This window comes from Ipomoea triloba, chromosome 14 (assembly GCF_003576645.1).
Source record: "Ipomoea triloba cultivar NCNSP0323 chromosome 14, ASM357664v1".
Lineage (NCBI taxonomy): Eukaryota > Viridiplantae > Streptophyta > Magnoliopsida > Solanales > Convolvulaceae > Ipomoea > Ipomoea triloba.
This window is the reverse complement of record NC_044929.1, coordinates 17,660,258-17,723,599: the sequence shown is the minus strand read 5'-3', so window position 1 is coordinate 17,723,599 and position 63,342 is coordinate 17,660,258. Positions and strand designations below refer to the sequence as shown.

Sequence of the window (63,342 nt, the reverse complement as noted above, 5' to 3'; positions counted from 1 at the left end):
CCCCCCCCCCTCTAGACTTGTACCCCATCCCCATGGGACCAACAGCATGCAATGCCGTACGAAAAAAATAAAGAGAGAGAGAGAGAAGGATTTGTATAGTGGTTCGGCTGTTAACTAAACCTACTCCACTCTTCTTCACAACTCGTGAAGATTTGCACTATATTCCCCTTAATAGTACAAATTCCTTTACAACGTGCTCCTTTGATCACTAAGCCCGGCAGCCACGTTCAATCAGGTTTTTCAACTCCTTCAAAGTTTACTCCGCCTCTTTCTACTTCGCAAGTAGAGATGGTTGAAAATGGTTGAGATGTATTTGCAACTTTGAGATTCTTGTGTTTGAACTTCTTGATTTCAACACTTGAGCTTCACAAGATCTCTTTTTCAATCTGGATATAACTTTGAGCTTTTGAATATTTTTGACACACAGGAAGTAATATGACTTGCTAATGACTTTTCGCTTTACACACAGGAAGTAATATGACTTGCTAATGACTTTTCGCTTTTTCAACCTTGTTCAAGTGAGATGGGACAAGGGTATTTATAGGTGGGAATTTTCAGATCCGTTGGAGGGAACCTGAAATTATAGGTGGGAATTTTCAGATCCGTTGGAGGGAACCTGAAATTTTCAAACCTATTGTCCAGTGTGTAATATCCAATGGGTAAAGGTTGACCTTTTCAGAATGTCAGTACTTTTCTAGCCGTTTGTTCACTTTTATGCAAGGACAATTTGTCTTTTATCTCACAAAAAGGTGACAATCATTAAATGCTTCTTGAGATCATTGCCTAGGATCCATTTGACATTCAGGTTATACCCAACCTCAAGGCTATAGATAAGACAATCATCAGAGAATGTCTAATGCCTTGGGTACTCGTGAGAATGATTGACCATATCATTCCTATCATCTCCTCGAATCAATCACCTTTGGATTGTTCGGATTCAAGAGTTCGACCCTTCCATTTTTCGGCCTTAAGCATTCTCAGTCTTCAGTCTTCGGTTCTTCAAGTCTTCGTGTCTTCAATCTTCAACTCTTCGTAGCTTCAAGTCTTCGGCTTGAGAACTCTTATTTGAAGACTTGTTCCAGAATGACAACAAGTCATTCTTTAAAGGCCAAAACTCGTCTACTAACTAAGACTTAAGACAAGAATTCGTCCTTCTAAGCTTATAAAAGACAAAGTAAGAAATGGGGGGTCTCCTCGGGTCTTTGGTATCATCAAAATCAATGGTTCGGGGTTCCTAACACTTATGCTAACTATCACCAATGGAAATATGAAAATCATATGGTAATGTCTTGGTTAATCAACTCCATGCCCTCTGAGATCGGAGAAAATTTTATCCTCTATCGTATTGTGATACTCAATTATTTTCACTAATATTATTTTGACACTAATACCTTCATTCAAAATTATTTTATTAATGTATGATCCATGAATATACTAGTTTACTATTAAATTCTTTTGTTATATTATGTGACGCAAAAAGTTTTTGAAAGTATTGTACTAATATTATTTTAGGGATATTATAGTTTCCTAATCATATATATGTATGTCATAAGATATATAAATATTGTGTATACAACTATAACAATTTACAAATATACATTACCTCCTATGATATATCTCCTTTCCCCTTTTCATCATTAAAGTTTCTCCTTCATCATTGATTCAAGAACTAGTGGTCAGGGATCATCGATTCTAGGTGATTGGTGTGTGTAGTGGACTTTGGGCTCCTTGGGTAAGTTTTATGTTCACCACTTTTTCTAAAACTCCAAAATAATTTTCATAATATTTGTGAATATTGCTATGTGACTTGTAAGTTTTATGTTCACTATCTTCAAAATTTCCCAAAATGATTTTGTGGAACTTTTGGGTATTTGCTATGTGACTCATGATTTTGTGGAGTTATGGTGTTAAATTGAAAATCTTTATTGGTGCATTGTTTAAATGTGTGTGTGTGTGTGTGTGTGTGTGTGTGTGTGTGTGTGAATTATATATTTTGTCTTGGAGGATGGGGTATTTGGTTTGAGTAGTCGGGAAAATCTCTGCTTGTTTTTGGTTACCTTAACGGTGGGAGTTGGAAAATTAATCTCACTGTTTGGTTTGGCCACCAGCTCGTCTAGTTGATTTGGTGGTTTGAGAACTTTAAAACTCTTACTTGGCATACCTGTTTATCGACACTATGTATAATAAGTATTGATGACTGTATTAAAAGTTTTTAATAAATTATTATTTTGGAAGACTTTCTTTAATGGTTATTTTTAGAGCTTGAAAACTCTCCTTTGGTGGTTATTTGAGAGCTTTAAAACTCTCCTTTTGGTATCCATTCCTCCTAAACACAATTATGAGNATTTATAGGTGGGAATTTTCAGATCCGTTGGAGGGAACCTGAAATTTTCAAACCTATTGTCCAGTGTGTAATATCCAATGGGTAAAGGTTGACCTTTTCAGAATGTCAGTACTTTTCTAGCCGTTTGTTCACTTTTATGCAAGGACAATTTGTCTTTTATCTCACAAAAAGGTGACAATCATTAAATGCTTCTTGAGATCATTGCCTAGGATCCATTTGACATTCAGGTTATACCCAACCTCAAGGCTATAGATAAGACAATCATCAGAGAATGTCTAATGCCTTGGGTACTCGTGAGAATGATTGACCATATCATTCCTATCATCTCCTCGAATCAATCACCTTTGGATTGTTCGGATTCAAGAGTTCGACCCTTCCATTTTTCGGCCTTAAGCATTCTCAGTCTTCAGTCTTCGGTTCTTCAAGTCTTCGTGTCTTCAATCTTCAACTCTTCGTAGCTTCAAGTCTTCGGCTTGAGAACTCTTATTTGAAGACTTGTTCCAGAATGACAACAAGTCATTCTTTAAAGGCCAAAACTCGTCTACTAACTAAGACTTAAGACAAGAATTCGTCCTTCTAAGCTTATAAAAGACAAAGTAAGAAATGGGGGGTCTCCTCGGGTCTTTGGTATCATCAAAATCAATGGTTCGGGGTTCCTAACACTTATGCTAACTATCACCAATGGAAATATGAAAATCATATGGTAATGTCTTGGTTAATCAACTCCATGCCCTCTGAGATCGGAGAAAATTTTATCCTCTATCGTATTGTGATACTCAATTATTTTCACTAATATTATTTTGACACTAATACCTTCATTCAAAATTATTTTATTAATGTATGATCCATGAATATACTAGTTTACTATTAAATTCTTTTGTTATATTATGTGACGCAAAAAGTTTTTGAAAGTATTGTACTAATATTATTTTAGGGATATTATAGTTTCCTAATCATATATATGTATGTCATAAGATATATAAATATTGTGTATACAACTATAACAATTTACAAATATACATTACCTCCTATGATATATCTCCTTTCCCCTTTTCATCATTAAAGTTTCTCCTTCATCATTGATTCAAGAACTAGTGGTCAGGGATCATCGATTCTAGGTGATTGGTGTGTGTAGTGGACTTTGGGCTCCTTGGGTAAGTTTTATGTTCACCACTTTTTCTAAAACTCCAAAATAATTTTCATAATATTTGTGAATATTGCTATGTGACTTGTAAGTTTTATGTTCACTATCTTCAAAATTTCCCAAAATGATTTTGTGGAACTTTTGGGTATTTGCTATGTGACTCATGATTTTGTGGAGTTATGGTGTTAAATTGAAAATCTTTATTGGTGCATTGTTTAAATGTGTGTGTGTGTGTGTGTGTGTGTGTGTGTGTGTGTGTGAATTATATATTTTGTCTTGGAGGATGGGGTATTTGGTTTGAGTAGTCGGGAAAATCTCTGCTTGTTTTTGGTTACCTTAACGGTGGGAGTTGGAAAATTAATCTCACTGTTTGGTTTGGCCACCAGCTCGTCTAGTTGATTTGGTGGTTTGAGAACTTTAAAACTCTTACTTGGCATACCTGTTTATCGACACTATGTATAATAAGTATTGATGACTGTATTAAAAGTTTTTAATAAATTATTATTTTGGAAGACTTTCTTTAATGGTTATTTTTAGAGCTTGAAAACTCTCCTTTGGTGGTTATTTGAGAGCTTTAAAACTCTCCTTTTGGTATCCATTCCTCCTAAACACAATTATGAGTATTTTGAAAATATGAGAAGTTTGGTGAATTGATTAAAAAACGCTTTTCTTAGGTGGTGTGTTGGTAAAATATAAATTGTTGACGTCTCAAATCTTTTTTTCATGCACGTGTATACCTGTGTGTGTGTGTGTGTGTGTGGTTTCATTTTAGCTATAAGCTATACATCTAAATCTTGATGATTATTTATATGGTAAGAAATTCGAGTTATCTCTTTAAAATCCCAATGACTTTTTTTTTAATATCTGTCTCTATGTAGAACGTTTTACGGGGTGAAGTAAATCTTACTTAACATTTTGTTTATTTTATGTATTCCTTGTTTTTCTCTTTCTTAATTCGTTTACAGGTGAACTTGCATAGCATTCGGGTATGAGAGCAATTCATACTTTCTAGAGGACTTTAGTGTTAGAGTTTAGATTATTTTCAATTTAAGACCTATTTGGGATAGTGGCTTGTTTTAATTATTGTATTAGTATTTTTGGGGGATAATTTTGAAAAGTTGTTTTAAACCTTAGTTTTATAGCCTTACGTTGGCTATAAGTAGATATTTGAATGCGGTGCGATAACACTCATTTTCCTTTGGTTTTATTTTCGCTTTCACAACTTTATTGGATTTTTAAATGAATAAATGTATTTTTTTTAAGTATCTCTAGTTTTGGAAATGAGGGTGTTACACATATAGCCAAAGAAATTTGGGATGGAGCCTGTGACACCTATTCCAGTTCTAAAAACACGTACTTTAGAACTATTTGAAACTGAAACCAAGCTCTTCGAATTAAAGCAAAGGGGACTCTAACGTCACACAATATTGCAATACCATAACAAGGTATTTGCAATACCTTGATATGCTTGAAGTACACTCTTGAAAGTGTTTTGTTGATTCTGCACTTTACAAGAATACTTTTGAGCAAAAGAGAACCTTTAGATTTTTATTAGGTTTGAACAAGGATTTAGATTAGGTTAGGGGGAGAATCATGAGTGTAAAACCTTACACTCACATTCGTGAAGTTTGGCCAGCACAACTTCACACTCAGAAAGATCTACAATGCTCATTCATACTTCCTCTTAGGATAGTTTATTTATTTTATAAAAATAGAATCAGGTGTTATTTTATTTAGTTTTTGGTAAGATTTTTTTACAACTGTACAAATAAATAAGGAACATGAATACAAGTACACAAACAGTTGGGTTACGTTGGCGAGTAAATATCGAGTTTTCGCAATGCATGTAATATTACTCTATTGCCTTATTAGCTTGTACCATGGTGTGAGCACTGCAAAAAGGCTAGACATTTTTGTGAGACTTGGTGGAAAATTCACTGCAAACCTACTAACTGGAAACCCATACCCCATACTGATCAAGCCTGTGCTAATGTGGCTGCGGCCTTTGAAGCATCACCCAATGAAGTGAGTATTTTTTCAAAAATTCAACTTGAGGCAATCAATTCCACCTTCAGTTAAAGCACATGTTAGTGTGATGAGTCATCAAGGTACCACCTCTCACACATTTGCTACAAATTCCAATAACACAGCAATGTTGCAAAAATCCTGTCTAGGCGTTGACTAGACCTCCTAGTCAGCCGATCAGCTATTGTTCTCTCTTTTTTTTAATGGGTTATTCGACTCAAAACAACATCATTTTGAGCGAAATAACCTTAAATTGTTTAAACTCTAGATGTTTTTTAGGTTAATATTTAGTATTCTAGTATTAACTATTAAAGTATTAGATAGTTTATAATTATCAAGTCTTAAATGATATTAAAAAATTTAAACAAATTTTATAAAAAATAAAAAATAAAATAAAAAAAATACACGAGCGCCTAGGCGTTGATTAATGACCACCTAGACGCCCTAGGTGCTAGGTGCCCCCCAGGCGCTCGAAGAGCGCCTAGCGATTTTTTCAACCATGTAACACAAGTCATTGGATTGTGGATTTTAGGGCATCCGATCATATGTCAGGTGATTTAAAGACTTTCCATACATTCAAATCGTGTATTAATGCCACCACGGTCAGAATTGTTGATGGATCACTCTCTAATGTGATAGGAACATGATCTGTCAAACTAAGTGATGAACTTCTCCTTTCATATGTTCTCTTTGTTCCTAAATTAAATTGTAGCCTACTCTCCATCAGTAAACTCACTAGAGACATGAATTATGTGACTAAATTCTATCCTAATCACTGTGAATTTTAGGTTGTGGCCTCGGGGAAGGTGATTGGAAGTGCTGAAGTTTGTGGTGGTCTCTATATTCTCAAAAACACTCCTGAAATTAAACAAGTTCCTAAGTCAAGTTATGTTTTCAATTCTAGTTTCGATTCCATTTATGTTTCCAATGAAAGTCTAGTTATGTTGTGACATTTTCTCTTTGGACATCCAAATTTTATTTATCTTGAAAAGCTATTTCTTGGTTTATTTATTAGTAAAAAGCCCAAGTTTTTTCATTATGAAGTGTGTCAACTTGCAAAACATACTTGAAGCATTTACTCAAGCAATCCTTACAAACCTTTTTAGCCTTTTCATTGGTGCATAGTGACACTGGGGACCTTTAATGGTGAAAAATGTTAATGTTTCTAGATGTTTGTATCCTTCATTGATGACCAAACTAGGACCACATGGACTTTCCTCATGAAAGAAAAATTAGAAACTGCATCAATTTTTAAAGCTTTTCATTTATTGATCCAAAATCAGTTCAAACAAAATGTTCAAGTAATAATGGGACCAATTCTTGGCCCATACTTGTTAGATTAGGGAATTGGTCGTATTTTTTTTTTGAGTACTAGACTCTGGTACAATGTAGTATCTGTTCATAGAGCTACTTTCTCAACCTACTGAAGCACAAAGAGTCAACAGTTGCCTCCACTGAGACTCGAACCCATCATCCATGTGGGAGTGTAAACCGGGACACCGGGTGCCACTAGACCACAAGGTCTTTGGATTAACACCCCTCAGCAAAATTGAGTATCTGACAGAAAAAAGATAGGCACCTCCTTTGAATCTCTCTATCTATCATGTTTTCAAATCATGTGCTTAAACAGTTTTGGTGGGAAGTTGTACTTACTACCACTTACTTCATAACAGTATGCCTAATCATGTCTTAAAGTTCAAAACACCATGAACTCTGTTGCTACAAACATTCCCTCATCTCTTAATTTTTTCCTCAAAAATGCCAGTCAAAATCTTCGGTTGTACTGCTTTTGTCCATATCTATGATCACAAAAGAACAAAACTTAACCCAAATCACATAGATGCATCTTCATTGAGTATTCTGGTACTCAAAATGGATACAAATGTTACTCCCCAGCCACAAAAAAGAATTTATCATACTTTGGATGTGTTGGGTTGGGCTTTCATCCTATGTGGTAAATAGTTCGATTTGGACCAAGCCTTTTTATATCCACTCTATTTTTGTTGAACCTCCCCACATCTTGAGCCCTAATTATTATTATTATTATTATTATTATTATTATTATTATTATTATAGGAATTATGTTATTAACAAAGGAAAGGATTGCAACATCATCACATTAGTGTAAAAGGAAACAAATTTCCTTTTATTGTGAAAAGAAAACCATTTTTCCTTTTGAGTTTCTTTCCACCAATAAATATACACACACACACACACACACACACACACACACACATATGTTAAGGCAAAAAAGGCAGAAAGGTGACTTGACCAGTGGGGAGATGGGAGGCGGTTTGTTTCGGGTTTGTGATTTTCAATTGTCACGAGAAGTGGGAAATTTCCCAACTGGATGTCACATTTTTTGAACACCAATAATTCTTTCCCAAATCTGGTATAAAGGGGGAGCATTCGAGGGAATATCAACTTTGGGAAACAGTTTAGGACATCCAGGTTGACTTTCTTTCACCTAATGTCATACCATACCTATAATACCCGAGATTTTCTTCTTCCGATATTAACCCATTTGAACTCCCAAGGTCATTCCTATTCTTTCTTCTATGTTCACTTGAACTTTAAGCTATATTCATTTGTCCTGTGAGCTATGTTCATTTGGAGCTACTATTATTCTTTTGAACCTTAAGCCTAAGTATTTCTAAAGTATAAATTAATTATACTATTTTTGAGCATAGTCTAATAATGATTTTGTGTACAATATTTTGATACACATGAATATGTACCAATATTACAAAAGTATATTTTATGATTAGTAGCAAAATTTTATACCCTATATTTACATATATAAGTATGTACGTGTATATGGATAGGTATATACGTATATATGTTGATGTGTGTACATAGAATAGTATTAAGCATTTATATTATATATTTATATTCATATTTATTATGTAAGTAGATATGTATGTATCTAAATATATTATGTAATTAAGAAAATTATATTATTCAAAAAAAAAAGAAAATTATATATATATATATATATATATATATATATATATATATATATATACACAAACACAATTATAAGGTATTAATTAAGTAGTATGTTACATATTATATAATATATTATTTATAAACAATTTATTATTATTATTGTTATTATGAGCTCATTACACCACCAATGTGAAACCAACCATTCATTACCCCCTTAATGGCTACTAATTGGCATAACCCCCAATCATCATTCACTCCCAAGATTAAAAGAGAAGTCATCTTCCTCCCTTCTCCTTCACCTCATTTTGCCGAAACACACAAGAGAAAAGAAAAAAAAAAATTCTTTCTTTGATTTGGAATCATTCAACTAGGGAGCAAGATCTTGGTGGTAGTTGTAAGTGTTCCTTATATTATTATTTCTCCTAGAATTATATATGATAAGAATAGATATCTATATCTCATAGGATTGTTATTGTGTTTTGTGGGTAAACGATTGATGGTAGAGGTGATAGATCAAGCTACCCAAAGTGAAGGAAATTAAGGGATTCCTAGGAGAAAAATTTACCAAGTAAGTGGATCGTTTTCTCCTTGCTTGCCCTTAAGTTGTGTGCATTATTTAGATGTTAAAATATGTTTTTGATGGTTGAATCCTTGATGTTCATGTTAGAATTCACTCTTGATTTGAATACATGAGTAGTATGATTTCACTACAATTTATTCCAAGAAATTGTTGATGGAAATGTATGAATCTAATTATTTGGAATTGTGTTTTATGAACTTTTATATTTATGTATACAATTATATTTTGTGCGTATATGGTGTATGTATTGTAGATATATATATATATATATATATATATATATATATATATATATATATATATTATACAGTATGATTGTTAGTACGTATGTATCTATATAATTTTTATATATATATAATACGTGTAGTACGTATATATATACTTGTAATTACCCTACTTAATTATAAAGTATATGTATATAAATATTTATATGGTTTACCATATTTATCTAAAAACATATGATTATTTGTATTTTAATTAAAATTTGAATAGATATAAGGGATGTGTAAACAAATGTTAGTTTACAGATTTGAGATAGGTGAATGTATGTATGTGTAATTGGAACTTACGTACGGTTATTATAAAAAATATATATTTTGTTTAATTGTGATATGGCGTACGTGTATTTACGTATTAATATATATTCATGTAGTACATTTCTCTATTTAAGTTGTGTATGTATAAAGATACCTCTTGTGAACAAAGTATGTAAATGTCAAATTTGCATCATTTGACCGTAATGTGGATTCTTGTACTATTTGGTTGAGGTATGAGTTTCCTATGAAAGAAATTTAATGGCAAGAAACTACCATGTTATTTTAAAGATAACCTTTTGCGATGTATTTTCCTACTCGTGTTGTGGGATTCTCTTTATGCAAATTTTGTTAGTGTCAAATTGTACAATTTGACTATAATGTGAATTTGTTCTATTTAGTTGAGAAATGAATTTTCTAAGGAAAATTTCAAAACAAGAAATTGCATATTGGTATACCTCTTTTGTGGGATTGCTTTTAAAGTCCAAGTATGATTTTATTTTACAAAATTATTATGACGACTGTGAGCAAAATATTTTTCAACTATGGAAGTTATGTTGACTTGTGAAAATTTTGTATATGATAAATTGATTCACTTGATATTGTGGTGTATTCAGTTGTATGCTGGATACTAGGGCTATGCCCTGTTGAGGAGTGGTTAGGATAATCCCACCACTAGGGTTCATACCCTGTTTGAGGAGTATTCGGTAGGAACAATCCCTGGATACTAGGGCATTTATTTTCCTGTTGATTTGAGGAGTGGTTAGGTTATGCCTACCACTAGGGTCTTTGTACCCTGTTTTGAGTAGTATTCGGTAGGAAAAATCTCCGAATACTAGGACTAGTAACTTCCCGGTGAGGCTTGGAATCCTCACTCGGGGGTGTGCACGCTTAAGGTTAGAGTCCTGTTTCCATTGGCATGGGAATTTTGCGGAGTGTTCAGCGTGGAGCTGTTCACTATGGCCTAAGTATAAAGGACCATGTCCCATTTATGTGTGATTGATGTTCTTCCATATGTATTTTGTGGTGTGCAAGTATGGCACCAAATAAAGTTTTAAGAAAATCTTGAAAGTGATGATATTAGGAAAAGTTTATATGAATATCTAAAAATCGCTTTTCTGAATTAAAGTGCAGTGCATCCGAGTTTTTGAAAGAAGGGGGTAAAGTAAAGTAAATTATTATTTTCTAAAATTGTTTTCTTTAGGGGCAAGCAGTCCCTTACTTAGCAAGTGTTGCTAACCACTTACTTTCTTCTTTTTTTTTTTTGAAAATGAACCAAACCAAATATATTAAATAACCGCAAGGTCCGAGCGAACATTACAAGAAATAAAACGAGGAATACAATCAAAATAAGCAACATCTACTATAGACGAATTAGCTAACGCTTTCTTCGCTATAACATGGGCTAACATATTTCCTTCCCTCTTAACAAAAAGAAGATGAACCAAAGGCAATTGGCCAAAAAGCCAACCAATATCTTGAACTATTAAACCGAAAGGACAAATCTTCATATCATCAGACACAGCCTTCGTGACCACTTGAGCATCAGTCTCCACAACAATATGCTCCCACCCCTTTTGCTTTACCCAACTCAAAACCTCCCGAACCCCCACCGCCTCCGCCTCCCTAACCGAGAACACACCCTCAACCAGTTTCCACCCCACCACCATCACCTCGCCCTCCTCCCCTCGCACAACCCAACCAAACCCCATACGACTATCCCCATAATCCATAGCTACATCCACATTAATCTTCCAAAACCCAGGCATAGGCGCATGCCAACGACGCCCTACGGCACTAACAACCGAAACATTTTGTGAGCTCTTTGTAGCGCTACGAACATGCATCCAGTCACCATAGTAGGCCAAAACCAAAGCAACTAAAGTCTTAGGATCCAAACACTGCTTGTTAAACTCCATATTATTCCTATTACCCCAAACCGCCCAACATACAAGAATAACATTGACAATCACCTTCTTAGGCAAACACACCCACACCTCCTCAATCCACACACTAAGATTCTCCACATACTCCATTCGCCACCCCTCATTCAATTCACGCCAGCAAGCATGAACAAAACGACAACTCGCAAACAAATGAAGAGTGGATTCCGGTTCCAAACCACATAAAGGGCATACACGATCGCACGGCACATGTTTAATCGTCAAAAGATTTTTTGTTGGTAACATATTAGTGCACAAAGCCCAAAAGAAACATTTAATTTTAGGAGGTAAATCCCAATCCCACATCTCTCCCCAACCCACCTCTTCCTCCTCCCTCAACCTCTCAGTTAACATACCATACGCCGATTTCACCGTATAAATCCCCGACACATCCAACCCCCAAAACCAAGAATCACTTACCCGGCGATTTGAAGTAGGCAAATTCATAATATAATGAGCATCCCTCTCATTGAAAATATCCCTAACCACCTCTACATCCCACCTCCCACTATCCGGAACAAAAAGAGAGCTAACCCTCGGATTACCCAAATACTCTAAGACCGGAGTAGAAATAAGGATTAACCGGGTCCGGAAGCCAAGGGAAACCCCAAACCCCCACCGTCTCTCCATCCCCCACACACACCCTTGCCCCCTTCCGAATTAAAAACTGAGTTTCCCGAATACTCGACCACACAAACGAAGGGTTAGAACCCCCACTCGCATCCAGAAAAGAACAATTTGGAAAATACCGGGCTTTAAACACCCTAGTAACCAAAGCAGTCGAATCATTAAACAACTTCCACCCTTGTTTACCCAACATAGACAGATTCATCTCCCTAACTGAACGAAACCCCATGCCACCAAATCTCTTAGGCTTACACAAAGCCCCCCAAGTGCTCCACCGAATCCCCTTACCTTCCCGTTGCTCACACCCCCACCAAAAAGAATTCATTAACCGCTCAATTTCCACTGAAAGAGTTTTAGGAATTAGAAAAACGTTCATAGCATAATTAGGAATACTTTGAAGAATCGTTTTCAAGAGAACCTCTGTACCCCCCCAAGACAGGAACCGGTTACCCCAATGATTAACCCTATCACGCACTTTTCCCTTAATAAAACCCAGAACTTCTCTTTTTCCACACCCCACTAGACCTGGCAAACCCAAATATTTCCCACGCCCCTGCTGCTCACTCACCCCCAACACCTCACAAACTGCCTTCTTATCCTCCCTACTCACATGCTTCCCGAATACAATAGAAGTCAAAATTCACCACCTGCCCACTAGCCTCACCATACTCCCTCAAAATCTCCCGAATAAGACCCGCCTCCAAATTATTTGCCTTAAAGAAAAATAAACAATCATCCGCAAAAAAAAATGAGAAATAGGAGGAGCATTTCTAGCTACCCGAACCCCATGCAAAATCCCTTGTACCTCCTGAACCCCCAACATAGCACTTAAACTTTCAGCAACCAAAATAAACAAACAGGGAGAAAGAGGGTCCCCTTGACGCAACCCCCTAGCTGGAATAATAGGACCCCATTCCCTCCCATTGATCAGCACATTATAGCGCAACCGTAGAAACACACTCCCTTATCAACCCCACCCATCGCTCACTAAACACCAACTTCAATAACACCTCTCCCAGAAACCCCCACTCAACCCGGTCGTATGCTTTGCTCATATCGACCTTTAAAGCTACCGACCCACCCCCACTACCATGTCCCTTATGCAACGCATGACTAGACTCATACGCAAGCATAATATTATCAATAATGGACCGACCCGGAACAAACGCACTTTGAGCACTAGACACAATAAAATCAAGCAAAACTCGTAACCGCAAAGACAAAACTTTGGCCAAAATACGATATAAAACATTGCACAAAGAAATAGGCCGAAAGTCAGACATCAACTCAGGACTCTTTTTTTTCGGGATTAACACTATATGCGTATCATTTATTGTATCAGGTAAACGACCGGAATGTAAAAAAGATTGACAGAATGAGACTACCTCATTGCCCAAGGAATGCCAATGAAGATGGAAAAAAGCTGGAGACAAACCGTCAGGCCCCGGCGACTTATCTGGATGCACCGCAAACAAGGCCGCCCGAACCTCCTCATTTGTAAAATCTTTCAACAATTCCCCATTCTGCACACTCGATACTCTCTTCCTCAGCCCCTCCAGTGCTGGTCGGTTGTCACCCGCCCCCACAGTAAACAAAGCCCGAAAATACTGCATAGCCACTCCCCCCATACCGCCTTCATCCACCACCAAATTCCCCGCCTCATCCCGTAAACCCCGAACCATATTTCGCCTCCTGCGCACCTTTACCGAATTATGAAAAAAACGGCTATTTTCGTCCCTCCCTCTATACCACAATTCTTTCGCCCGTTGCCTCCACCCATCACTCTGCACTTCTAACATAGCAAAATAACGCGCTGCAAAACACTAAACTCATACCTGTTTCCAACCCTCACTTCCCGAAGCCACTCCATCTCACGCTTACAACTTTCAATTTCTCCTGTTAAACCCCTAAACGTGCATCTTCCCCACCTACACGCTGCCTCACTACACTTCGCCAACCTACTCACAATATCACACCTACTCATCTCATCCCATTTTTCCACCACTAACTTCCTACACTCACCATAACACCCCCACACATTCTCATACCGCACCCTACGCCGCCACTCCCTCGGTCTATTATGAGCCAATTTTAGTAGAATTGGCATATGATCACTAGAACTACCCTCCAAAGACCACGCTCGAGCCTCACCAAACTCATCTCGCCAATCCCCGATCACCAAAATACGGTCCAACTTCTCTTGAACCCACCTATCCGTACCCCTCCCTCGTTCCCACGTAAACTGACACCCTTCAAACCCCAAATCAAATAAACCACTCTCACGCACAGCATCCCGAAAGCCCCGCAATAACCACTACGGATAACGAACCCCCCCTACCTTTTCCTATTGCCACATCAAATCGTTAAAATCCCCCATTAAAACCCAAGGAATAGTATTTAAAGAGGATAAATACCTTAACCGATCCCATGACTGAGACCTCCTATGCCTCTCCGGATTGCCATAGTAGCCTGTAAACCGCCACCTTGGGGTAGAACCCCCCGAAGACACCAAAACATCAATGTAGTGGTTAGAATACCCCACTACCTCCACGTCCAAACCACCATTCCATAACAAAGCCAATCCCCCACTCCGACCAGACACTTCCACCGTAAAACAATTCTCGTACTACAATTGTACCCTCACCCTCTCCATACGTGCAGACCCACTCAAAGTTTCAAAAAGAAATAAAATATCAGGTTTATGATGATGCACAAAACCTAACAAGACATGAACTGCCAAGGGATTACCCAACCCCCGACAGTTCCAACTTAAGCAACTCATTGGGCCGGTGGGCCTGGAGACCAAGACCCACCTCATCAGTCACAGCTGTGAACTGACCATCAATAATCATAGAAGTAGACTCACCATTAACCCCCTCCCTTAATTTCTCACGTAACCCCCCCCCCCCCTCCCCGTACCCGTCCTCCTTCTCTTCTGCTCCACTAAAACCAACCCCTCACCCTCATCCTCAGCATTAACACTCTCAGTATTATTCCCATAATGATTACCCATTGTAACAACCCCAGCATTTTGAGTCTCATAATTAGACCCCAACGTAACCGTCTGACCTTTAGTTCGCTCTTGAACTTCAGACTCCAACGGTAACTGTTTATATAACGGCTCATTAATAGAGTCCGTAACAGAAACCCCCACCTTCCCCACCGGCGCCGGTTCCACCTGCTCCGGATCCAAAACCAGCCATCGGTTGAACGGCACCGTCGGCGGCCTCTTACCCCCTGCTCTCATCCACGGCCCAAACGGCTTCGTCGTACCCACCACCTCCGTCTCAAAAGCCACCGGACAAAAACGATCACCATTCCCTATCACTCCACAATGAAAACAAAACGACGGTAGTCTCTCATAGCGAAAATCGACCCAAAACCATTCCCCTCCTGGTTTCTTCATTTTCATACGAGCACGCAATGGTTTCAGAAGGTTAATCTGAACACGTACCCGCATAAATTTCTACTTCGTACCGTCGAAATTCCGAGGATCGGCCACACCCCGACCGAATCCCCAATAACCTTTCCCACTCGTTCAGACATAAAGCCCGTAGGTAAGTTGTGTACCTGAATCTAGAATGATGTTGTATCCAACGCCATCGTCATCGGATCACCTCCTTGCTCAATCCGACTCAACACCACCAAATTCTGATCGAACGTCCACGGTCCGTTCTCAAGAACACGAGCAATATCCCCTTCATGGAAAAAACGAAACATGAACCTCCCCGATCCCAACTCGCTAATATGAACACCTTTCACCGGCTTCCAAGCCTTCGCCATCACATCCCGGAAAACCACGAACTTGACACTCTTGTCAGTCACCACCTTCCCCACCGCCGAAAAACGGTAGTCCACCACCGGTTGCTCCACCTCCTCAACTTCCACTACCACGCCCTCATCATCCGGCCCTAACGTTAAAGCCCCATAGGCCTTATCTAACCCACTCGACCCTCCCTCCTCCATACTCACCGACGAAAACTGTGTAAAAAAGAAACCAGAAAGACAGCCGGAAAACCCATAGGGAAAACCCTGAAACGCGGAGGAAAACTCTTCACGACAGAAAACGGAAGAGAGGAAAAGTTTTCTCTAGCGAACTTGTTTTAGACCTTTCTCTTTGCAAGTTATGTTAATATATGTACCCCTTACTTTCTTATTGTGTTTTGAAATCCCTATTTGAGTAGCAGGTGATGTTTGACATGGTTTGCTGTGAGAGTGCGGTAGACCGAGATTCTGAGGACTATCAAGGCTTAAGAAGAAATTGATGTAATAGTGGATTATTATTTTTACTTTTAGAAAGACTTGTGAACTAAGGATTTTATTTTGGTATTGTTTAAGGTTAGCCTTGCATCTAATCAAGTAAGGATTAGGTGTGGCGGTAGCATCCCTATTCAATTAAGTATGTAAAGCTTCCGCAATATTGTTAGTGAATTATTAAGAAAGAAAAAAAATTAAGGGAAATCGGTCTAATTTTTGGTTTGAAAAATGGGGGTGTTACAAATTGGTATCAGAGCAGTTCGAACCTTTGGGAGCTTAGGTTGTGATAGAACCTAGGTTTGAATTCAAGAAATTAAGGATATTGTGCGAAAAGAAGTCTAGGAATATGACTAGTACCTAATATTGGATTTCGTGGCGAGGTTGTGAGTTTAATTTATTTAATTGATTATTTGATATTTTATGTGCAAGTTGTTATGTTGTGATCAGCTGTGGTTGTTGTACCCCGAGGGTGTGCATTCTTCAGGTATCTACTTAATTGCTTAAGATTTTGTTGATTTAAAGCATGGTATGAAAATTTTTCGTTTATGTGTACCTTGTTGCCTCTATCTGTTTCCTTCACGTATCAGGGTGTACCTTGATTTAAGGAGGGTAAGTTTTAACACCTCGTTTTAGGCGTCGTAGCCTAGAGTTGTAGAAAATCAATAATGAATTTTAGTGTTAAGATAGGACTGCTTCGAGGACGAAGCTTTCTTTTAAGGAGGGTAGATTGTAATACCCGAGATTTTCTTCTTCCGATATTAACCCATTTGAACTCCCAAGGTCATTCCTATTCTTTCTTCTATGTTCACTTGAACTTTAAGCTATATTCATTTGTCCTGTGAGCTATGTTCATTTGGAGCTACTATTATTCTTTTGAACCTTAAGCCTAAGTATTTCTAAAGTATAAATTAATTATACTATTTTTGAGCATAGTCTAATAATGATTTTGTGTACAATATTTTGATACACATGAATATGTACCAATATTACAAAAGTATATTTTATGATTGGTAGCAAAATTTTATACCCTATATTTACATATATAAGTATGTACGTGTATATGTTTGAGGTATATATATATATATATATAATTTTCTTAATTACATAATATATTTAGATACATACATATCTACGTACATAATAAATATGAATATAAATATAAATATATAATATAAATGCTTAATACTATTCTATGTACACACATCAACATATATACGTATATACCTATCCATATACATACATACATACATACATATATATATATATATATATATATATATATATATATATATATATATATATATATATATATATACAATTATAAGGTATTAATTAAGTAGTATGTTACATATTATATAATATATTATTTATAAATAATTTATTATTATTATTGTTATTATGAGCTCATTACACCACCAATGTGAAACCAACCATTCATTACCCCCTTAATGGCTGCTAATTGGCATAACCCCCAATCACCATTCACTCCCAAGATTAAAAGAGAAGTCATCTTCCTCCCTTCTCCTTCACCTCATTTTGCCGAAACACACAAGAGAAAAGAAAAAAAAAATTCTTTCTTTGATTTGGAATCATTCAACTAGGGAGCAAGATCTTGGTGGTAGTTGTAAGTGTTCCTTATATTATTATTTCTCCTAGAATTATATATGAGAAGAATAGATATGTATATCTCATAGGATTGTTATTGTGTTTTGTGGGTAAATGATTGATGGTAGAGGTGATAGATCAAGCTACCCAAAGTGAAGGAAATTAAGGGATTCCTAGGAGAAAAATTTACCAAGTAAGTGGATCGTTTTCTCCTTGCTTGCCTTTAAGTTGTGTGCATTATTTAGATGTTAAAATATGTTTTTGATGGTTGAATCCTTGATGTTCATGTTAGAAATTTCACTCTTGATTTGAATACATGAGTAGTATGATTTCACTACAATTTATTCCAAGAAATTGTTATGGAAATGTATGAATCTAATTATTTGGAATTGTGTTTTATGAACTTTTATATTCATGTATACAATTACATTTTGTGCGTATATGGTGTATGTATTGTAGATATATATATATTATATAGTATGATTGTTAGTACGTATGTATCTATATAATTTTTTTTATATATATAATATGTGTTAGTACGTATATATATACTTGTAATTACCCTACTTAATTATAAAGTATATGTATATAAATATTTATATGGTTTACCATATTTATCTAAAAACATATGATTATTTGTATTTTAATTAAAATTTGAATAGATATAAGGGATGTGTAAACAATTTTAATTAAAATTTGAATAGATATAAGGGATGTGTAAACAAATGTTAGTTTACAGATTTGAGATAGGTGAATGTATGTATGTGTAATTGGAACTTAGTACGTGTATTTACGTATTAATATATATTCATGTAGTACATTTCTCTATTTAAGTTGTGTATGTATAAAGATACCTCTTGTGAACAAAGTATGTAAATGTCAAATTTGCATAATTTGACCGTAATGTGGATTCTTGTACTATTTGGTTGAGGTATGAGTTTCCTAAGAAAGAAATTTAATGGCAAGAAACTACCATGTTGTTATTTTAAAGATAACCTTTTGCGATGTATTTTCCTACTCGTGTTGTGGGATTCTCTTTATGCAAATTTTGTTAGTGTCAAATTGTACAATTTGACTATAATGTGAATTTGTTCTATTTAGTTGAGAAATGAATTTTCTAAGGAAAATTTCAAAACAAGAAATTGCATATTGGTATACCTCTTTTGTGGGATTGCTTTTAAAGTCCAAGTATGATTTTATTTTACAAAATTATTATGACGACTGTGAGCAAAATATTTTTCAACTATGGAAGTTATGTTGACTTGTGAAAATTTTGTATATGATAAATTGATTCACTTGATATTGTAGAGTATTCAGTTGTATGTTGGATACTAGGGCTATGCCCTGTTGAGGAGTGGTTAGGATAATCCCACCACTAGGGTTCATACCTTGTTTGAGGAGTATTCGGTAGGAACAATCCCCGGATACTAGGGCATTTATTGTCCTGTTGATTTGAGGAGTGGTTAGGTTATGCCTACCACTAGGGTCTTTGTACCCTGTTTTGAGTAGTATTCGGTAGGAAAAATCTCCGAATACTAGGACTAGTAACTTCCCGGTGAGGCTTGGAATCCTCACTCGGTGGTGTGCACACTTAAGGTTAGAGTCCTGTTTCCATTGGCATGGGAATTTTGCGGAGTGTTCAGCGTGGAGCTGTTTACTAGGGCCTAAGTATAAAGGACCATGTCCCATTTATGTGTGATTGATGTTCTTCCATATGTATTTTGTGGTGTGCAAGTATGGCACCAAATAAAGTTTTAAGAAAATCTTGAAAGTGATGATATTAGGAAAAGTTTATATGAATATCTATAAATCGCTTTTCTGAATTAAAGTGCAGTGCATCCGAGTTTTTGAAAGAAGGGGGTAAAGTAAAGTAAATTATTATTTTCTAAAATTGTTTTCTTTAGGGGCAAGCAGTCCCTTACTTAGCAAGTGTTGCTAACCCCTTACTTTCTTGTTGTGTTTTGAAATCCCTATTTGAGTAGCAGGTGATGTTTGACATGGTTTGCTGTGAGAGTGCGGTAGACCGAGATTCTGAGAACTATCAAGGCTTAAGAAGAAATTGATGTAATAGTGGATTATACTATCAAGGCTTAAGAAGAAATTGATGTAATAGTGGATTATTATTTTTACTTTTAGAAAGACTTGTGAACTAAGGATTTTTATTATTTTTACTTTTAGAAAGACTTGTGAACTAAGGATTTTATTTATTTTTACTTTTAGAAAGACTTGTGAACTAAGGATTTTATTTTGGTATTGTTTAAGGTTAGCCTTGCATCTAAGGATTTTATTTTGGTATTGTTTAAGGTTAGCCTTGCATCTAATCAAGTAAGGATTAGGTGTGGCGGTAGCATCCCTATTCAATTAAGTATGTATAGCTTCCCCAATATTGTTAGTGAATTATTAAGAAAGAAAAAAAATTAAGGAAAATCGGTCTAATTTTTGGTTTGAAAAATGGGGGTGTTACAATACCAGCATCAAACTACTCCAACTCAACCTAATTTATCACCTGCATCATCCAATTCTCTATTACCTTTTCAATAAGATGTAAGTCCAGAAAACATGGTCAACAACCCATCATATTCTTTTACTACAATCAACCCATCTTCACCTCTAATAATCAACCCCTCATCCAAAAAAAACACTCTACCAAATCCACTTCCTCAAGCACCACTTGAAGAAAGAAACAAAGAACTCCGTGTTTATAGGAAAACACTTGAAATTAAAATATAAAGGCCAGCATGCAAAACATGGACTGTTCAAACACACATATGAGCTCACTTGACCTTCAAAATCATTAAGGTAAGGACTCTATGACCCATGAGTTGCTACCTACTACTATTGATGATCTTGATTTACCTATTGCTCATCGAAGGGGTGTTAGAACATACACTAGTCACCCTATAAAAAGGTATGTTGCTTATGAGAAGTTAAGTCCTATGTATCAAGCCTTTGTTGCTTCTCTTAATCTTGTCCAGATTCCCACAAACATCTACAAGGCACTAAGAGATCCAAAATGGAATGTTGTTGTCAACGATGAAATCAATGCTCTTGAGAAGAATTGTACATGGGTTCTTGTTGAGTTGCCTCAAGGAAAACATGTAGTTGGATGTAAGTGGATTTTCACTGTCAAGTATAATTTAGATTGGAGTATCAATAGATTCAAAGCTTGGTTAGTTGCCAAGGAGTTCACTCAATCATATGGTGTTGACTATTAGGAGACCTTTGTTATAATCGTCGAACTCAATACAGTAAGAGTTTTGCTATCACTTGCTATGAATTGTGATTGGCCTTTATATCAGTTGGATGTAAGAAAATGCATTCTTAAATAGAGAATTAGAAGAAGAAATCTATATGGAAATTCCACTAGATTTGATGAAGAACTCCAGTGGATGAATGATATACAAACTACAAAAAGCTCTATATGGCTTGAAGCAATCCGCTCTGGCATGGTTTGATAGGTTTGCAAAGTCAATTGTAAAAATTGGATACACTTAGTGTCAGGCTAATCATACCCTTTTGTGAAAATCTCTTCAACAAGAAAGCTGGAAAATTCTCATTGTCTCTTTGGATAACATAATCCTAACTGGAGATGATTCAGGTGAGATTTCATACCTCAAGAGATTTCTTGCATTAGAATTTGAGATTAAAGATCTAGGATCCCTCAAATACTTTCTTGGGATGGAAGTAGCTCGATCTAAGGAAGGATTATTATATCTCAACGAAAGTACATCCTAAATCTTCTAAGCAAAACTGGAATGCTTGGGAGTAAGCCAGCAGATATTCCAATGGACCCTAATTTAAAAAAAAAATTGAAGTAGGGAACCAATTCCAGTAGAGAAGGGAGTTATCAAATATTAGTCAAAAAACTAAGTTATCTCTCCCACACCAGACCTGATATTGCTTTCTTTGTTAGTGTTGTAAGTCAGCATATGCATAACCCTAATGAGAAGCATTTGGAAGCTGTTTATCGTATTCTAAGATACCTTAAAGTGACACCAATTCTTGGGTTACACTTTAGAAAACATGACAACTGAGACCTAGAAGTCTATCGTATTCTAAGGTACCTCACAACTTCACTTTCTTCATAGATTCCTAATGAGCTTTGTACTAGTTGGTGACAATCTGAGGTGCCTTATACTAGACTTGACGATGCTCCAATCATATCTATCTACTGTGCCACTGTGGGCGAGTTCACTCCAAATACGGAGTCACCAAAGTAATCTATTGGATCGTGCCCATCACGTCGTTCCAAGGTAAGTCATTACTGTATTACCAAGGTTACTAGTCCTTGAACTAACATCTTGGTATCTGGATTTGGGAGAAGTATCTTGTGATAAACATTAAAAAAAAAATAGAGTCCTTACATTTTAGGATTATGTCTGCTATTGAAATTATGAACTGCAATATACATCTGTTGTTCACTTTTCTTCATGACTTACTAGTATAGGATCCATTATTGTATTACCATTTCTGTTGTTGTGTGCAATTTAGTCATTTAGATACATCATGCATGTTCTGTGATTTTGTAGCAAAGAATGGGCAAAATTCTCAAATCTAAGGCTAAACAAGTAAAAAAAAAATCTTTTTAGATTATATTTTTGCTTTAAGGATCTGGATGTGTTTCGGATTTTAGTTTATGTTGTGCATCTGTATTTTGAGTTTTATTTTACATAGATTTGTTGTTTATGTGATACGTGTTCCTTTTGGTTTTGTGAAGCAGTGTTGATAATTCTGATGTATTGTGGTAATCTTATAAAAATATCTCTCTACATTCCATTCAATCTCTAAAGCATCTTTCATGAATTAACACTTTTCTGCATTTTGTTAGTAAGCTAACTATTATTTCCAATTGGTTTCACAGTAAATGAACTTTTTTTTTGAAAGTACAGTAAATGAACTTAGATATGAGCCAACAACAGCAAATGCTACAACTGCATGAGGGCATCACAAATGCACTCTAGGCAAATTGTAATCATATTGATGGTGTACTCAATTTTATTTGCAATATTTTGTAATCACATTTATTCACAAATAACTCATTTTAAATTATTACAATTAATCAATGTTTTGTAATCACATTTTGTCATGAAATAACTTATAAGTATTTGTATATAGTACATATTTAATTTAGTAAGTGGAGAATGAATTTTGAAAATAAGTACTGGTAAAAAAGTTTTCAATTTGAGTTTTCGAAAACAAAGAATAGAAAATAGAGAACGAAAGTAAACAAAACCTTACATTCTCCCACTTAGTGTAAGTATTAACTCAAATAAGCAAAAAACATGAACCATAGAGATAATTCCACTAATGTGAGTAGTATCCACTTATGATCACAATTTAACTTGTTCTCTAAATACTTTATGTGGTAATAAAACTTTAATGAATAAACCTTATGTTCATTCTTGATTGTCATTAGTTATCAAAAACTAATTACTGGCACAATGGCTACATTTTGCCTAATAAACTTACTTGATTTGTACAACATTAATGGAAAATGTTATAATTTTCCATTTGATGCAAGTATTGGCACAACCTTCGTAGAAGATCAAAAAATATGAATCATAGTGATATGTCCTCTAAATTAAAGTGTGAATAATATCTTCTATGCATCACATGCATTTTAATTCCCAACTCAGGTCCTTTATGAATAAATCTTACGTTTATTCTTGGTCCAACTTTAAGGATGTTTCTCAACCATAGGAAAAATCATCTAAATTTCATGGAAGTGACAGCATGAATGTACGTAAAACATAGTCACATAATAAGTTCCATATACATTGTATGATTCCTAAAATTCTTATAAGCATGCCTTTACGTAGGGATCCACTACTATTAGCATAAAGCTACTATATTACATGACTAACTCTTTATCTTCAATACTATCTCTAACAAGTAAGTTTTCGAAGTTGACACGTATGCAACTTCCTTTCTCATTAATCTTAGCCAAAGACAACAATTGAATAGTCCATATTCCAATGTGTTAGCCTTATATATCAAACGGTTTTTCCAACAGGACCTTGATGTTTAGAGTGCTACATGGGAATGGAAGAATGCTAATCTGTTAATTGGCGAAGAAGTAGCTTGGGGCAGAATTGGGGTTGGCCGCAAGTCTGTGAGAATTGGCTTTTTTGGACAAAAATCCTATCTAACTGATACCAGATAAGAAGTGAGAACTGTATAAATTGTATTAAATGTTATTGTTCAAAGATACAGATTACAATGATATATATAATGAGAGAATCTCAGTGAGACTAGAATAGGGGAATCACAGAGCCTAGAATAAGTAGTCATAATTTAACTCAAATACATAGAGTCTTAATAGACTCAACCTCCCAACAGTGTCAACTCCAAAATCAGTCTTCGGTTGGACTTAAAAGTTTAAATCGAGTCTAATATGTCCATGAGTAACAAACAATATATAATTCTCAACCTACTGAAACACAAAGAGTCACCCCCTCCCAAGAGTGTCAACTCCAAAATCAATCTTCGGTTGGACTTAAAAGTTTAAATGGAGTGGAGTTTAATATATCCATGAGTAGCAAACAATATATAATTCTTAACTTACTGAAACACAAAGAGTCAAAGTCACCTCCATTGAGGCTCGAACCCATCTCCTCTTATATGGAATGCAACCGTGTGTCACTAGATCACAAAGTCTTAGAGTAGAGTTAGACTAAGACATTAATTAACGAAAGTTTTATATCGAAATATATTTGAGGACATGTTAATGATTAGCTGCCTCTTATTTCCCAAACCCAGACCAGATCATCATTAAACTTCTAATCCCTTCCTTGTGTTTTTAAAGAGACAAAGCTTTAATTTGGCAGTGCTGAACAGATTATGCATGTGGTGAGTGGATAGGGGGCCCGAGGAAATCCCGTGATTGACTCTTTTGTCTCGTGCTCGATAGCGAGTTAGCGACCACCTTAAACGACGCCGTTCTCTTTCTCCAGTTGCCTAAACCTTCTAAAACACCTGAGAATTATCATAATCCAATCGTTGTTCGAGTTGAGACCAAAATGGAAGCTGCCCTTGCCTCAAGATTTCACCTTGCGTTGACTACTTGAATCTTTGGTAGGTACATTGATCCAATCACTTTCTTCCCTCTTCTCACTTCTCTCTCTCTCTCTCTCACTACAATTCCAAGCAAAACTGTTCTGTTTTTGTTACTTTTCCTGTTAATTATGATTGAGGTGTTACTGATTTGATCGGTGCATGAGCTCTGACACGTGTTAAGCGGTGATCTGTGGATCTGCATTATTGTTTTGAGCATAGTTGCCAATTTTTGTGGGCTAATTTAGTATCCTGTATGCGTTCACTCTAGATAAGGTAAATAATGTGGTGGAGATTTGTTAAATATGATCTGGGGTTTTTTAGTATCTGGTTTATGATGAATTCTTGAGATGGGGTTTACTGCCCAAGAAGAGGTGCTTGTGGAATGTGGATTGTGTGGTCGGGCAATGGCTAAAGTTCGAAATTTAATGTGAAGTTAGAAACTTTACCTTGAAATAGCTGGTTTCAAGGCGTTTCTTAGAGAATTGAGAAATGTAGTGGAAAATATTTGTGATTTTTTCTGTATATATTATGGAGATCTTAGGTTTATGGGGATCACTGCTTCAATGGGCCCAACTGTTTCTCAATTGAAGCTTTGAGTTTAGGTTTAGTTTAAATGCACCCTTTGAGTTGAGGAACTACGCTAGCCCTCTTTTTCCTGTTCTCCTTTTACTTTTCTTTTCAGCTGACAGTTAAAGTATTGCAAAGTGTATATTGTTAAGACAGTTTGTTTGTTGCTTTTAGCTGTTTCTGTGCCCTTTCTTCTGGTTGATGGTGTATCAGCTTGCCGAAGTACTAATTTTTTATGTTTTTGTTTTCCAGGCCTGAATTTGGTAGAGCCGAAGCAGCTTTTGTCATGGGAGTCTCGGGGAAATGGATTAGGTCACTGATTGGTTTAAAAAGGCCTGAAAAGTCAAATTCTTCTGTAAATGATGAAAATGTGAGTAGCACTTCCTTGATGATGCTTTAGTGTTCAACGAACCAAAATTATTAAATATTGTACGAGGATTTGTACTGTATCTAAATTGCATTATTAATACAGAGAACAGGGGGCACTAGAAAGTCTTGGCATAGGAGAAGGCATTCTGTTGAGATAGATAGTGAATTACTTTGCAGCGAGTTGAGTCATAATGATAATGCTTCTACATCAGTTGAAGATGCCACCACCGCTTCAGTTCCAATTGCTGCGTCCTCGCCTTCAAGCTCACATCAAAACCAGGATGCACCTCAAATTCATCACAATATTGGAGAAGAATGGGCAGCCATTCGCATCCAAACAGCTTTTAGAGGATTTCTGGTACACAATTTCGCTATCAGCTAGTATATTTTTCAGTCTATTTTTGGTTTAAAATATCTCTAGCTTTACTATCTTTTCCAAGGTTGATCTTTTCTTCATGCTATATTGGGCATATATTTAAAAAATAAAAGTTTCTTTGAATGTTGACTCATTGCTTTGTTTTCAAAAGTTCGGTCATTCTTCAAAATGGTAATTTTTCAGGCGAGGCGAGCTTTACGGGCTTTAAAGGGGTTGGTGAGACTGCAAGCACTTGTTAGGGGCCATGCTGTAAGAAAACAAGCTGCTATCACCCTCCAATGTATGCAAGCTCTAGTTAGAGTTCAGGCTCGTGTCCGAGCACGGCGTGTTCGTATGGCATTAGAAAGTCAAGCTGCACCACAGAAGCTTCAGCAACAGCCAGAACAAGCGGCTCATGTTAGGGAAATAGAAGTAAGCAATTTCTAATCCTGCCACATTGAATTTCTCTATCTAGATGTTGCCAATGCAACAGTGTTGATGTCCCCTGGCATTGATAAATATGATCAGAAATCTTTTTCTCTCAAAGATAGGCATATAGAAGCAACATGATAAATATGAGTTGGTTCTATAAAATTTGAGATGGTCTCCAGAATTAGTGAAGTTCCATATTAGCCTTATATTGAGAGTTTCTAACATGTATGATCTTCATATTAGGAAACCTTAGTCCTATTCCTAGGAGTGAGCTTAGTTTCCTATTCCTAGTAGGATTGGTTTAGCCCCAATATTCCTATAAATATAGGACCTTTATACAGTTTAATATGCATAGAAATATGGTAAAAACTTGTGTGAGACTGTGAGACGGGTTGGTCAAGATGAAAATGTAATACTTATACTGACAAATGTAATACTAATCAGGAATAAAATGTTACTTATAAGGGAAAGTGTAATACTTTTGAAGAAAAATGTAATACTTTTACATTTTGATTTAAAAGTATTACATTTTTCCTCAAAAGTATTACACTTCCCCTTATAAGTAACAAACACTTTATTCTTGATTAGTATTGCATTTGTCAGTATAAGTATTACATTTCCATCTTAACCCGACCCGTCTCACAAATAAGGATCCGTGAGACAGTCTCATAGGAGAGTCACTCTAGAAATATAGATTACACATAGATACAATCTATTGTAATCTTTCATTATAATATATTCTTTTTTTCATTGGTTTCTCACATATTTTGCTTCCACCCAACTGGCGGGCTGTGGCTATTTGTCACTCTCCAAACGTTTCAATCCCTCAATTTCAACATCTTCTATAAACGGGAACATATAGATGTTGGCATAGTTAAGATAATTATAGCCAAAATTCAGCACTTCTACCCCGCCCCCTTGGTTGAAATCTGGGAAACAATCGTGGCATTGTTGGAATCAAATGGCCTGGGGGAAACAAACACACCAGTGCAGGAATTGAACACCGTCAGGAAATAAACATGGCTTACCGGTAATCAATGCAGAAACAAACACAGTAATACCAAAACTGAGCACCCTTGGTAAATAAACACTGCACTACTGCTGACTGGGAACCAAATGACCTTGGAAAATAAACACAACATTACTGTAAATGAAGATACTATTCCAGGAGGATGGCAAGTGTGGCAAAGATTGGCAGTAAGCATTGTGTCACCTAGTGGATGAAAGGATTCCAATGTTGTTAGCAGCCACTTGATTGGACCAACAAAGAGGGAGACCTGAGCAAAAAATGAACAATGGACCAATCTTCTCAGGTTGGCAGTGCATGGCTTGCCTTTAGGGCTGGTTTCTTACACCAAGGTTACAAACCAGCCGGAAGGAGCATAAGATATGGTCACCAGAACAGTAACCCTGATGGCTAGAAATTTGGAATAGTGACTCCAGTGAGTCTTAGGGGCAAGTAGAAAAAGAAATAGTGACTCCAGTGAGTTTATGCCTCTATTACCATGTTGAAGAATAAAGGTTTGAAGATATGGCGGATGGCTAGTAGCCACCACCTGCCTGGGGAGGCGAAAGCTAATATATAAAACAAGTGAAGAGAGAATATAGTAATGTTGTAAATAACTAAATATTATCTTGTTTACACATACGAGTACGTGTATATTAATTATAGAGGAAAAAAAAAAGATTCTTAAGTTGACACTCTAAGTTGATATATACTTTAAAATTAGATTATACTTTGGATGTTAGATTGATATACTCTAGGAGTCTAGGTTGATGTACTCTAAGTTTGATGGTAACCATCCAACCTATAGGCTATCACATTTTACACATATTCCAAATATTCAACATCTTGACCAAATATGATTGATGAGGGTGACAATCCTTATAGGAGTTTCATTATAAAACTTTTCATGCATAAAAGATAGTTTCTCTGGTGTTAGCTTGATGAATAGTTTAAACATGCATTTGTCACCTTCTCTTGTCTTCAACTCCATTCACAGGAAGGTTGGTGTGACACTATTGGGTCTGTGGAAGAAATCCAAGCCAAGTTGTTGAAGAGACAAGAGGCAGCAGCTAAGAGAGAGAGGGCAATGGCATATGCTTTGGCTAATCAGGTTCACATTTCACCCTGTTCTCAGTAATGCTTCATTTATTTTCCTGATTATATTTTTGCAACATGCTAAAGAATGCTTCTTTTTTCTTTTTTTTCTTTTTCATTTGTAAGAACAAGGTCTGAAAATGTTAAGAGAAAAGAACATACGAGTAGGTGCATATACTCGCTTTGCCTACATTATTTTGATTTCTCACCTTCCATAGCAATTGGTATATGATATTATAATTACTGATTACATAGTTACACCTTCAACAAGTGCAAAAAAACAGAAGGCTTTCCATAAAGAAGGAGAGGGTACTGAATTGGTAGAAATGTCAAAAGGGAAATAGATTATAGATCAAAAAATGAGAAAGTTGAAGGATGATTAACTAATCATAATTTGGAGAGTTTTACTTGCATATACCTGCCATAATTGAAGCTTTGGGTGATGAGATAGCGTACATATATTTTCATCTCTCTCTAGTGCCCATTAAAAGTTTCCACACCCCACCCCTCTTTCCTTACCCCCTCATTTTGCAACATACATTATTAACAATAAGCTGGTCAAGAACCTTTGTTTATTGACTTCTCTGCCTTATGTGTGAAAGAAAAAGGGGCATACAGATACGTAATACTCTAATTCTTTCAAGCCCCCAATGAGACCATAGTTTGTCATTAGATTCTAATATTGATTAATGTCTTGAAAAATGTGAATATGTAGGAGAATAATATATGTTTGTATATTTCTTTATATCTAGAACTGTACAGACTACCACTACTTATACAAAATAGAGGAAACCCTAATGGGCTTATCTATAAACCCCGTTCTGCTGAGGTGTGTAAACACAGGACTTTTGGTGTAACATACCCCGAGATTGCATAAAGGTTTGGAAAGGAGCAGATAGATACTCTTTGGCATTGTCACTACGTAAGACACGGATGGGAGTACCAAATTGGGTTTGTATTTCATTGCAGAAATTCCGAAAGAAATTAAACAACTCAGAACGATTTCTCATTAGAAAAACCCAAGTACATCGTGAATAATCATCAATAAAGGTTACAAAGTAATGGAAACCTAAGGTAGAATTGACTCGATAAGGACCCCAAACATCCGTATGCACTAAATCAAAGAGGGACACAGCCCAATTATTGACTCTTCTTGGAAAAGACTTACGGGATTGCTTTCCAAGATGACACNATTATACTTTGGATGTTAGATTGATATACTCTAGGAGTCTAGGTTGATGTACTCTAAGTTTGATGGTAACCATCCAACCTATAGGCTATCACATTTTACACATATTCCAAATATTCAACATCTTGACCAAATATGATTGATGAGGGTGACAATCCTTATAGGAGTTTCATTATAAAACTTTTCATGCATAAAAGATAGTTTCTCTGGTGTTAGCTTGATGAATAGTTTAAACATGCATTTGTCACCTTCTCTTGTCTTCAACTCCATTCACAGGAAGGTTGGTGTGACACTATTGGGTCTGTGGAAGAAATCCAAGCCAAGTTGTTGAAGAGACAAGAGGCAGCAGCTAAGAGAGAGAGGGCAATGGCATATGCTTTGGCTAATCAGGTTCACATTTCACCCTGTTCTCAGTAATGCTTCATTTATTTTCCTGATTATATTTTTGCAACATGCTAAAGAATGCTTCTTTTTTCTTTTTTTTCTTTTTCATTTGTAAGAACAAGGTCTGAAAATGTTAAGAGAAAAGAACATACGAGTAGGTGCATATACTCGCTTTGCCTACATTATTTTGATTTCTCACCTTCCATAGCAATTGGTATATGATATTATAATTACTGATTACATAGTTACACCTTCAACAAGTGCAAAAAAACAGAAGGCTTTCCATAAAGAAGGAGAGGGTACTGAATTGGTAGAAATGTCAAAAGGGAAATAGATTATAGATCAAAAAATGAGAAAGTTGAAGGATGATTAACTAATCATAATTTGGAGAGTTTTACTTGCATATACCTGCCATAATTGAAGCTTTGGGTGATGAGATAGCGTACATATATTTTCATCTCTCTCTAGTGCCCATTAAAAGTTTCCACACCCCACCCCTCTTTCCTTACCCCCTCATTTTGCAACATACATTATTAACAATAAGCTGGTCAAGAACCTTTGTTTATTGACTTCTCTGCCTTATGTGTGAAAGAAAAAGGGGCATACAGATACGTAATACTCTAATTCTTTCAAGCCCCCAATGAGACCATAGTTTGTCATTAGATTCTAATATTGATTAATGTCTTGAAAAATGTGAATATGTAGGAGAATAATATATGTTTGTATATTTCTTTATATCTAGAACTGTACAGACTACCACTACTTATACAAAATAGAGGAAACCCTAATGGGCTTATCTATAAACCCCGTTCTGCTGAGGTGTGTAAACACAGGACTTTTGGTGTAACATACCCCGAGATTGCATAAAGGTTTGGAAAGGAGCAGATAGATACTCTTTGGCATTGTCACTACGTAAGACACGGATGGGAGTACCAAATTGGGTTTGTATTTCATTGCAGAAATTCCGAAAGAAATTAAACAACTCAGAACGATTTCTCATTAGAAAAACCCAAGTACATCGTGAATAATCATCAATAAAGGTTACAAAGTAATGGAAACCTAAGGTAGAATTGACTCGATAAGGACCCCAAACATCCGTATGCACTAAATCAAAGAGGGACACAGCCCAATTATTGACTCTTCTTGGAAAAGACTTACGGGATTGCTTTCCATTATTGACTCTTCTTGGAAAAGACTTACGGGATTGCTTTCCAAGATGACACGACTCGCAATCTAAAGACTGGGATTGCTTTCCAAGATGACACGACTCGCAATCTAAAGACTCAACAGAGATACCTGGAACCATCCGTTGAAGTTTGGATAGGCTCGGATGACCAAGGCGACTATGGATAAGCAAAGGTGAATCTGTGGATGCACTGGCAGCAACACCCCCTCGCATGTAATAAAGACCCTGCGACTCGAGCCCTGTGCCAATCACCTTCCCCGTACTGCGATCCTGCACAACAACTGAATCAGCAGAAAAGGTTATAGAGCAGTTAAGAGTACGGGTGATTTTACTCACCGAAATAAGGTTGAAAGGACTATTGGGCACATATAACACAGACTCTAAAGGGAGAGAGGGAATAGGTGAATCCTGGCCAATACCCACAGCTGGAGTTTGATGACCATTTGCTAAAGTAATCATGGGTAAATCTTTAGAGTGAGAAACATTAGACATAAGCGAGACATTACCAGAAATATGATCTGAGGCACCTGAATCCAGTATCCAAGTATTAGGAGTACTGGAATGAGAGAGACAAACAAGTGGGGAGGTACCATGATTGGAGGAAGGTGTGGTAGTAACCTTTCGGGAGGCTTTAAATTGGAGGTACTCTTCATAGTCATTTGGGGCGAAACTACTGTGAGCCTGAGCCTCTGAACCAGTGGTCTGTACCATATTGACAGAACAAATATGCAAAATAATATGCAAAACAGATCTGAAACAGTGCAAATAATACACTGATCTGAAACAGGACCAAACTCCAAACAACCTTCAAACACACTGGAAGTGTGACAATATATATATTAAGAACCAAACTTCAAACACCCTCCAAATACAACCTGAAGTTGACCAACCTCAAACACACTCCAAACAACACTGTTTTGAGGCTCATCGGAAAATCATGGCGGCGACGGGCGGCCGGCGACGGTGACCGGCGACGGCGGTCGGAGAAACGACTGGTACTGGCTGGTTCGTCTCTTCAAGGCGATTCCAATGGTGGTGACGGCGACTCGATCGGACACCGGAGGAAGGAGTTCTGGCCAAAAAACTCCTAGGTTTCCCGACGACGGTGGCGGCACGTGCGGCGGCGGATGATGACCGGATTTGGAGCAGATGACTCGTGACAGTGCTCCTGAGGGGCCTATGGTGTTAGATTGAAGAAAACACCACGAGGCGAGGATGGAACGTGAAAAAGGCGGTGATCTGATATTTTTCCGGTGAGGCGCGACGGCGAATGCTACGGCGGCGATGGCGGGGTTAGGCTCCTAGGGTTTTGGCTCTGATACCATGTGAATATGTAGGAGAATAATATATGTTTGTATATTTCTCTATATCTAGAACTGTACAGACTACCACTACTTATACAAAATAGAGAAAACCCTAATGGGCTTATCTATAAACGGGCTTAGGGTTTAACAAAAAACAATACTCCATTTGTCTCATTTTTTCTATCATGTTTACTATTCATTGGTCAAACGAACTCTTTCTTCTTTGCTTATTTTCTTTAGTATTTTTTAATTATTTTTTAAATTTGATTTTTTTTGTGTTTAATAGTATTTTTAATGTAGTTTCTAAACATTATAAATTTTATATACTAATGCTAAATTTAATATTATAAAAATAATTGAATTAAAAATAACTTTAGTCAAGTCTCGTTAACCGAACCAAACACATAAAATGGGATGGAGGGAGTATGCTATAGTTTTTGTATTTTTGTTGTTTCCCTTTATCTCCATTGCTTTTACTATATTTGGCTTGAAAGCAGTCTACTTTGATACTGCAGTGGCAGGCAGGATCTAGGCAGCAAGCCGCTCCAGCTGGCTTTGAACCAGATGCAAGCAACTGGGGGTGGAATTGGTTGGAAAGATGGATGGCTGTGCGTCCCTGGGAAAATCGCATTTTAGACATTAATCATAGAGATGGAGCAATGACATGTGATAATGGATCTGCAGATCCTAAGAATGGAACCAGGAACCAATTAAAATCTGTTGGGATGAAACCAATTTCTTCAAACATTTCAAATGAAAAAATGGGTCCGTCCCATTCAAGTACTAACAAATTGAGTGAAAAACTAATTGCAAATAAGTCTGAAGGCCGCAAAACTTCCTCAATTAAGTCAGCAAGCACTCCTGAAGCACTTACCATGTTTAACAAGCCAAAGTCTAAACAGAATGTGGAACATTTGGTTGAAGAAGCTGGTTCAAGACCAACCCTTGGTTCAAGATCGAAGAGCAATCCTAAAGAGAGATCTATCCCTTCAGATATACAAGGAAATAAGAGACTGTCTCTGCCAAATAGCCGTCAGTCTCTTTTCACCCTTGTTTTTTCATTCCCTTCAAATATTTTCATATTTATTGTGATGTTGGATTTAAGACATGTCATGCACCACCAAAAAGTTCCATGGCCCCCTCATTCTTTTATTTCCCAGGATTCTATTTTAGAATTTTTTAAGTCCAGGCAACTATATAAATATCTTCCACACATTACTCACTGATTCTCTATTTCCAATCTGACTGAGCAATTGTGTGACCTCATTTAACCAGGAAAAAGTTATGGAGCTCAAATAACAAGGCAGTCCAGTCGAACTGGGCAGAAGCCCATGGAGGACAAATCCAAATTGAATGGAAATGATCCAATGGCTACAAAATTGGTTTCCCAAGATTAGTATCACGATCATTTTTAATATCCCAATCTCCTGACTGGGTGGTCTTTAGTTTGTAAATACGGGAACCTAATTGTTGGGATATTCTGTGGCTACGCCTTAGTTCTATTTATGTGTTGGAGTCTCACCATGGCGGGATAAAAATGGGCATGCAAACTTCTGGAATAAAATCAGGTGTTTGTTGTGATTCTCTAGTTCAATTTTGTTGAAGACTGAAGAGTTTGATCAGTTTGAGAAGGTTATTGTGTGTAAGTATACAGTCTGGTGTTTGTTGTGAATCTTGTATCAATCATTTGTTGATTAGATATATTACATTATTAGATGTGTTCAGTGTGTTGTGTTGTATCCTGTATTTCCTCTTTGTAAAAAAGGTTAAGCTTCATCCTGTACAACTTCTTGAAGCCACAGTTGAGAGTATTCATTCATTTATTTAAGCTGTGAGATACATTGGAAGCACAATCTTCTACTGAAATCATTCATTCATTTTTTTTTCTGAAACATTTTGTTTTGGTAAAATTAAGCAAAAAAGTTGTCTTCAAGTCCCAGCAAGAGTAATATATTGGCTTTCCTAGTTTGAACCGGTCAGCTCTGAACAATGTAGGTTGATTTATTTTCTTATAGTCATTTGATGGTTAGGGTCACAAGGTGAGATTTACGTAATGCACAGTCTCGGATAGTGGGTGCATATTTCTCTCATCACTCAAAAAAGAAGATAAATTGTTCGTTTTATATAGGATAAGATAATGTTTACCGTTAGAAGTACATTATACAAATGGACATGAGCTTCTCATCTAAACAATTAGGATTCAAACAAAGCAATAGTGTCCCTATATTTTCCTGTCCCCCTAGAAATTAATGCTCTTCCTGTGCAACATCCTTTAACCCAAAACAGAATATATCTTTCAAGAAACAAGAGCTTCAAGCTCTGTGATCAACTCATGAGGTCACATTACTGAAGCCGAAGTAGAGCGTTCTCTGTTCAAATGCGTTGACAGCAGAGTCCACGTGAAAATGGCCTAACCGAGACTTCAAGCGAAAGCCATACCCAACACCAATTCCAGTTCCCGGTTTTCCATGTCTGAGAGTAGGATTCCCTAAACATAACAATGAAAATCAGCTTGGAATCTTGAGAATACACAAGGATTTTCCGTTGTGAGTTTCTCTTTTTGTGGTATACAGGGACAGAAGGGAAGACTATTTTTTAAAACACAAAATGATCAGATTCCTCATAGTTGTTTCCCTTTCCTTTCCTTACCTTTCGTGAAATTCCATCTCAGCATATTTATATTGATAAATTATGGATTTGAAACAAAATATGGTATATGCTTAGGCAATAATTTCTTCCAGCTGTGTTCATTTTGTAGTGAATTGATTTTTACTTAATCTGAAAATGGTTTCAGAGAACTACTATTAACACTTCACATGAAGTAATGGCACTAACCTGGCACATGACGACCAGAGCCCAAATCAGATCCAAAATCCAAGAACACCACACCATCAATCATCGGGTTCTGCAAATAAGAAATACTGTTGTTATACAAAGAAGATTATCCCTCATGACCCTCACTGCAAATGGTTTAGGTTGAGGTTTCCTAGACGCAAGATCAGGAAGGCAATCCCAGCCTGCTCTAATGTACCAAAGTAATCTAGAAAAAAGTGATTAAATCTGAAAGAACACCTACAAAAGGAAATGTCAATTCACTCTTAGCAACCAGGCAAGATCTACCAGATGCAATTGCTCCTTCCCCATACCCTCGCACGCTATTAAGCCCTCCAATTGCAAAAGCTTGATAAGGAGCTATGTCCCCCACAATAGAGCCACCTGTAAGTCTGTCAGATGGCAAGGGGGGGGGGGGGGGTGCATGAAATGCAAAGAGCCATTAGAAAATATATTCAAGAATTGGCTGGTCATGAACTTTTTGAGAGATATTATACATGGTGACATCAAGCAAATAAGATGATGGCACCTGTTGCCAACCTAGAAAAGTTAACCAAATAACACTTCAAGATATCCTAAGGTAACAAATCATATTCTTTCTAGCTTTGGCATTTAAAAGGAAACAAGGTCACCATCAACACTATTTTGAATTTAGTCCATGGCATTTTTTCTCCATTAATTCAAACGCTTCTATTACCTGCTTAAACTATTCTTCTCCTCATACACGTCACCAAACCATTCTTAGTTCAAGGCACTGCTTCTGTTATGCTTCAACACATGTTTGACATTAGATTTATAGCAGTTTTCACATTATTCTTCCCAATTATGAGCTGAATTACAAACAAAACAGACTAGATGTATTGCTGGCCTTTTGCACAAATAATCTATCATAGATACATATATTCTTTCATGACACATAACTGTGAGATTGCCAAATGAAATTTTAGAACTCCAGATGCTGGTATGGTTAGTACATGTGGTACTAGTTGTGCTTGGAGTCCTTTTGGTGCACAACCAGTAGTTAATCCCTTGGTCATTGGGTGATGAAAGTTATCCACCCACCTTGTCAAGAGAAATGCTGGGCCAAGTTTTACTCCCTTTGATGCGACAAACTTGAAACGATTGAATATCAGCCACTTAGAAAGAATAGGAACCCCTTGCTCTATTTGCAGAGTAAACTGGAAAAACAAAAGTGGGTGCTTTAGAAAATTTATACAGTATGATATATTTACTAAAACTAAAATTTTCAACAACATTGAGATGATTCATCTTAGTGTAGTGAATATAAAAGCACATTACTTCAGTTAAACTTTGATCATTTGCCCTTGCAAATCGAGATTCTTGTTTCAGTACTACCATACTATCATGATATCCACCACTGCAAACAATGATTGAGACACAACATCCAAAGTCAGGAGGCTAAATCAAAGAGGCTGAGAACCACCTAAATCTTCAGCTACCTGCAAGTCACTGGAAACCCATGAAGATCTCTGCTTATTGGCCGACCATCATCGCTTACTGGACGAACATGCTGTAATTTAAGTTATCTTATAGAGTCATGAGCATTTGAGTCATTCATGCATGAACTTAAACCATGCATAAGTAGTCATAGTTTCTAATGACAACAGTGATACACTCACCTCAAACCTGATACTGGTTTTGCTACTCCAGTTGGAACTTGCAGGCTCACTCAAATCTAAACCAGCAGAGAAGCGAGATAAGTTCACTCCACCGCTTTCTGAGCGAGAGAAGTTGTCAACAGGAATTCCATGGATGCCAATCTCTGGAGAGACCGAATGCTGGGCAACCAATTAAAATTCATATTAGATTCCATAAGATACAACAACAGCCTTGCTCTTCAAACCCAATTTAATTTAATTGAAATATGTATGGGGAGACAGAGCACTTCAAACCTTGCAGCCAAAGTGCTTAAAGATACTCAACGGGGGGATGCAAGATAAAGTATACAAAAAAAGGAAATAACAGACATTAAATTTTCTCTTAGATATAAAGCTCGGAGGCAATATCACTGAAGAGCAATTATACAGTTAGAATTACTGTCATAATCTTGCCACTGCACACTGTTAATGCAATTGTTTCCAAACCATCAATTTGTATAGTGTACTCTTTGAGTTCTGACCCATTATTGAATTTGATATTTCAGGGATTTTTCGATGAGAATTGGGAATGAATGATAAGGCTGAATTTGCTAAGTTTCTGGGAATGAAAAGGGAGCTCCAATTCCATATCAATTATTAAACTAAATAATCTCTACCATCTGTATTTTCCAGAAAGCAGATAGCAGCATACTGCAAACCTGAATTATAAGAGACTGTTGAGAAAGCCATTCTGGCCTAGGCTTCCTGTAAGCTATCAAGACATTTGAATCATAGAGACCTTTATCCCACAGAACATCAAGCTTCTCACTCTTGCCGAATAAATTTGGGTGTTTTATGCAAAGGCTGCACAAAAAGAATTTGTTAAACAACAGATTATACCAAGCCATTTGAAAGCTAAAACATAATTCAACCAAAAAACTAAAACTTTACAACATTGATTGATACCTTCCTATAACTAGTTCAAATGGACTCCCAGAATTCCTGTTGCACAGAACAACAACAGCATAGCAAAGAAAGCTTAGAGCGAATGATCAAACGAAACCCAGAAATGGAATTCGCACTCTACGCACCTCAAAGGTTGGAACATTAAACCGGCGCATAGTTTGTGTGTGAAATCCACATTCACATCAATCTTGGCTGTGCCCACAAATTCAAAATGCAACGGAAAGGTAATAATCAATTGCCCATTAGTGGAAATACTCAAACGGAGACTACTAGATTAGCACGGGAGTGAGAAAAAGGACGGACCTTTGCCTGCGTGAATGCTCTTCTGAGCTCCCATAACATTACCGACTGTTTCACCATTCAACAACTCAATCCAATTCTGGCGGGTTGGCTAATTTTGAAGCGTTGGGTGAATGAATAACATTAGAAATTACAATAACATAAAATTTTAAAGAAATCTGGGAATAGAATCGCGAGTACTTGAAGTTATCTCTTTCTTGAACCGATTGGCTTTTTGCTTTCTCAGCTACCTTCGTCTTTGCCTAGCGTTGGGCCGTTACTAACCAGTTATGGGCTGTTTGGTTAAGAGCCACTAAACGACGTTTGGTTCTCTCAAAATTGTGGTCTAAAATTTCATTTGTAGTCTTTAGTGGCAAATTATTGGTCCACACAGCTATGTGGACCATAATCAAATGTATATTTTTAATATACTAAATGTACATTATTTTTATACTGAATGTACATTATTTTTATATTATAAAAATAATGTACATTCAGTACACAAATAATGTACATCCCCTGAATATAATGTACATTATTTTTATACTGAATGTGCATTATTTAATAGTATAGTTCACACAGTTGTGTGGATCATGGTTCACACAGCTGTGTGGACCATGGTCCACACAATAATGATTGAGTCTTTAGTACTGTTGACTCATGTTCAGAGCTACTTTCGGCTCGAACTCATCTTCTCCCATAAAGGGGCACAACCGGATGCTACTAGACTACAAGTCTTTGGGCATTTGTAGTCTTATTCTTCTGTCTTGTTTTTTAACCTTATTTTGAAAAATATGTTCTTTTCAAATGTATAAATGATTTGAAATATTTTTTTCTCGTAATAAAGTAATGTTTTTCTTCTTCTTTTATAAAATAAACTGGTTAAGTGGTTATATCATGTACAATTACGCATAAAATTTATGTGTTTCATCACGCATATTTATAATTATCGAGGCGAATATGTGTGCACATTAGATGGTTTCGAGCTACGAGAATCCCTTGTTTAGTTTAATTTGTAAGTTTTGGAGTCACCTCTGGATGAGTACTGTTGATAGGGAATATACCCTGTGTATACGGCCTGAAGTATTTGTACGTAAGTTATATTTGAGTACAAGTATTAGGTGGCCTGAAATATTTGTAGGTAAACTGTATTTGAATACAAGTACTAGATCCTATAAAAGGGACTTGTGCCCTTCATTTTGAAGACTGTTGGCTTTTTGGCTCCTCCCTTCCTCTCTCTAGAAACAGTGCTCTCCCACCTCTCTAAACTATTCTAGAACCATCAATACAAAGGAGGAATTGTGAGCTAATTTGTTGATCTACTTTACATGATTACATACATTGCAATATACTTAAATACATGGAGGAAATAATCCATATCAAATGGCGCCGTCCGTAGGACCCAAGCAAAAGGTTCGATCCGGGTTTGTTCGTGTTCTCCATTTCGATTAATCTCCCGGTTCCTCATCTGCTGACTGCTGAGATCTCGTCACCAACAACTTCCTGTTTAGCCAAGATAGCATTAGGGAACGAAAGTCGAATCTTCGAGCTTGGACCCGTATTTCGCAACAACACCAGAGCTTCGCCAGCCACAACAGCTCACTGTTACTATCGCCGAGAAGAATCTCTGTTCGTCATCCGGTCCCTGTTTCTTCGTGGCTGTTATTGCCAGATTTTTGGGTTAAGGTTGAATTGCTGCTGTCACGACCTGCATGCATCATCATCTTCGTCCATGCTGCGCCGTCATCACCTCTGCTTCGCCGGAAGATCCCATCGCGCCGTTGCAGAAGGTCCAGCGTCATGTGTCGCCTATGCCTTTGTGGGCTGTGACTGTAAAATTTTCATCTGGACAAAAATGCTCGTTCAATCAGCCTGTCACAGTTTGCAGAGGTTGTAAGAAGCTTTGAAGAAGATGAGTTCGACTTCTTGTTTATGTTTAGAGAATCTGCCCGATCGCCGACATGCACCACCACTCGCCTTCATCGCCTGGAATGAAGCTGCTTCGGTCACCACCACCATCCACAATACTTTGCCATCTACATCATCTTCATCAAAGCTTCCTCTCTTCTCTATCAGTTCCAAGTAAAAACGAGCCCAGAAATCTCTGGTTGTAATGGAGATGAGCGAAAACCCAAATCCGAAAGCCAAGGATCCAGCGTCCCACTTTGATTTCTTGAAGAGATTCAGACGGTTGAAGGGTTTGGAGACTTCGACGGGTGTCTGGGCTGCATGGAACGTGATTGAGAGTGTGCACTGGTTTGCAAAAACAAGGAAAAAGAGTGGTTGTTGTTGGCGGTGGAGTGAGAAAAGCAAGAGGATGGTGCCAAAGCTTTCCTATTGTTTGTGGATGTGTGGGCGGTGGGCAAAGCTGCAAATTGCAATTTGAATAGCGGATTGTATGGAAACAGTTGCTTCCTTCTGGTTGGTCTACCTGAGTTGGCAGGTTGCTGCAAATAAAAAATGTTGCATGCAAGGAGAATGGTGGAAGTGGGCGGTGAAAAAAGAAAAATGCAAAAAAGAAAAAATTAAATTGTGAAAGAACATGGTTGAAAGAGGGGGCCTGAGCTTATTGTTTACTCTCCGGGTTAACCAGATTCTCAAGCTTGAAATAATAAGCGTTCAGTACCGGCTGTCGCTCCAACCAGGGTTCTTGACCAAGGAGACGGCGTGCATGGCCACGTAACCCAATCTCCCGACCTCGCCTTCCGTCGCCGATGTGCAGAGACCGATCTGAGCGTGTCTCCTGATCCACCGGTCTTCTTCAAAGCAGCCGAGTTCGGCTAAGCTTGGTTGGGCATGTTAGCGATCGGATTCCTGTTAGTTTCGGTCATCGCAGCTCATCCCCAGATTTATATATGGCTTTGAGATTATTGTCAGCCCCCATTCCGGTCATACCAGCCGTGTCGGGCAAAGCTCCTCGCTTGTTGATCCCCGGATCCCGATCATCTCAAACCACGTTGTTCCGGCTTCAAGACTTCCAGGAGTACCTTGCACGAAGGTAATCCAGATGTTAACCTTCACCTGGACCATCTGTGTGCTGCCCATTGCATTCCGGGATGCTCGACCTCTCCCGAGCATGCGCAATTCGTCGCCTCTATCCCTTTGCATTTCACCGGACAGAAGAACAAATAGCAACCAGAAGACCGTCGAGAGACCATTTTGAAGAGTCCTCTGTCCTATTCTTAATGAATGCTTGGATACTCGGGTAGCCACCAACGTCGCGCAATCAACCTGCAAAAATAGTCGAAGCAGGTGCATCATAAAGGTGGTGGCTCCTAATCATTTCCCCGAGCCGCGAGCAACGCGAGAACCATTTGAATTATTAGGAACATCATCCTCCTTACCGGTCAACTCTCAAATCGAGTAAGAGGAGATTCGTCATCATTCAACTTCGTTCGTGAACAGAATTGGACTCCAGGCAAGTTCCTCAGCCAAACAGAGCAGACACTCTTCTCGACCTCCAAGCTAATGATCGGTGAGTATTGCATTTTTTAAGCAGAGAAGGGCATGCATGGGATCCAGCGAGATCTATACATTCAATTTAGCCACAGCATGATCGTAGTGGTACCCTTGGTCAGCAGTAGTCGATTCTCCGGACTTGAGAGCCAATCAGAAGCCGGTTTGCTTGTAAAGAGTTCCCGACCTGGCATGAGCTGGTTGTGTTTTCTCGACCTCACTCTCCTTCACCGACGTATAGTACAGGTTCCTTCGTCGACCTGAGCTCAGTTTTGATCATGCAAGAAAAACTTATGACTGCGAGTATGGAGTTCCCGTTGATCGGTTGACCTGAAATCCTAATCGCGACAAGCCGGGGATTCAGAAAGGTATGGCTTTTCCGGTTATGGTGTCCGGTATACTCAATTTGGCAAGAAGCTTGATCGCAGGGTTTAAGTTTGCACAATCATCTCGGACCACACCACTATAGATTGAGTTCCAGCATCATCTGATCGGGTGCCCACCCTTTGCTACCGCCGCAAGGGGCTCGACGCTGTTGCAACGATGCGACGTAGCCGGAGGATCAACTTTGAGCCGAATTCCCGAGCTTCATCTCCAGTAAAGCTCCGCCGACGAGGGATTACCCGATTGCAAATGCTGGTGTTTATGCATGAAGTTGCAGTCGGAATTCTAGGCCGGGGAGAAGGCTTGTGGGGTCATGTAGTTGGCAACCGACTCGGTATACCGACCTCACCCTTACTCATCGATGTACAAGCTCCATTGTTGAACAAATGAACACGCCACCTCAGCAGGCCACCTCTGGATAATCTGCTGGTCAAGGGACGACACTAATGATACCCTGACCGAGGTTGACTTGTTCAGAGCTTCCCAACAATGGTGGTTTCCGTGACCAATTCAATCTTCAGTATCGCTGTGGTGAGGTTGAGACTTTTCCTTTGAGCTGGTGATCAAGCATATTATTTGAATTTTAAATTTGTAAATTACAGTAGTAGTTTCAAATTGTAAAATATATAGCCTACGATAAATGTAATTAAGCCCGGTTAGGTCGGCCCATCCCTTGGTTAATTGTTGCAATATGGCCCATTGTTCAATTATTAAGTTATTAAATTGCTAGTCAGAACCTTGAATCCGTAATTGTTTAAGTGTTCTGATGTTGGTAGCAAATAGCACAATTTGATTATAACTGATTTTCAGTTTGTGTTATGAAGATATATAGTCTAGCTTAAATGAACCGAGCTTGTGAGTTTGTTGGCTAGGATTGGTAGTCTTTCTAATTCTTTTAATGCTGTTAGTAAATTAAATCCTAAGAGCTTGTTTAGGGTTGTTTATTAGCTAGGGAAGTAATTAAAGAGCTTGTTTTGATTACCGACGAAGTAAGGAAAGATAGGTTGTTAGAGCTTGTTAATAACCATAACCAATCTAGTAAAGAGTAAAGTTAGTTTGGCTTGCATATCAATATCTGTCTTGTTAGAATTAAGGGATTGAGCCCTTCCACGTGTATGCACCGGATATTGTTAGAAGATGATTGTAAACCTTCTAAACAACCCCAACGCCGATTGAACCCATCCATGATGGAAGTGGTTAAGAAAGAGATCCTGAAACTCCTTGATGCAGGCATAATCTATCCAATTTCGGATAGCAAGTAGGTAAGTCCTGTGCACGTTGTCCCAAAGAAAACAGGTATAACAGTTATAGAAAATGATAATGGTGAGTTGGTGCCCACTCGTATTCAAAATGGGTGGCGAATGTGTGTAGATTACAGAAAATTAAATGCATCGACTAGGAAAGATCATTTCCCACTCCCGTTTATTGATCAAATGCTCGAACGTTTAGCAGGTCGTTCCCATTATTGTTGCCTAGATGGTTTTTCAGGTTTTCATCAGATTCCAATTTCACCTAAGGACCAAGAAAAAACGACATTCACCTGCCCATTTGGCACCTTTGCATTTCGGTGGATGCCCTTTGGTCTTTACAATGCTCCTGCTACGTTTCAAAGCTGTATGGTTAGTATCTTTCCAGATTTTGTAGAGATTTTTATAGAGGTATTCATGGATGACTTTACAGTCTATGTTGATTCGTTTGATGCCTGTTTAGCTAACCTCACAAAAGTGCTTGAAAGATGCATTGAAAAAAACCTTATTTTAAATTTTGAAAAATGTCACTTCATGGTTGATCAAGGCATTATTTTGGGTCACGTGGTATCTTCTAAAGGAATTGAAGTGGATAAAGCTAAGGTAGAAGTTATTAAATCTTTGCCTTACCCTGCTAGTGTGCGGGAGGTTCGCTCTTTTCTTGGTCATGCAGGTTTCTACAGGAGATTTATAAAGGGTTTTTCAAAGATTAGCAATCCATTGTGTCGGTTATTGCAAAAAGATGTGACATTTGAGTTCGATGAGGCTTGCAAAACTGCATTTGATACATTGAAAGATATGTTGACATCTGCACCAATACTTCAGTCACCAAATTGGTGTTAGGAACATCATGTAATAGGTTTTGATGATACCAACTGTTAAGTAGAAATCCCCAAGTCTCGATACATAGACAAAACGCTGTAAGTTCGACAAGTAAACCAAGAGCGAAAATACAACCGGGTAACTTTGAGCTCAACTCGGAAAATATTTAAGCTTGAGGTAAATTTGTTTGAACATCTTAGAAGTCTCGTGTTGTAATCATATAGACAGATCAGAAGAAAGCACGAGACAACACTGGAGGAATAAGGGTCTGCGAGACATCAACTAAGTCTCGAGACATAAGCAGAGTTCGAGAGGTAGGACCTCTCGATACAGTTATCCAGTTCGAGACATAAACAGAGTTCGAGAGATAGACCTCTCGATATCTGAGTTCGAGACAACAAGCAATCAAGATATCAACCTTGGTCTCGATACACTAACAATTCTCCAACAAAGCTGAATGACGGTCAGGAAGCATACTTAAAGTTTGGAGAAGAAAGAATTAGTGCTTATTTGTGTTATTTTGCAAGGAGTATGAGTTGGAAAGCATTAGAAGCAAAGATGAGCATTTTCATGCATTTTGGTGGGCATTGGAGTCAAATGGAGCCAAATATGAAGCTATGTAGATGGGTGCAACACTTCCAAGGGAGCCTAAGATTGGTATTTTCAATGGTCTTTGTCATTTAGACAAACCAAAACAAAAGAGAAGCAAAAGATCAATGTGTTGAAATTTCTGCACGTTGACATCTTAGTAATTGGACCATATCTCAGCCTAGAAATTTCCAAATTAAGTGATCTTTAAACCATTGGAAAGAAGACTTCAAGGGCTACAACTTTTCTAGAGATACAAATTTCGTAATTCTGAACGGAAAATGGTGAAAAACAGCCTAGAAGTCAAAGCAGCTGCACAGAGTTCGAAAATGCAATTTCTGGAGTGTTGGAAAACGGCCGTGTACATGGGCGTTTGATTTATGCCGATTTACAGTGTGAAAATGCAGTTTTTGAAGAGGAGGCAAACGGCCACTGACACGGCCGTTTCCTAGGCCGTTTGGGACCTGCTCTGCTCACTATTTAAGCTCGTTTTGAGCATTTTGAACACGGTTTTGACCCATGGTTGAACCCTAAACACTCCCATTCACTCCCTTTCATATTTTTAGGTTAGATTAGACTTAGATCTATATATTTTAACACTTTTGGAGCTTGTAATCTTGGATTTGAAGCTTGGATTTCAAGATTCTTCCTCCCATTTCAATAGAGAAGTTTTCTTTCCTTTATCTCTTTTCTTTTGCAAGATTTATGTTTATTACTTGTGTTTTTGTGTTCTTTATGCTATTTAATCATGAGTAGTTAGTTTATGGGCTTGAGTTAGGGTTGTATTATCTATTTGGATGCTTAAGTTGTGATTATTGTGAAAAATGGGAAGAACCCCAACCTATGGTTCTTGAGTTTGAATTGGGTTTGTTTGTGGCCAATGATTGTTGTTTGTCTTTGGAAAGTCTTTCATCTCAAAGGGAATTGGATGGGAGACTTGAGCCAACCCAATCTCAAACCCATTTTCTCTTCTATGGAAATAGGGGTAGATTTGGGGCTTAAATAGCTTTTGTTCTTCAAGAACTTAGGTTGATACACCATGGGAATGGGGCAACCTTTGTTCTAATCCTTGTGGAAACTTGGATTTATTAGTGCTAGCCTCTAGAACCTAGGTAAAATGTTCTTCCCCCAAACTTAAGTGTTAAAGCATCTAGATAGTAATTCCCCTAGCTTGAGTCCTATTTCTTTATTTTGCACTTATCTATTGTTTATATGTGTTTGTTCTACCTTGTTATCATTTCCTTAGCTTCTTGTTGATTTCCTTGTGCTAGTGCCTAGTTTTGTGATTGCATATTGCGTGCCATAACCCCCAATCCTCAGCGGAACGACATTTCACACCCGTACACTCACCATCACTCATTTTTGCTACACATCACTCTCGAACTAACTCAAACTCGTGCTAACTAAAAGGGGATAACATTTCCGCTGCGCATAAAACTTTGTCTTCACCTCGTGAGGTATCGAACCTAAACATCCTAAGTTCAATACACACGAGAGGTCGAAAAGATTTGCAAAATCTTATACAAGTCTATTCACCCCCCCCCTCTAGACTTGTACCCCATCCCCTTGGGACCAACAATTGGTATCAGAGCAAGTTCTCTGATCGATATAAACCTTTGTTTATATTGCCTAGAGATCCTTCTTTGAAAAATCCTTTAAAAGTTTTCAAAGCACGAGATAATTTTTTTTTAATATGGACAGCATGTTGTCGAGACATCTTCTCTTTGATCTTAGTAGGTTCGATGACTGGAAAACACGGATGCTTGCATATCTATCAGCCCTCCATGATGAGATGGCCGAAGTTATAACATCTGGACCAGTCAAGATCATGATGGTAAACACGGCTGCTGAGCAAACCAGAGATACACCAAAGTATGTCCCCAAACCTAGGGAAGAATGGACAAGTGATGATAGGAAGAGAAACAACTTGGACAACATTGCCAAGGATATTCTCTTCAGAGCTATAGACGAAACCATCTTCCCAAAAGTAAGAAAGTGCAAAACGGCGAAAGAGGTATGGGACACTTTGATGTTAATTGGTGAAGGTGACGAACAGGAAAAGGAGAACAAGCTCACCGTGGCCATGAAGAAGTTCGAGGACTTCAAGATGAAGCCAGGGGAAAGCATCGACAGCATGGAATCTCGTTTCATGAAGCTATCAATAGAGATCAGTGATCTCGAGAAGGAGATTCCACAAAAGGAGCTAAACCTGAAGGTCTTACGAGGCCTTACCAAGGAGTGGGAAATGAAGGTGATCACAATGCGTGATCACAAGGATTTGAAGAACACCACAACCGACCAACTATTCAGAGATCTCAAAGCCTTCGAATTTGAGATGTTTCCGAGAGATGAGGACGTGGTGGACAGACGGAATGTAGCACTGGTTGCGGACCAACCAACCACCTCCTCAAGGTCAGATTCTAATCCCACTGATTTTTTATCTGACGAACAGTTTGCTTTCTTCATAAGAAAATTCAGGAAGTTCATGAAGAAGACACCGGAAAGCAATACAAGTTCACCTTCCTCCTCAAGAAGGAAAAATGAGAGATACACATCCAGAAAAATGGAGGAAGAAGATCAAGGTCTATGCTACAACTGCAGGAGACCAGGGCACTTCAAGGCTGACTGTCCTTACCCTAAGGTAAGCAAGTATCAAGGCCAAGAAGGCAGGGACTCCAGGACAAAGGAGGAATCCAAAGAGAAGCCAGCACAAAGTGGCTTCAAAGGAGATACAAAGAAACATTTGCGCAGAAAGGCGCTTGTTGCTGAGGAACTCGAGAGAACAATCGAGGAGTCCGAGACGTCGAGCTCCAGTGAAAGCAGCAGCAGCTCAGAAGATGAGAGGGGACTCATCTGCTTATACACCGAGGAAGAAGAGAATCAATGCCTAATGGCCATTGACAATGAGGTAACCTCTACTTCCACATCTCGCTACTCTACTTCTACCTCTCGTTGTTCTTCTTTCAGAAGCGATGAAGATCCCTTTGAGATGCTTGAAACATTTAAAAGGGATCTCGCAGTCGCTAACAGCACTCATGCCAAAATTAGGGAAGAAAACAGCAAGCTAACCGCTGAAAGAGATATGCTTAAGAACGTCTCGAAAGAGAATTCAGAGCTAACTCTCAAAGTAAGTGAGTTAGAAGCTAAAGTAATCCTACTGACTGAAGAGTGCAAAGCTCGAGAGACTAGAGAGCTTAATCTTAGAAAGGTCATAGCATCATACACTAATTCCTCCAAAGCTATGGAGAAAATGGTGGATGAATACAGACCAGCAAATGACAGAACCGGTCTCGGGTTTCGTCGGAACAGTCTCTCTCGAGATAAGCAGACCAATGGTTTGGGAACTTCAATAAATGGAAGATCTCAACCCAAACCAAATAAAGGTCATAAAGGACCAAGAGAAAAGACCAGAGTAGCTATCCATAAACCGTCCCTATACACCAGCAATGGAAAGTATAGGAAAGCTACAAAGAATGGCCGGGTAAACAATATCGAGAGATCACCTCGCTATCTCTCGCAAGACCATTCCAAGTACAAAAAGAGCTACATTCCATATAATGCGCCTCAAGGCAAATATGGAAGGTCTGAGATCCACATAGTTAGGAACTCACGGATGGAGAAAGGCAGACTCTATCCATCTAGTGAGAATTGGTCATCGAATCACAATTTCTGGAAGAAAACTCAGTTTCAGCAATTTCACATGACCAAACAGCGTATGAAAGGCATGGTGCATAAGCCGATCGAAAAGTCTATACCTAAGTTGATTTATGCACCAAAGAGGCCCAAAACATTTGCTAGCATTCCTTATGATTATCAAACGTACAATGGCTACATTGCGCCTAGGCCTGGAATAATGGGCACAAGGTATAAATGGATGCCTAAACTCACTAACCCACCAGGACCCAAAGTTTGGGTACCTAAACTTGCTTAATTTCCTTGCAGGACACCAGGGACGTGTGGTTCATTGACAGTGGATGTTCGAGACATATGACGGGAAATCTAACACTGCTAGAGAACATCCAACCTATCGAAGGTCCCTTGGTGACATTTGGCGACAACGAGAAGAAGGGACGCACAAAAGCTGTTGGTGAAATTCAAAAGAATGANGGGAGTATCCTTGACAGAAACGGCTTCATCACCAACTCCCCTAATCCAAAAATGGCGGAAAAAGTCCTGAAGAAGTTTGAGAAAGCAGGACTGATGAAATACATGACGCACGACTACCGGACCATTCACGCCCTCGACTTCACAGAATGGTTCGCAAATGCCAAGGTCACGAAGGGTAAAATCGAAAGCCGCTTTAATGATTTTCCCATCACAACATCTGTAGGTGACCTCAGAGCGGCATTTGATTTCGCGTCATCGGAGGAAGCAGTCAAGCATCTATCGGATTACGACTTGGACAAGCAAGCCTTCTGGGAGAAAATCCGACTAGCGACTGCACCACCCAGAGCATCCTCTGCCCTCCGCAAGTACCACCTAAAGGAGAGGTTTGCTCTCGCTGCCGACCTAATCATGAAGTTTGTGCTCGGCAAGGTGTCCGGAACTGACGAGGTTAGTCTAGACCTCCTCAAAATCCTCCATGCCATTTGGAACAACAACAAGCTGGACTGGGCACATATTATCTTCAACTTCCTCCAACAGCAAGTGATGCGCTCAGTCTCCAACGCCAACCTGTCGATCAGTAAAAAGGTTGGTTTCGGCTTTGTTGTGCAATTTCTCTTAAGCCTGAAGGGCTTTGAATTGAGGGAAGGAAAAGAGATTCATCGAAATACCTATATGGGTAGGACGAAATCTCTAGTCCCCAAAGCCAAAGGTGGTAAGGCTGCACCTTCTCCCTCACAGCCAAAAGGAAGGGGCAAAAGGAAAGCCCCAGCCAAGGAGAAGGACTCTGATGATGAGCCTTTGGATGCTCTGATTCAGAGAGTTGCTTTGAGGGCCAAAAAGGCCAAAAATATTGCTGTCACCCAGGTTCGAGAGGTGACACCGTCAGTTATACAAGTACCCTTCGAGGACAGGGCACAAGCCCAGGGGGAACCTCAGGCTACACTGGCCACTGAGGTTGAGAGAGTGCCCCCTACCAGGTCCCTGTCAAGAGATTTGTGTGATAATCTTCATGATGATATTACTGCTGAGGGTACTGGTGAATCTGTATTAGAACCTCGAGAGGAGGTTCAAGAGGTTGAAGGTACTGGGATCAGTGATCCAGTACAGGGGGATACAGAAGAGCCACGACAGGTGGTTCGAGAGATAGATGATCCAGCAGCTGAAGCTCAGGACTACATGGTAGCTGCTGATGATCAGGGCATTGTGGTCAGGGACCCAGTGCAACATGCTCTAAATGTTGAGTTGACACCCACTGAATCTGCTCAGATTGATAGATCAGTTGCTCAAGTAATAGCAGATGTCAGATTGGAAGATGATATCTCGGATAATGGTCGAGAGATCACTACTACAGAGGTTCTGTCTGATGAACAGAATGATGGAGAAGAAGAGGTCACTACTCAGTTGGGAGTGGAAGCACCTATTCTTGATGACTTCTCTAGGGTGATCAGGTGGATCAACTGGAGAACCAGCCCTTTCACTCAATTGATGGCCCAAGCAGCTGAGATGGAGGCAGAAGAACAATTTGCACTCCAGTGGTTGGGTATCTCAGAGATCCCAGCTCATCAACTCCTAGACCTTGCCCACGAAACAAGAGTGTCTAAGCTGAACAGTGGAAGAACTGATAAGGGCAAAGGAATAACTGAAGAAATCGAGGTTGAGCCTGAGGAGGATCCAGAACTTGATGCCCAATTTCGAGAAGATATCAGGCTTGCCACTGCCATCTCCTTGGGACAGAATGTAGAACATACGAGAGGTCTAGGAGAGACTTCTGGGGTTGCCCACGATGATATTGCAACAGCCGCAATCCCACTGTCCCAAGTCAGTAACCCTGCTCTGGACGAACAGGTAGAAGCTTCGAGAGGTGAATCCGAGACCTCTGAAGCACTTCGAGTGGCACCCAACACTATTCTACTTTTGCCACCACCTGCGTCCACACCCTCGATTGACAACGATGAAGCTTAGACAGTTCGAGAGGGTGTAGTTCCGTTGCTCACACTGCTGGGTTTTCCTACTGCTCCTGAAATAATTATCATTCCAGACTCATCGGAGCAGACCGAAATGCAGTCCAATGAGCACTTAGAGCAGATTGCCCCAAGTCCTGCTGGTTCGAGGAGTACTGATGATACCATCGAAGGTGGAAACCGGGAAGCACCTGTCGACACTTCGTCTCCAACCTCACCAGCAGATGACCAAGTTCCCAGCACTGGTTCGAGAAGTGACGCTGAGGGGGAACTTCTATTGGATGGAAACCGAGAAGCGTCCAATACCAAAGAACCCTCTCCGGCTGATCCTATCTCCACAGTTGCTGAAGCTGAGGCTCCAGGTTCGAGAGGTGAAGAGCAAGAAGTGATCCATCCCTCAGGTGGAAACCGGGAAGCGCCTGACATGGAGCTACCTTCGAGCTCTGAACCCGGTGTCCCTGTGGCTCCTCAGATACTTAATCGAGAGGTGGACTCGCAACTGCAAGTCATGGGTGGAAATCTGGAAGCACCCAAGTCCCCTCCGACAAAAGGTACATCTCGATCCTCTTCTCCTACTTCTGACTATGATCAACAGGCCGAAGAAGTCTTCATTGGCGAAGTGCGTCAATTCATGGCTGATCAATCTCAGAAGATGGCTCAGCTCGAAAGAATACTCGTTGTGGTCCGCAATGCTGCAATGCCTGCTGCTGGCACAAGTGAATCCCAAGGCCGTCATGCCGAACTTCTCGAACAGGCGATATGGGCTGAGGATGCAGCACGGAAAGCCACTGACGAAGCTGCTGTAGCTCGAGCAGAGGCTGCAAGTGCAAGGGCTGAATTAGCCGAGATGCGAGCAGAGCTTCGAGCCTTTCAATATTCCAGTGAACTTCGACAGGATGTGATGAAGGCCATACTCGATGACCTGTCGNAGAAGGGGGATACAACAAGCAAGAAAAGGGCAGCAAGTGAACCAGCTGGACCACCTCCAAAAATACCAAGGATCATGAGCAAAGCAATGGAGGATGCTAAAAAGGCAGAAAACCTAAGGGTCCAGGGCACACTGGAAATGGAGAGAAGGAGAGAAGAGGACAGAGAAAGAAGAAGAAAAAGACAAGAACAACAGTCAGAAGAAGAAAGGAAGATAGATCTTCTCATGACAAGCTTTAAGTTTAGGAACAGAGAAGACACTGAACAAATTCTGACCCTGGAGATATTCAAGCTTTTGAAAACCACTGGGATATCTACACACAGCAATATGTCTCCAGAAGAATGCATTGCCTGGTGGAAAGATGGAGTAATTGATGGTGAGTTCGTGGGGGAAGCCTACAGGAACTACAGGCATCTAGATGTCACAGATGAATACATAAGCCTGGTAAATCCGAAAGACCCCATCAAGACACGAGAAGCCATTAACAAGAAAAGGAAAGCCAACAAGAAGTAAGCTCTCGTGGTCCAAACTCCATCTTATTTCAATGTATTGATGTCTATGTTGTTCTTGGTCTTATTTCTTTTAAACTTTTCTACTAAACTCTGCTTTGTAAACATTCCCTTTTATAATCATATATATATCTTTTGCTGGGGGTGTTGCGTGAGTTCTATTATTCATGTTTTAGTAGAGTATTTGTCAAACTTACCATATGCGTTGAAAAATAAAATCTATGTTAATTCTTTCTATCAAATCAGCCATATAGAGTAAGTATAAGTGTTGGCATCATCAAAAAGGGGGAAATTGTTAGGAACATCATGTAATAGGTTTTGATGATACCAACTGTTAAGTATCAAACCAATTTCAAACGGAATAATTTTCCCTCCAACGGAATTATTCCTCAACTCTCATATAAAAAGGACGTGAAGACAAAAAAGGGGGAACAGAGTTAGAAAATTCGAAAGAGGTGTCTGACTAAAACGTTCAAGTGCAAGTGCTTAACTTGGAATATCATCCTGATATTCAAAACAGCGAGAAAACACATCTTAGTGTTTGAGAGAGTTACAAAGCTTAAACTGTTATAATCTAGAAGGTGACCGAAGCTGCTCTACACCGAAGTTGATTCAACGATAGCTTGTGGTCAGATTGGAGTCTGTTACATTCAACTGTGACAACCAAAAACACCTTGCTTTGAATTAAGCAAGAGAGGTGGAGTAACCTGGCAGCTGTCCGAGTGAAAGAAACCTGAGGCTTGACGCGGGCTTGGTGATCAAAGGTCAAGTGCTCGAGAGGTGGAGTAGCTGGAAGCGGGGAGAAAGACCTTGGAGAGGCGGAGTAACCTGGGAGCTGTCTTGTGAAGATCCTGAGGCTTGAGGCGGGCTTGGTGATCAAAGCTCAAGTGCTCGATAGGTGGAGTAACAAGAAGCGGGGCGAAAAACCTGAGGCTTGAGGCGGGCTTCGTGATCAAAGCTCAAGCGCTCGACATTGTACTAAAAAGGGAAGTTTTTAGTGCAATCCTTCCAGGGAGTTTCTGGAAGAAGAGTGGATGTAGGCGGGTTGGCCGAAGCACTTAAAAATCTCTCTTGCATTTACTTACTGCTTTTATCTCTCGCTAACCTCTCGATTGCACTACATATAAACACACCTCTCGAACTAACTCAAACTCGTGCTAACTAAAAGGGGATAACATTTCCGCTGCGCATAAAACTTTGTCTTCATCTCGTGAGGTATCGAACCTAAACATCCTAAGTTCAATACACACGAGAGGTCGAAAAGATTTGCAAAATCTTATACAAGTCTATTCACCCCGCCCTCTAGACTTGTACCCCATCCCCTTGGGACCAACAATTGGGATCTTCCATTCGAACTTATGTGTGATGCCAGCAATTATGCAGTTGGCGCTGTACTTGGGCAAAAAGTTGGAAGAGTTTCACATGTTATATATTATGCTTCGAGAACACTTGATAGTGCACAAAGCAATTATACCACAACGGAAAAAGAACTTTTAGCTATTGTCTTTGCTTTAGAAAAATTACGTTCATATTTACTTGGTACTAAAGTGATTGTTTATTCTGACCATGCAACTCTCAAGTACTTGCTTTCAAAGAAAGAAGCAAAGCCTAGACTCATTCGGTGGATGCTCTTATTACAAGAGTTTAACTTGGAGATACGAGATAAAAAGGGTGCAGAAAATTTAGTTGCTGATCACCTTAGCATGCTGATCACAAGTGAAAAACCTTCGCCATTACAAGATGATTTTCCTGATGAACATCTTTTTTCTGTCCAAAAGACAATTCCCTGGTATGCTGATATTGTGAATTACTTAGTTACCAGAACATTACCCATTGATTTGTCTAAATCTCAAAAAGATAAAATAAAGAGTGATGCCAAATACTACGTTTGGGATGACCCTTATTTGTGGAAGCATTGTTCCGATCAAATAATCCGCAGGTGTGTATCTCAAGAAGAAATTCCTTCCATTTTGAATTTTTGTCATTCATATGCATGTGGAGGACATTTTGGGCAAAAAAGAACAGCTCGTAAAGTTTTGGAATGTGGTTTATTTTGGCCATCTTTATTCCGTGATTGCTATATGTTTTGCAAAACATGTTCACAGTGTCAAAAAACTGGAAATTTGGGTTATAGGGATCAAATGCCACTTACCCCCATCCTTGTTTGTGAAATATTTGATGTTTGGGATATTGATTTCATGGGTTCGTTTCCTTCTTCTTACAACAATGTCTACATTATTCTCGCTGTGGATTATGTGTCAAAGTGGGTTGAAGCTAAGGCTACCCGGACTGATTGTGCTTATGTTGTTGTTGAGTTTGTTAAATCTAACATTTTTACCAGGTTTGGGATGCCAAGAGCAATAATAAGCGACCGTGGAACACATTTTTGCAATAGAATGGTGGAAGCATTGATGAAGAAATATGATGTTACTCACCGTATTTCTACAGGTTACCATCCACAAAGCAATGGACAAGCCGAAATCTCAAACAAGGAAATCAAGTCCATACTTGAAAAGACTGTTAACCCAAACAGGAAAGATTGGAGTACACAACTATGCTTTATGGGCTTATCGAACAGCCTACAAAACTCCGATAGGTATGTCTCCTTATCGTTTGGTATTTGGTAAGCCGTGCCACCTCCCTGTTGAGTTGGAACACAGGGCTTATTGGGCCGTTAAGCAATGTAACATGAGGATGGATGAAACTGGTGAGTTGAGGAAGTTGCAGCTGCAAGAGCTTGAAGAAATTCGTAATGATGCATACGAATGCTCTAGAATTTACAAGGAAAAAACAAATGCATTTCATGATCAAAAGATTTCAAGGAAAATTTTTTCTATTGGTCAAAAAGTTTTACTTTATCATTCTAGATTGAAACTATTTCCTGGTAAATTGCGCTCTAGATGGATAGGACCTTTTGTTGTCACTAATGTTTTTCCTCACGGTGCAGTTGAAATACACAGTTTAGAAACTGGAAAAACTTTTAAAGTGAATGGTCATCGTTTAAAGCCATTTTATGAAGGTTTTCAGGCATACAATGTTGAGGAGATTGGCTTGCAGTGCCCCGTTTATGAAGATTGAAAAGAGATGATGTCCAGCCAGTGATATGCCACTTATAATCAGGGGAGTTTGTTCCATTCTTTAAAAATTAACTTGTTTTAATTTTAAATTTTATTCAACAATTGAGGACAATGTTGAGAATAAGTGTGGGGAGGGGATATAATTGTTTTCTTCTCTTCAAAAAAAAAAAAAAACAAAAAAAATTACTAATTTTTTCAAAAAAAAAAAAATAATATTTTTACTAAAATTCATAACATAATTGAATAATTGATCTTGCATATTATGAGTGTTTAGTTAGTGTTTTGTTTGATATGGTGGTGGCTAAATTAAGCAAGCATAAACATGTGAGATATTTGAGCCTTTGACTGACACTTTAGTCCAATTATTTTGTTCTTATGTGATATCTTCCATAGATTTGTATCTCTAGAACTTGCCTTGATTCTCTTTAAAGCGAATTTGATTCATGCATGATTTTTAGCCTCACTAGCCAAATTGCCTGGTCATACCCTAATTATTTTCCTTTGTCACCCACTTTGAGCCTGTTAACCGTATTTTTGTTCTTATTTGAACCACACATTATAAGCCTCATACCCGAAATTTCCTTAACCTTGCCTAGAGGACTAGAGGAGCTTTGATTGGGTAAATGCATAAGAATTGAGTGTGTGGAAAGAGGTTGGCAAAGTGTGTATATGAGTGAGAATAAGGAAATTGTCATTGGAGTTCTAAAAGCTTTTTGGTTGGTATATATTTTCAAAAAGAAAAAAAAGTAGATATTGGGAAATGAGTTGATGTAATTGTTTCCATTTGAAGTTGTTTCTACACCAAAGAGGGAGAAATGTATTAAAAAAAAGGAAAAAAAAGAGAAAAAAAATCAAATCAAAAAAAAAAAAAGGAAAAGAAAAGAAAAGAAAGAAAGAAAAAAAAAACGAAAAGTAGTCGTACAAAAAAAATGAGAAAAAGAGAAAATGAAATTTCATTTTTGGTTGTTATTAGTATTTCTCATGTTGAATAAAGTATTAATAGTTTATGGTCTTATGGGATGTGATAGTTTATGTGGTTGGGTTTGAACTATAAAAATAACAAGAGTGATTGGGTTCATTTGATCTTTATTTTTGAGTTAGTTCATTTGATCATGCTCCTCTAGTTTTGAAGGCTTTTTGAACTACTTTTCCAAATATTTCCTACCCTTCGCCCTAAGCCCCATTACAACCTTAGAGAAAGTCCTTATGATTTGATCATGCATGTTATCTTGTAGTGGAGAATAAGAAGATATGCAAGCCTATGGTAGAGCATTTCTATAGGAATTGATTTGAGTGAAATTTACACACCCTTCAAACACTTTTGAGTGACGAGTGATACACCCGTGAGGGCTTGGTTATTTAGTTTACTCCATTTTCAAATAAATTGCTAGCTGAGTATTTACAATGTGTTTGAGACCCATGTTCATGAAGTGTTATGAGTTTTTATATATTTATGTTTTCTTAAATAATGTCTTTGCTTGAGGACAAGCAAATGATTAGTGTGGGGAATTTTGATAAGCACTATTTTTATACTTATTTATATTTTATTTTTATAATAAATTAATTTTATTTAGTTTACATTATATTTATTTTAAGTTTTATTTTATATTTTGTACATAATATAATATTAGTTTAATAATTAAGCTTATTAAGCATTTTGGACTATTAAGATTATATATATAATAAAAGATGGACTTATTTATTTCTTTGTTAGTTGGCCCAATTTAAATGCTTTTAATTTTTTTAATTATTTGTTTATGAGTTCAGTAGCCTACAGTCCAAATATTAATTTGTAATTTTTTTCCCTTTGTTTTGTTTTTAGGCTTTTAGCTTTGCACGTAAGAAGCAGACAAGCAAGAAGACTCCTTCAACGGAATGCGTGCGACGTGGATACCCATTTTTGCTCTCCTCTTTGCAAATTGGCGCAAATTGCGCAATTTCCTATGTATAAATATAGTAGGGTATTTACTTTGTAGAGCATCCCGTTTTAATCCATTCTTGGAATTCAATTTCATCTTGGTTCACACGTAAATATATATATATTTTCCCTAAATTCTCTTTTTAGAGAATTAATATATTTATATATATTTTTATTTTGTAAACAATCTACGATGTTCTACTGAGTTCTTATTTTTCCAATTCGAGGATTATGGAAGTTTGATTCTACAAGACCAGTAAGCTTTATTTAGCCTAAATTATTCTTTGCGCTTTATTATCTATATATCTTCTGTTATATTCATATATATGAATTAATGCTTGGTTAATTGTTGCAATAGGGCCCATTGTTCAATTATTAAGTTATTAAATTACTAGTCAGAACCTTGAATCTGTAATTGTTTAAGTGTTCTGATGTTGGTGTCAAATAGCACAATTTGATTATAACTGATTTTCAGTTTGTGTTATGAAGATATATAGTCTAGCTTAAATGAACCGAGCTTGTGAGTTTGTTGGCTAGGATTGGTAGTCTTTCTAATTCTTTTAATGCTGTTAGTAAATTAAATCCTAAGAGCTTGTTTAGGGTTGTTTATTAGCTAGGGAAGTAATTAAAGAGCTTGTTTTGATTACCGACGAAGTAAGGAAAGACAGGTTGTTAGAGCTTGTTAATAACCATAACCAATCTAGTAAAGAGTAAAGTTAGTTTGGTTTGCATATCAATATCTGTCTTGTTAGAATTAAATTGATATTATTCCTTGGGTTGGATACCATTTGCCTTTGACATTTACTTGATAATTATTTGCTAATTGATATTATCTTCCATTTTTCATTTTATTGTTGCTATTTAAATTTCGATTTTCATTTCATTATTTATTAAATCTATTGCTAAAGATAAGTCTAACCAATCTCTGTGGATACGACCTTACTCATCACTATTACAATTCTTAAGAGTAAGTATTTATTATTTGTTGGTTTCGACACCCATCAGTATCCTAATAGCCATGCGCTATTAGCGTATCCGAATGGCAATATCCGGTGTAGTACAGCTCATAAGATACATCAAACTACCAATAACCCGAGCATATTCTACTTGAGAAATACCCTCTCCATGGTTCTTGGTTAGATGGACATTTGTATCAGATGGTGTTCTAACCAATTGATCATCATCCTTGTTGAATTTCCCAAGAATTTTGTCAATATAATGTGATTGACTCAACACAAGACCGTTGGGTCTTCTAATGATTTTAATCCCGAGGATTAAATAAGCCAAACCCATATCTTTCATGTAAAATCTCGCATTTAACATGTTTTTGGTAGACTTGATCATCTGATCATTACTACCAACGATGAGTATATCATCTACGTATAAACAGAGAATGGCATACCTGTTTACCGCTTCAGAACTCTTGTTATTCTTCCTTGGAGCCTTGCACTCATAAGACTTGTGGCCAGGCTTGCCACAATTGTAGTACTTACCATGGAACTTGGCCTTGGTAACGTCACCTTTTGGACCCAGCTTCTACTTGTCCTTCCTAGCCTTCATGGAATTTTTAGCGTGTTCCACCACGTTGGCCTTTGCGCCACCAATGACAAGACACTTCCCATCACTTTTCCTGTTCCCTTCCTCAATTCTGAGTCGTTAGATCAGGTCCTCCAAGTTCATTTCCTTTCGCTTGTGCTTAAGGTAGTTCTTGAAGTCCTTCCACCCTGGAGGCAGCAAGTGGATTACGGATGCCACTCGAAAGGTTGCACTCAGTACCATGCCTTCGTTACGGATCTCGTCAAAGATTAACTGCAAATCTTCAACCTGACTTAGCATGGTCATGGAATCAACCATTTTAAAATCGAGGAATCGGCCAACCACAAATTTCTTTGTGTCGGCATCCTCGCTTTTATACTTATGATCCAAGGCTTCCCACAGCGCTTTGGTTGTGCCAATTTTATGATATACATCGTAAAGAGCATCACACAATCCGTTCAGGATATAGTTGTGACAAAGGAAGTCCGAATCCTTCCAAAACCCAACTGCATCACAGATTGTGGATCATGTTCCTTCAACTCATGAACCCTCTCGGTCAAGAACCGTGACAAGCCGAGAATTGCTAGGTAAAACAGCTTCTTTTGCTGCCACCTTTTGAAATTCGAATCGATTTCGGTGAATTTCTCTGGCCTTTCAGCCGAACCACTCGGTACTGTAGGTACTCGCATCGTGGGGATGTACCCCTCGGTGCTCTCACCGTCTTGTGAACCAGCATTCACTGGTGGAGTCTGGGATTGAGCAATATTATTGTCGTTCCCACCATTGTTGTTCTTTACAACATTTTGTTAGGAACATCATGTAATAGGTTTTGATGATACCAACTGTTAAGTAGAAATCCCCAAGTCTCGATACATAGGCAAAACACTGTAAGTTCGACAAGTAAACCAAGAGCGAAAATACAACCGGGTAACTTTGAGCTCAACTCGGAAAATATTTAAGCTCAAGGTAAATTTGTTTGAACATCTTAGAAGTCTCGTGTTGTAATCCTATAGACAAATCAGAAGAAGGCACGGGACAACTCTGGAGGAATAAGGGTCTGCGAGACATCAACTAAGTCTCGAGACATAAGCAGAGTTCGAGAGATAGGATCTCTCGTTACAGCAATCCAGTTCGAGACATAAGCAGAGTTCGAGAGGTAGACCTCTCGATGCTTGGGTTCGAGACATCAACCAATCGAGACATCAACCTTGGTCTCGATAAACTGACACTTCTCCAGTAATGCTGAATGACGGTCAGGAAGCATACTTAAAGTTTGGAGAAGAAGAATATCATGGAGATAGAATAATGAAGAGGTGCCGAACGTAAGTTTTCAAAATGGACGGAAATGGATGACACATCAGATTTCCACCACAAACGGTCAAAAGGTACACCAATGCTGAAGTGGTCTGATTCCCCACAAACAAGGAATGATGGGAATATAAAAAGAGTAACTTTTACCAAAAGACGAAAGTGGAGCATGAACTCAAGAAAGTGAAATATAGAATATTCACTACCAGACAAAAGGTTCAAGTTACAAGACCACCACTCCATGAAGAATGCTGAAAATACGCAAGACCCATGATCGGCATGGGAGACAGATTTCAAACGGAATAATTTTCCCTCCAACGGAATTATTCCTCAACTCTCATATATAAGGACGTGAAGACACAAATTCAAAAAAAGTTCGAAAAATTCAAGCTATCATAAGAGGTGTCTAGTTCAAACGTTCAAAAGTGCAAGTGCTTAATCTGGAATATCATACTTGATATTCATAACAGCGAGAAAACACATCTTAGTGTTTTGAGAGAGTTACAAAGCTTAAACTACTACACATCTAGAAGGTGACCGAAGCTGCACTACAAGGAAGATTATCCAACGAAAGCTTTTGGTCAGATTGGAGATTGTTACACTCAACCTGTGACAACCGGAACAACCTTGCTTTGGAGAAGGCAAGAAGAGGCGGAGTAACCTGGGAGCTGTCTTGTGAAGATCCTGAGGCTTGAGGCGGGCTTGGTGATCAAAGCTCAAGTGCTCGAGAGGTGGAGTAACAAGAAGCGGGGCGAAAAACCTGAGGCTTGAGGCGAGCTTCGTGATCAAAGCTCAAGCGCTCGATATTGTACTAAAAAGGGAAGTTTTTAGTGTAATCCTTCCAGGGAGTTTCTGGAAGAAGAGTGGATGTAGGCGGGTTGGCCGAAGCACTTAAAAATCTCTCTTGCATTTACTTACTGCTTTTATCTCTCGCTAACCTCTCGATTGCACTGCATATAAACACACCTCTCGAACTAACTCAAACTCGTGCTAACTAAAAGGGGATAACTTTTCCGCTGCGCATAAAACTTTGTCTTCTCCTCGTGAGGTATCGAACCTAAACATCCTAAGTTCAATACACACGAGAGGTTGAAAAGATTTGCAAAATCTTATACAAGTCTATTCACCCCCCCCTCTAGACTTGTACCCCATCCCCTTGGGACCAACAATTGGTATCAGAGCAAGTTCTCTGATCGATATAAACCTTTGTTTATATTGCCTAGAGATCCTTCTTTGAAAAATCTTTTAAAAGTTTTCAAAGCACGAGATAATTTTTCTAATATGGATAGCATGTTTTCGAGACATCTTCCCTTTGATCTTAGCAGGTTCGATGACTGGAAAACACGCATGCTTGCGTATCTATCAGCCCTCCATGATGAGATGGCCGAAGTTATAACATCTGGACCAGTCAAGATCATGATGGTAAACACGGCTGCTGAGCAAACCAGGGATACACCAAAGTATGTCCCCAAACCTAGGGAAGAATGGACAAGTGATGATAGGAAGAGAAACAACTTGGACAACATTGCCAAGGATATTCTCTTCAGAGCTATAGACGAAACCATCTTTCCAAAAGTAAGAAAGTGCAAAACGGCGAAAGAGGTATGGGATACTTTGATGTTGATTGGTGAAGGTGACGAACAGGAGAAGGAGAACAAGCTCACCGTGGCCATGAAGAAGTTCGAGGACTTCAAGATGAAGCCAGGGGAGAGCATCGACAGCATGGAATCTCGTTTCATGAAGCTATCAATAGAGATCAGTGATCTCGAGAAGGAGATTCCACAAAAGGAGCTAAACCTGAAGATCTTACGAGGCCTTACCAAGGAGTGGGAAATGAAGGTGATCACAATGCGTGATCACAGGGATTTGAAGAACACCACAACCGACCAACTGTTCAGAGATCTCAAAGCCTTCGAATTTGAGATGTTTCCAAGAGATGAGGACGTGGTGGACAGACGGAATGTGGCACTGGTTGCGGACCAACCAACCACCTCCTCAAGGTCAGATCCTAATCCCACTGACTTTTTATCTGACGAACAGTTTGCTTTCTTCATAAGAAAATTCAGGAAGTTCATGAAGAAGACACCGGAAAGCAATACAAGTTCACCTTCCTCCTCAAGAAGGAAAAATGAGAAATACACATCCAGAGGAATGGAGGAAGAAGATCAAGGTCTATGCTACAACTGCAGGAGACCGGGGCACTTCAAGGCTGACTGTCCTTACCCTAAGGTAAGCAAGTATCAAGGCCTAGAATGTAGGAACTCCAGGAGAAAGGAGGAACCTAAAGAGAAGCCAGCACAAAGTGGCTTCAAGGGAGATACAAAGAAACATCTGCGCAGAAAGGCGCTTGTTGCTGAGGAACTCGAGAGAACAATCGAGGAGTCCGAGACGTCGAGCTCCAGTGAAAGCAGCAGCAGCTCAGAGGATGAGAGGGGGCTCATCTGCTTATACACCGAGGAAGAAGAGAATCAATGCCTAATGGCCATTGACAATGAGGTAACCTCTACTTCCACATCTCGCTGCTCTACTTCTACCTCTCGTTGTTCTTCTTTCAGAAGCGATGAAGATCCCTTTGAGATGCTTGAAACATTTAAAAGGGATCTCGCAGTCGCTAATAGCACTCATGCCAAAATCAGGGAAGAAAACAGCAAGCTAACTGCTGAAAGAGATATGCTTAAGAACGTCTCGAAAGAGAATTCAGAGCTAACTCTCAAAGTAAGTGAGTTAGAAGCTAAAGTAATCCTACTAACTGAAGAGTGCAAAGCTCGAGAGACCAGATAGCTTAATCTTAGAAAGGTCATAGCATCATACACCAATTCCTCCAAAGCTATGGAGAAAATGGTGAATGATCACAGACCTACAAGTGATAGAACCGG

General features: G+C 38.4%; 3 protein-coding genes across 6 annotated transcripts; 2 read left to right on the top strand and 1 right to left on the bottom strand.

Moving 5' to 3' along the window:
- Window positions 1-24,957: 24,957 nt before the first annotated feature.
- On the top strand, window positions 24,958-34,803 carry LOC116004992 (protein IQ-DOMAIN 1-like). 3 transcript variants are annotated; one of them, XM_031245201.1, is made up of 7 exons: window positions 24,958-25,081; window positions 25,883-26,000; window positions 26,103-26,357; window positions 26,559-26,786; window positions 28,790-28,903; window positions 33,466-33,982; window positions 34,226-34,803. In XM_031245201.1, exons 2-7 carry the CDS (start codon window positions 25,917-25,919, stop codon window positions 34,345-34,347), a joined length of 1,320 nt encoding a protein of 439 aa, XP_031101061.1. In that variant the 5' UTR covers window positions 24,958-25,081; window positions 25,883-25,916; the 3' UTR covers window positions 34,348-34,803. The 3 variants fall into 3 exon arrangements, with proteins under 3 accessions (XP_031101061.1, XP_031101062.1, XP_031101063.1); XM_031245202.1 differs by having other exon boundaries at window positions 25,001-25,085; XM_031245203.1 differs by lacking the exon at window positions 24,958-25,081 and adding an exon at window positions 25,173-25,336.
- A 249-nt stretch (window positions 34,804-35,052) lies between these two features.
- LOC116003583 (outer envelope protein 39, chloroplastic) lies at window positions 35,053-38,899 on the bottom strand. Of its 2 annotated transcripts, XM_031243480.1 has the most exons (12): window positions 38,827-38,899; window positions 38,650-38,737; window positions 38,472-38,538; window positions 38,347-38,382; window positions 38,100-38,244; window positions 37,423-37,581; window positions 37,243-37,313; window positions 37,082-37,160; window positions 36,845-36,960; window positions 36,027-36,174; window positions 35,786-35,855; window positions 35,053-35,438 (listed from the first exon to the last, which is right to left on the bottom strand). In XM_031243480.1, the coding sequence occupies exons 2-12, from the start codon at window positions 38,681-38,683 to the stop codon at window positions 35,281-35,283; spliced, it is 1,083 nt and encodes a 360-aa protein (XP_031099340.1). In that variant the 5' UTR covers window positions 38,684-38,737; window positions 38,827-38,899; the 3' UTR covers window positions 35,053-35,280. The 2 variants fall into 2 exon arrangements, with proteins under 2 accessions (XP_031099340.1, XP_031099339.1); XM_031243479.1 differs by having other exon boundaries at window positions 38,650-38,879.
- A 16,416-nt stretch (window positions 38,900-55,315) lies between these two features.
- On the top strand, window positions 55,316-55,705 carry LOC116004047. Its single transcript, XM_031243988.1, has one exon. It carries the CDS (start codon window positions 55,316-55,318, stop codon window positions 55,703-55,705), a length of 390 nt encoding a protein of 129 aa, XP_031099848.1.
- The last annotated feature ends 7,637 nt before the right edge of the window (window positions 55,706-63,342 follow it).

What these genes read in the sequence shown, in the direction of transcription:
- LOC116004992 (XM_031245201.1), top strand. Translation starts at nt 25,917, where the DNA reads ATGGGAGTCTCGGGGAAATGGATTAGGTCACTGATTGGTTTAAAAAGG. An exon ending in CAGCTTTTAGAGGATTTCTG is followed by an intron (nt 26,358 to 26,558) that starts GTACACAATTTC and finishes GTAATTTTTCAG; the next exon opens with GCGAGGCGAGCTTTACGGGC. An exon ending in ACTGTCTCTGCCAAATAGCC is followed by an intron (nt 33,983 to 34,225) that starts GTCAGTCTCTTT and finishes TCATTTAACCAG; the next exon opens with GAAAAAGTTATGGAGCTCAA.
- LOC116003583 (XM_031243480.1), bottom strand. Translation starts at nt 38,683, where the DNA reads ATGGGAGCTCAGAAGAGCATTCACGCAGGCAAAG. An exon ending in TTTGAACTAGTTATAGGAAG is followed by an intron (nt 38,245 to 38,346) that starts GTATCAATCAAT and finishes CTTTTTGTGCAG; the next exon opens with CCTTTGCATAAAACACCCAA. An exon ending in AAACCAGTATCAGGTTTGAG is followed by an intron (nt 37,314 to 37,422) that starts GTGAGTGTATCA and finishes CTTAAATTACAG; the next exon opens with CATGTTCGTCCAGTAAGCGA.
- LOC116004047 (XM_031243988.1), top strand. Translation starts at nt 55,316, where the DNA reads ATGAGGATGGATGAAACTGGTGAGTTGAGGAAGTTGCAGCTGCAAGAG.